Source organism: Leuciscus leuciscus (assembly GCF_965113295.1).
Source record: "Leuciscus leuciscus genome assembly, chromosome: 1".
Lineage (NCBI taxonomy): Eukaryota > Metazoa > Chordata > Actinopteri > Cypriniformes > Leuciscidae > Leuciscus > Leuciscus leuciscus.
In genome coordinates, this window is record NC_138725.1 from 50,053,716 (window position 1) to 50,125,804 (window position 72,089).

The 72,089-nt window shown below is 37.9% G+C and overlaps 4 protein-coding genes and 6 long non-coding RNA genes across 13 annotated transcripts in view; 7 read left to right on the forward strand and 3 right to left on the reverse strand.

The window, feature by feature from the left end:
• carm1 (coactivator-associated arginine methyltransferase 1) overlaps nucleotides 1-3,600 on the reverse strand; it is a 15,789-nt gene extending 12,189 nt beyond the window's left edge. The window contains exons 1-4 of one of the 3 annotated variants that reach the window (XM_082138679.1): nucleotides 3,380-3,600; nucleotides 920-1,045; nucleotides 616-722; nucleotides 300-404 (exon numbers count right to left, since the gene is read on the reverse strand). In XM_082138679.1, coding sequence (XP_081994805.1) covers nucleotides 300-404; nucleotides 616-722; nucleotides 920-1,045; nucleotides 3,380-3,542 — 501 coding nt within the window. In that variant the 5' untranslated portion in view covers nucleotides 3,543-3,600. The remainder of the gene's footprint in view (nucleotides 1-299; nucleotides 405-615; nucleotides 723-919; nucleotides 1,046-3,379) is intronic. The other 2 variants (XM_082138681.1, XM_082138680.1) reach the window with 2 other exon arrangements.
• Nucleotides 3,601-11,124: 7,524 nt separating this feature from the next.
• clpp (caseinolytic mitochondrial matrix peptidase proteolytic subunit) lies at nucleotides 11,125-13,790 on the forward strand. The gene is made up of 7 exons (XM_082139261.1): nucleotides 11,125-11,274; nucleotides 11,659-11,760; nucleotides 11,923-11,994; nucleotides 12,098-12,194; nucleotides 12,611-12,798; nucleotides 12,887-12,992; nucleotides 13,102-13,790. Exons 1-7 carry the CDS (start codon nucleotides 11,263-11,265, stop codon nucleotides 13,326-13,328), a joined length of 804 nt encoding a protein of 267 aa, XP_081995387.1. The 5' UTR covers nucleotides 11,125-11,262; the 3' UTR covers nucleotides 13,329-13,790.
• Nucleotides 13,791-13,866: 76 nt separating this feature from the next.
• On the reverse strand, nucleotides 13,867-20,584 carry aldh3b1 (aldehyde dehydrogenase 3 family, member B1). The gene is made up of 10 exons (XM_082138971.1): nucleotides 20,445-20,584; nucleotides 19,352-19,529; nucleotides 19,161-19,271; nucleotides 18,884-19,004; nucleotides 17,555-17,640; nucleotides 17,362-17,443; nucleotides 16,878-17,270; nucleotides 15,889-16,055; nucleotides 15,692-15,791; nucleotides 13,867-15,593 (listed from the first exon to the last, which is right to left on the reverse strand). Exons 2-10 carry the CDS (start codon nucleotides 19,511-19,513, stop codon nucleotides 15,394-15,396), a joined length of 1,422 nt encoding a protein of 473 aa, XP_081995097.1. The 5' UTR covers nucleotides 19,514-19,529; nucleotides 20,445-20,584; the 3' UTR covers nucleotides 13,867-15,393.
• A 239-nt stretch (nucleotides 20,585-20,823) lies between these two features.
• Nucleotides 20,824-24,207, forward strand: LOC309476228. The gene is made up of 3 exons (XR_014197978.1): nucleotides 20,824-22,718; nucleotides 22,806-23,750; nucleotides 23,870-24,207. It is a non-coding gene; the product is annotated as an uncharacterized lncRNA (long non-coding RNA).
• Nucleotides 24,208-25,398: 1,191 nt separating this feature from the next.
• On the forward strand, nucleotides 25,399-27,408 carry LOC309476279. Its single transcript, XR_014197990.1, has 3 exons — nucleotides 25,399-25,478; nucleotides 25,567-26,695; nucleotides 26,785-27,408. It is a non-coding gene; the product is annotated as an uncharacterized lncRNA (long non-coding RNA).
• Nucleotides 27,409-33,179: 5,771 nt separating this feature from the next.
• LOC309476194 lies at nucleotides 33,180-34,263 on the forward strand. Of its 2 annotated transcripts, XR_014197958.1 has the most exons (3): nucleotides 33,621-33,638; nucleotides 33,756-33,848; nucleotides 33,957-34,263. It is a non-coding gene; the product is annotated as an uncharacterized lncRNA (long non-coding RNA). The 2 variants fall into 2 exon arrangements; XR_014197957.1 differs by having other exon boundaries at nucleotides 33,180-33,848.
• A 1,415-nt stretch (nucleotides 34,264-35,678) lies between these two features.
• On the forward strand, nucleotides 35,679-39,054 carry LOC309476290. Its single transcript, XR_014197992.1, has 4 exons — nucleotides 35,679-36,167; nucleotides 36,262-37,310; nucleotides 37,399-38,648; nucleotides 38,729-39,054. It is a non-coding gene; the product is annotated as an uncharacterized lncRNA (long non-coding RNA).
• A 296-nt stretch (nucleotides 39,055-39,350) lies between these two features.
• On the reverse strand, nucleotides 39,351-43,941 carry LOC309476283. The gene is made up of 3 exons (XR_014197991.1): nucleotides 42,585-43,941; nucleotides 42,358-42,495; nucleotides 39,351-39,486 (listed from the first exon to the last, which is right to left on the reverse strand). It is a non-coding gene; the product is annotated as an uncharacterized lncRNA (long non-coding RNA).
• Nucleotides 43,942-49,292: 5,351 nt separating this feature from the next.
• Nucleotides 49,293-50,872, forward strand: LOC309476209. The gene is made up of 2 exons (XR_014197960.1): nucleotides 49,293-49,753; nucleotides 49,862-50,872. It is a non-coding gene; the product is annotated as an uncharacterized lncRNA (long non-coding RNA).
• Nucleotides 50,873-64,660: 13,788 nt separating this feature from the next.
• Nucleotides 64,661-66,644, forward strand: LOC309497016 (uncharacterized protein; the record flags this gene model as incomplete). The annotated part of the gene is made up of 2 exons (XM_082167263.1): nucleotides 64,661-65,504; nucleotides 65,703-66,644. 2 exons carry the CDS (start codon nucleotides 64,661-64,663, stop codon nucleotides 65,951-65,953), a joined length of 1,095 nt encoding a protein of 364 aa, XP_082023389.1. The 3' UTR covers nucleotides 65,954-66,644.
• Between the last annotated feature and the right edge of the window lie 5,445 nt (nucleotides 66,645-72,089).

Below are 72,089 nucleotides of genomic sequence, written 5' to 3' on the forward strand. Positions count from 1 at the left end.
GGTCAAATCAGAAGTGCTAAAGTATAAAATGGGCTTTTGATTTTTTTTGGTCTAAAAATCATATTAGGAGGGTGCCCATCTGATGACTCCAATGATATTCCTACCCTCCCTTGCACCACTCAAATCTCACTGCTGACATTAGGTATGCCAACTTTCCACAGGGATTAAAACATCAAGTCCTATTAGCTCTATCTATATACTAACATTATAACTGCACCTCAGGACACATTATATTATTTTTTTTTTTAAATAATAATGACCCCCTCCCTTTAACAGTACAAAGAGAGAAATAACAGTACTTTATCCTTGAAGTCTGTATGATTCTGGAGGATGGCTCGTTGATATGTTCCAGTTCGCACGTAATCCTGCATCATGTTTTGTTGCTGAGAGAGGTAGCCATAAAACTGAGAGAGAATAAAAATGAAAGACATTCAGAACATGTCACTTCTGTCGATGATGGATCATTAGAATACAAAAGAACATTAGAGATTAAATGGTAATCTGGATTCCTGTTATAACTCATTTAAAATGATCTCTTAAGGTTTTAAGATGAGTAAGAACAGGTTCATCAAATGTCGCCTTTGCATATGCATGTCAATTTGTGGCAAAACAAACCTGAAAATACTGTACAGCTGAGGACTCCTCCGTCCTCTCACTGAAGACCGAACGTTCGCCCCTGTGTCCACGGCAATTCTTCAGGAGGTTATAGAATGACGAGAAATCTGGCAAACAAAACAACAGTGGACACATTAGGAGATTACATGCTTCATTGCACCATCTCTTTATTCAGGTTTGCCTATAATCATTTAAATGAGTTTGTACACTATAAGTGACTGCAGCTGTGCTTTGTCTGAATGTCTCAGCGAACTGATAAATCACTGTAAAGGGTGATGCGCTTGTAAAAGGAGGTGAACTTTACCTGCTGGAGATGCAAACTGCAGGAGGACACTGTTACAGCCCAGAGTAATGATGAAGGACTGCTTCCCAACACGACTGCATTCGGTCTCCCTTGATACTGAACACTTAAAGACACATGTCTCCTCATCTGTGGAGAAAAGCAATTACACGGATATTAATATTATGTAATAATATGTATGATAATCAATTTATACTAATTAATATAAAACAAACAGAAAGTCCTGACCAAAAAAGATCAATGTTTGATATTCATTGGAGAAAAACAGAATAAATGATTTGACAAATGATATTTAAGAGAGAGACACAAATTCTTCATAAACAAACAATTGTGTTTATTGGGTGAACCATCGCTTTAAGATGGGTCAGTAGAAAGTTCAACAACAACAACAACAACAACAGCAACATTAATTTCAGCTTTATTTGAACTACACTAGCTCCTTAAAGGTTACTACTACAACCTTAACAAAAATGAAGCCAAGCAAACCAAATTAGTCCTGTTCAAAGACACCCTGGCCTTCTAATCACTGCAACAGTAATCGGTAATGCTAGGATGAGGGATTGTGTCATTTATTTCCCCAGCTGTTGTAAGATTAGGTCAGGCTGTCCATACAGATTATTCATTTATATAATTGAGTTTAAAACAAGTACAGTCTCTCTCTCTACAGTAATTTAAGAAAATACCTCTGAAACAGGGGCAGGGCACTGAAGCCATGAAAATCTAAGCATTAGAACAGGAGTGGTTCTTGGCATCTACGGTTCATAACGAACATCCTAAAAGACTGTTTACAACAAGCTAAAGAGACAACAGGTGTACCACAGTGAAAGTGAAAGAAACAAAGTGCTATAAAAACATGAATTAACAAGTCACAAGAGTGTGGAAGAGAGGAATTACTTCCTTAAAGTTGCATTCAACATGTTTTATTGGCTAAAAGTACAGTAGTACAACAGTATCAACTTATTTTCCCAACCCACATATTCTGTTTGGAATGATGAATTTCACACAATTTGTTTTGTTTAAGCTTTGTAAAGCACTGGCTAAAAGTACAACACAAATACATTATTATCATTATCATTATTAACCCAAGTCAATTGCACATTCACAACAACATGAACCATGTGACGTCAACATGGCAGCTAAGGGGGCGACCTGCTCCATGCATAATAAATGACTCGTATTAAATAATTATTCATCTCACACCAGTGTAAATCATTTTTATATTTCCACAAAATGTTAATTTCTTTGTGAAAGGCAAAAAGAAAACCTTCAGCACATTATCATCTCTTTATACGCAACAATGAATGAATATTTAAGAGCGTACTATCTCACGTGTATGCATAAAACGGTCAAGATATCCCTCTATAATATGCATTTCTCTGAATAAACTTGGGCTTTCGACGAAAAAAAAATGCTGAGGGTTGAATTTGGGGATTAGTGGCATGCATTTGGAGCTCGAAGAATCAAAACTTTTAAATAAGAAATCTATGGGCTGTGGGTCACGCATCTGTTTAAGTAAGACATTCATCTCATCCACGGGACATCGGCAGCATGAGGCTCCAAACAAAAGCCCTGAGAACTGAATGAACAGGCGGGACACTGGAGAAAAGGAGGCGGGGGGCCCGCTATTGTTCCCCGCAGAACAAAGATGAATGGCCAAACGGTGCTGCCGTAAGAAACCTCCGCGTGATTTTACATTACTTTTGCAATGTTTTCTGCACTTTGTGAAAGAGAACCCGGACTGTTTCATGGTCCAGTATAGTAAAAGTAGAGAGGTGGCGCAGAACTGCGCAATCAATCAAGTAAACTCACAGCATCCATCCAGCCCAGCATCCAACCAGGTTAAAACCATTTCAATAAACACATCAAATGTTTACATAAATAAACCAACGCAAATCATAACCAAAGAGGTTTCTGAAGCGTGATAGTATGACTCAAGGTTTAACTCAGACTGCGGCTAACTTTGTAGGCGCCAATCCACATTATCCAAATCTTTCCTTGCTACTACCAGCTAATAACGTCTGGAAGAAAGCCTGAATGCCCAGGACATACATCTGGGAAAAAACCTCATGCACGTACAGGACATGCATTTATATTGTATACTGTAGAAACGCACTCAGTGCTGAATTCCTGAATCTCGTGCGTATTAGCTGGGTAGCTGCTAACTATAAGCAGCTTAACACAATACGAAGTGTTTACGGATGCTAACATGCTACGATCAACGTGGTTTGTGGCATGCATGTTACAACTGAAGCCCTGGCTCCAGCAACTTTACATGTTTTAAAGAGCATACACGGGCACGAGGGCCGCATCTGAGGTCACAACAACTCAAAAGCAGCCTGTCCCTGTGATCAGGGGTTGCAACACACGCACATGCCGCACGCACATCACTCTCATTAAGCTAAGCTAGGATACACCGCTCAGCTGAGGCCGGATGCAAAGAGTTTAAAGCCAGCATCTACTCACTGTTCGAGAGGCTTATGAGAGCCGCGTCCTGGTTGGTTTTGATCTCTAGTCGCAGAGGCTGCTGCTCTGAATGTCGCTGTATGTCTCCATTGGCGTCTCCGATGGAGAGGAGGCGCACGCCTGGGAACACGGACACCGCCATCTTCGATCTGGGGAGAGTCATACAGGCAGCTCGCAGCGGCTCAGATCTCCCCTGGAGGAGTCAATGGTCAAGATACTAGGCCTGACTTACTACTGCCTCCACATGGCCACATCTCTTTTTTTTTTTTTTTTTTTTTAGCTGTAGTTCAATTTAAGACATTATATGGGTTACTAAGAAAAAAGCAATAAAAAAACAGGAGAATATTACTAATAAACATGATACAGGAAATGTGTGGCATAAACCTGCTTTATTGTACAGTATGTGAAAACGATGATATCTCTTTTAAAGTAGGACACCACAGGTGAATATGGTAACAAAAAACAAAACAAACAAAAATATTAATCAGTACATAATAATACAGTTTTGACTGTATTAATAAAACAATTTTATGTTTCAATATGCAAATGAGGCTATGTAATTTGCACACCTTTCCACATAAATCTGAACAGTGAATAAAGCCAGGATTAAAATACTTGTTTCATTTTGCTAACATATTAGTGATAAATGTTTCTACAGAGGGGATTTTGGAAATCTAATTTTTTTTAATCACACCAGAAATCAAAAGATTTGTCAAAAGCCAGAAAAACATCATGTTTTTAGGAATAAAATGCTATAAATCAGGAGGATATGTACAAACCCCTCTCTTCGTAATATAAAGTTTGTTGTATGTTTGCTACTGAATTGGAGATATACTGTTATATGTATCTTTTGTTTTTATATTTTCTCTTTTCATTTTAAATGTTACTATAATTTACACATTTTTTGTGTGTGTAATTTTGTGCTTTTGACTTATTTGTTAAAATATTTCTATATAGATTTTTTTTATTTAAAATTTTATTCAATTCCAGTTACTTGTTTTAGTGCTTCAAATTCAAGGCAGGATCTCTATTATTCGTTTAATTTAGTCTAATATTTATATTTTGTCAGCTTTATTTCAATCAACCAGTATTTGTAATTGTTTTATTATTAGTTAACAATAACCCTGTTGTAGTTGCTTTTAAAACCATAGAAAATTAAAATGTGATCTTGTTCAAACAGTTCAGACTCATTTTTATTAAATTTTTTGAACGACATCTTGATTCAGTTTTTATATATATAAAAAAAAGTATAGTATAGTTAAGTATGTCTTAGTGCACACAAATAGAATGTCGCTCATTTAGGCACGATCACACTTAAAAGGCAAGACATACATGAGGAAAACAGACTGAAAAAGTTAACAACACAGGGCAGCAGAAAAAACCCATGTACAAATGCCATTTGCATGAATGTCCAGTGGTTGACTGATAAAGACACAGTACAGATAAATTTGCATGCAAGGGCAGAAAGTATATGCAAAAACCGGCCAGCTGATATGCTGCTCACAGTCAGTGGTGTTCAATTCATAGACTAAAGGTGCAACAGACAGACAGCACTCTTTCATGAGCAAATATCAGTAAAAAATAGAAATAAAAAAAGATAATTCTCCACTTGAGTCTCTTGTGTAAACACTGTTTAACAGTTATGAAACTTCAAAATGATGCAGAAACCATTACCCACCAGAAAATACATTTGACCAAAGTAGTACCTCACTCAGAAATTATTAAGAAAAGTGAATATATATCAGAAACAGCATCGATCTTTATCAAAAAGAACCTGAGATTCAAGACATCTCTCTCCTTCAATGATTAATACAATTACCTTACACAAGTTTCTTGGCAATAACTGCCCATGTATAAGCCTAATCGTATCAATAAACAAATAAAGAGATTCAGTATTTCATCATAGACCGAACACATTACAACAAGAAAGAATTTCTTTTTTTGTTTTGTTTATGGTTGGTATTCAAATTGACTTGGCTACACAGTAAGAAATGTATTGCATATTTTTACATACATGCCATCACTTCTCCAATGGACTGTTTGACCAACTGAGCACTTTAATTTCCTCCTGAAACCACCTACTAATGTAAGTTTTGCACTAGTATGTCCTTAATTAACAGTATACAAATGAACACTTTTAAACCACCCTTCGGGGGTTTTCTTCATAAATCACATTATTGAACGTGCAGGACTTCAAGTCACAATGCAGCTTACAAATTAAACAATTTAGTGTAATAGTGCTGATCCAGCTCTCAGCTCTGGGTAAAGGGGAACTGAGGGTAGTGTAGTGAAAGAGGAATGTTCAGTTTCTCCAGATTCTTCATGACTCCTTTAGAGGGAAGAGAGAGATAGAGATTCATATTCCTGCTTACATTCCGGTTAAACAGGAAATGTACAGAAAATAAAAAAGTAACACTGAGCTGATTGTTGGTACCTCAGAAGAGCGCACATGATTTGGGGGGTCGGAAAGGGTTGTCGCTGGATGGTACCCCCATGAGGAGAGGGTCCTTCTGGGCATTTTGCAAGCAGAAATTCTTCAGTTCTTCTGCAGTTTGAGAAATCTAGGAGGAAGGAAATATTAAATAAAATATAGACAGACAGAAACAAAGATACTTAAAGTAACTCTGATTCCAGATGTTGAACAGGCATGGGAATATTTTTACTCACTTTTTCTGTCTATTTCAAATAAACATGTTCCCATTAAAAAGTATAGGATCAGTGGTAGGGAAAATCCCTGGTTCTCAGACAGTCTCTCAGAGCTAATTCATTTAAGAAATAAATCATGGGCCCAAGCTAGATTTTCAAACTCCTCTGCTGATTGGACTACGTTTAGAACTCTAAGGAACAAGTGCACCAAGACGATAAGAAATTCCAAATCAGAGTTTTATCTTAAGACAGTTACAGAGAATTTAAATAACCCCTCCAAATTCTGGAAAGTAATTAAATCTATGTCAGGTAAACATGTTGCTTCAAGCCTCCCTGAACACATTCTGGTTGGCTCAGATGAAATAAAGGATAAAGCTGCTATGATCAGTCAGTTAAACAAACACTTTATCCGTGCTGGGTCTGCATCTGACAGCTCAAATGTAAATGCACCTGCCCCATGTAATGCCACTACTGCAATTGATAGAAATCTGGATTTGTTTGATTTTAAAACTATTTCAGTTGCGCAAGTTTGTAAAGCTCTGAAAGGAATTGACCGCAAAAAAACTGCAGGTCCTGACAATCTGGATCCTTATCTCCTAAAGGTGGCAGGAAGTTTGTTATTGCTGAGTCTATTACTCACATTTTTAATTTGAGTCTTATGTCAAATTCAATACCCCAAATCTGGAAAGCCGCTTATGTTATCCCCTTATTTAAAGGTGGGGACCCCTCAGAGCTAAACAATTACCGTCCGATCTCCAAACTATCAATCCTGGCTAAGATCCTTGAATCACAGGTAAATTTACAGGTAAAACAGTTCTTGTTTGATAATAATATTTTAAACAATTTTCAATCTGGTTTTAGAACTGGCCACAGTACCATTACTGCTGCTATGGTGGTAATAAATGATCTTATTTGTGCCTTGGACAGAAAACAACATTGCGCTGCTTTATTTGTAGATCTATCCAAGGCGTTTGATTCTGTAGATCATGAATTGCTGCTGAACAAACTTAGGGATGTGGGTTTCTGTCCTAATGCTGTTAAATGGTTTAGAAACTATTTTGTAGATCGAACTCAGTGTGTCCATGCAGAGGGCCACAAATCTGAGTTTCTTGGGATATCTAAAGGGGTCCCCCAGAGCGAGGGGTCTATTTTGGGACCTATTCTGTTCTCTATTTTTATAAATGATTTAGGTAAGGATGTTCAAGCAAAAGTACACTTTTATGCTGATGACACATATGCTCCTTTCATAGCACAGGCTGTGCAAGAGCTTCAGACAGCATTTCAGTCATTACAAACTGCTCTGCTCAATTTAAAATTGGTTTTAAATCCTCAGAAAACGAAGTTTATGGTCTTTTCAAAAACTCGCCTACAGTTGCTTGATGAGCTTAGCATTTTTACGTCTGATGGTAAATCCATTGAAAGGGTACCCACGTACAAGTACTTGGGTATATGGATAGACGACAAACTTTTATTTAATGTACATATTGCTAATCTAGTTAGGAAGCTCAAAGTAAAGATTGGCTTTTATTTTAGAAATAAATCTAGTTTTACTTTTAATGCCAAAAAAAAACTTGTGGAAGCTACTTTTCTGTCTGTGATTGATTATGGCGACATATTATATATGCATGCAGCCTCCTCCATCTTACGGAGCCTTGATTCAGTGTATCATGCGTCTCTACGCTTTATTACAAATGCAAAGTCCCTCACTCACCATTGCATTCTTTATGATCTGGTGGGTTGGACAGCACTGACCACCCGCAGAAAACAGCATTGGTATATTTTTATATATAAAAAGCCATGCTAGGTAAACTTCCAGCTTACCTCTGTCTGTACCCTCCTCTGTCTCAATTATTCTAGTTATCAGCTACGCTCTTCCAAGTGGTTGCTTTTTAATGTACCCAGGGACAGATTTGGGGAAAACTGCATTTTCATACTATGCACCATGGGCATGGAATAATTTGCAAAAAGATCTTAAACTAGAAACGTGTATATCAATTTATAAATTTAAGACCATCATAAAAAATATGGTAAAGGACACATGTAGTTGTTTTTCTTGAGAGGTCCTTGTATTTGAATGATTTCTGCATGATTGTATGTATGTAGGCCTACAGTAGTATATATATTTTATTTTTTACTATGTTGTGTTTATGTATGGCTGCTTCCTTGTATGTAGCACTTTAATATGTTGTTTATGTATGGCTGCTACCTTGGCCAGGTCTCTCTTGTAAAAGAGATTTTTGATCTCAATGAGACTTCCTGGTAAAATAAAGGTAAATAAAAAAATAAAAAAAACACCTTCTCCGTCAGTGGTTTTATTGTTTATTATTCTCAACATTGATTCCAAAGACATCCAAACTACCTTGTGAATCTGATGAGAGAATGCCATGACAAGCTGTCTTTCTACTTTGGACAATCTAAAATATAAAACATATTCTGGGTTGTTTAACACTTTTTTTGTTTACTAATTCCATATGTGTTCTTTCAAAGTTTGGATGTCTTCATCAATTACCATGCTGTATTTGAAATGTGCTATATAAATGCCTTGCCTTGAGTGTTAATGTACAATGAAGAAAATAATAAAAAATAAAGAAAAACCACTGAAGGAGAAGGTGTCCAAACTTTTGGTTGGTACTGGATATATGCATATATACAGATAAAAGTGGTTTGTGGAGCAATAAAGGCTTAACTGGCCATCACATTTTCCTAAATCACGCGGTCAGGAGTTACAGAGTTTATTTGATTCATGATAAATTTAATAATAACACAAAGCCTTGTGTTGTTTTTAGAATAGTGTGCTTTGGGGCCAGTGGTAACTAATATAGATTTGGATTATTCCGGCCAACAAATGTGAGATTGTGTCACACACTCACAATCAACAAAGAGCTCCACTGTGCGATGCGCGCGACACCTCAACACACAGCAGTGTCGTGTGCGCGCTATTGCCTGAAGTGAGTGGAGAGAGAGTTAAATCAAACACGACTATGCACGAGAAATAGGTTGGAGCCTTTTAAGTTGAACTGTGATTATTATACACTTTACAAACGTTTACAAATATTAATGTTAGGTGACAACGTTTGATTACATCCGATTAAAAGCAAATATGAAACCGAAGGTAATTGCACAACCAGCCATTACGGTAGAAGCTGGCAAACAACTAAAATATGTATTATCAAATACTTTGTGGTATTGTGCTTCATTTGTATTAGATGTTGTAAAAGCTCTCACAAGGATCAATAAATGTTTAAAAACAGAACAATAATTACACAAAGTAGCAGGATGTTCGGACAGGATCGACAGGTCTGTCAAGTCACACCCTGTTAGCAAAGATTCCCAATCTTTTGGGCTTTTTATTTTTTTAAATTCTCTCTCACTCACCTTAATTCTGCGGATTCCGGCTTCGAATCGCAGCTGCTTGACGGTTTTCTGCAGGCTCATCACACCGCTTGCGCTGTTGTTCGACATGTCTCCTGACAGATCGGGGAAAGTTTGCAACAAATGTCAAGACGAGACTGACTTGACTTTGGGACTGACAACAACTGGCTCAACTGCGCCTCTATCTTCGAAACCGATGCTGCGACTGCGCATGAGAACTGTCGGTACACGATCCGTTCCACCTGCACGATCCGTACACGCATGCGCGTAATTACGTAGTAGAAAACGTCACGGTTTTCCTACACTATCGGAACCACGCATGCGATGGCACAACTTGCGGCATATTTGTGTAACGTTGTATTGTGTTTAACATTTCACAGCGGGTCTATTTTGATGCTTTTAAATGTAGCTTACGCTATGCATTACGATGTGTTTACGTGGTTGCCAATCCAAAAATAATAAAGGAGTTGTTACATTAACATACATGATCAGTTTCCTCCATAGGCTACTCTCCTTTGCGATTCACTGCTGTATGGTATTAGGCTTAACTTGCCGTGTTTTGGTCTGAGGTCAGTAGTATTGTCAAAGACGGTTTGTGTCGTTTTTTTATTATTAAAAGCTGCTAATATTAGTTAACTTTTAAGTTGAGTAATTTTGTATTAGTATGGTATGGGTCTATATAGGCTAATATATATCTATATAATCTAAATGAAGAAAATGATCCCTTCAATGTTGTTTACAGAAGACAACAAGGAACATAATATGCATTTCTTTTTTTAAATATGCATTTCTGCCTAGACAATCTGCACTTACATGAAGAAAGAACTACGTGGAACAGATCGTGCAGTGTCGTAAATCGTCGCAAAACAGAATTATCATTTGCGCATGTGCGTTTTCTACTGCGTCTACTACGCATGCGTGAAACGGATCGTGCAGGTGGAACGGATCGTGTACCGACAAGGACAACAAACTATCAAGAAATAGTTTAAATAATTAACCCGAAAATACCCCGTTGACTTGTGTTGTTTTATGAGCTCATCATATTTCCTATTTTCTACCCACAACCCACTTTTTCTACATTTCATTTATTTGTATGTTTATATTACACTTTTTTTTCTCGTGTTTTTTCTCTTTCAAACGAATGAAAACGTGGGTTAAGTGGGCAAATGCATTATTAACATTGATGCTAATAAGACAAATAATTGTTCACTTTAAAGTTACTTTACACAAATGGAAAGATTATGAATAAAGTCTCTCTACAGTGAATTGCGCCATCTTGCGTTCGCGTCTAGTTTCACCATGTGGATCCGCTTCACCAGAGCCCTTTTCCAAGAGGAGCCTCCAAAGTCAGCTAAACATTCCTGTTCAGTTTGAATGGAAGCAACGGAGAAGATGTAACTTGGTCATGGTAGCAGAGACAAACTAACAAGATTAAAACATAACATATACAACATGATATAAAAATACACAAAAAAACATTCAAACCTAATTTCTCAGGAAAAAGTTTCATGCCTCCTTCAAACTCTTATGCCTTATATTCACCAATATAAATGTGGCTAATTTTAAAGTATTCTTTATATTTTATACTATATACTGTTTTTGTGTGGGAAAAGCTTGTCATATAGCCTAATAAATGGATTATATTCGCTATTACTTCTGATACAATTTTCCATATCCACAAAAAATATTTGTGTATACACAATTGCAAAACAAAGATAGACAAGGCATCAGCAGACGTTATAATCACACTTTCTCGACTTCACCATATCTCTCTTCAATGAGAGAGTCTCTGGCTTCACGATCAAGCTGCTGAATATATCACATCCGGGTCAATAGGGGTCGCGTGAGGGTTGCTCAATAAAAACATGCTGTTACGTGTGAGTATTAAACCGCCTTCTGTAAATTAAGAATTCATTTGAAAAAAATTGTCTCAGTATGTGAAACAACTCTTACCTTACTATAGTAGCAATGACATTTATGATAAACACGCTATTGTACAAATATTCTTTTGCCAGCAGGATTGCTTTATGTAAAACTACTTGGTATCTGTAAGTTTATGACTTACGTTAAATGTTTCGCTCGTTTTCACAAAATTTGCGTTTTTTAATTGACGCGTAATGTCAGCATTGAGTTGATTTGTGCTCTGTTGAGCGTCCCAGTTATGCCAAGCTCGACACTAAAATGTCCAACGACCTTGGATACATGATGTTGACACTCTTTTCGGCCACTGATCATCACCACAATAACTGTTGTCTTTCCAGAGGGTCTTACATTGTGGTGTTTCTGCACTCAAAGTCAACCGGTCCATTCATCTGAGTGCGCCATGGAGAAGTCCACTTATACCTATAGTTGTGGAGCAGACGGTAAGAGCACATTAGAAGCACGTTAATTACTTGCCTTATGCTGATCATAGTATCAAGACGTTACCTTTAGAGCCACTATCTGTAAATTGAACGGTTAACTTATTAAAGATGCAGCTTTTCAGTGTTGGAGGAACTTGACTGCTAGTCTTTCGTCTGTTTCAGGGACGAGGAGAGCGAGCCTATGACATCTACTCAAGGCTGCTTAGAGAGAGGATCATATGTGTTATGGGTCCAGTACGTTCAAATGCAAGGAAAAACACACAATGATCTAAAATGATTTCCAAAAAGCCTTTTCCAGTTGTGTCCTACCTGTTTTTCTGTCCTTTTCTTCATCTAGATCGATGACACTGTAGCTTCTCTGGTTATCGCTCAACTGCTCTTTCTTCAGTCAGAGAGCAACAATAAGCCTATTCACATGTACATCAACAGTCCTGGTGAGAGACACATAAGTGCATTGACAGAAAAATAAATAAAAATTAAGCAGCTTCGTATTCTGATTATCAGGTTTATTCATTAGCATGGTCTAAATCTGTCCAGTTAAAACATTTCTGATGAGATTGCTTGATTCCTGTTTGGGAATTCACAGTCACAACAATATAGTACTGTAAATGAGATGGCAAATTGTGGATCACAAATTACATTTTTATTTATGCACTACTATGTGCTGTATGTAGACAACACTTGCAAATGTGTATCTCAATTTTCATTAGTTCACTTCAGTGTGACATCTTTACAGTGTCATAATGAGCACATGAAAAACAATTCTGAAAAAGACAATAAGTAATATGACAAAAGTGAATGAAATTTTTTTTTAGTGTTTGAAGCAGCATGTTTTGTCTCCGTCCTGCAGGAGGTGTGGTTACGGCTGGACTTGCGATCTATGACACCATGCAGTACATCTTAAATCCCATCTCTACCTGGTGTGTGGGCCAGGCTGCCAGTATGGGCAGTCTCCTTCTGGCCGCGGGAACCGCAGGCATGAGACATTCCCTGCCCAATGCCCGAATCATGGTGCACCAACCCTCTGGAGGGGCAAGGGTAATAATGGGGGATTAAAAGAAGAAAAAAGAGGGGGCTGCTTTCATAACTTTGCCGAAAACTTAAACTCCATTATTTATAATTTCAGGGGCAAGCAACTGATATTGCCATCCAGGCAGAGGAGATTCTCAAACTGAAAAGACAGATCAACTACATCTATTCCAAACACACAGGGCAGAAATTGGAGATTATAGGTAATGTTGCTGTTACAAACCTTTCATTGATATTATAATAATAGCTTTATTTTAAATTGGGTTATTGTGTCACTTCCTGACATCGTCAAGTTTTGTTGTCCCCGCTTAGAGGGCGTAATGGAGAGAGACCGGTACATGAGCCCGATGGAAGCACAGGATTTCGGGATTATCGACAAGGTCCTGGTTCATCCACCACAGGCTGGGCAAGACGAGCCAGAACTTGTTCAAAAAGAACCCACTAGCCCTGCAAGCGCCTCCACCTCCCCTCAGCCTCAAGCCTCTGAGCCGGGCCAGTCCGGCAGCAACCCTCCCTCCTCATACAAACCTGAACCCTGAATTAGACTCCCAGCAGGAGCGAGTCAACTACTGCATCGCTGGTTCAGCGTTTCTTCTGGCAGATGTTTGAGGGGACAGTCACCAGCTCACACATCATATCTGAACCCTGTGACCTGCCTTTTGTATCTTTCATTTTATTAAGTCTCACTAAGTCTAGTCCTGAGACACAATTCTGGAATCTGGACATTACAGATACAAGTGTAATGACACTCAGTCTGCCCTCAGTTTTGTATTCTGCAAATATAGCAAAAATGAGGTTTGTTGCAAACAAACTAGATGGGAACACAAGATTACAGTACATGGCCTGATGCCTGTATATTATTTGGCCAGAGTATTACCATGTCACACTATAAAATACTCTGGATTGTAAATGTGCCCCTCAGTTTAATATAATTCCTGTCAAAATTATTTGAAGCAAGAGTGTTTGTAAATTTTATTCAAATAAAATTTGGGGTAAATTAGGATGGTTTTCCTGTCTTTTTTTAAACTTTGTAATATTATTAAACTTGAAAGAGTACAAACGGCTCATGAAATCAGATTAGTTTACCAGAGTCAAGTCACCTTTATTTATATAGCACTTTATACAATACAGATATAGTTTCAAAGCTGCTTTACAGTGATTACAGGAAAATGATTCATGGATGCAAACAGTTAATTTCTGCTGTAAAGAAGCTCTAAAGAAAGTAGTGTCATTCATCAGCAGAAGTCAGGTCAGTGTTGATACAGTTCTGTTGTGAAGATCATGAATTATTTCGTTTATTTAATCTAAATCAGTTTATTAAATCAGTTCTGAAGAAAACAGTGTTGTCATCGTCCAACTCAATTCAGTTCTCATGCAACATCAGTGCAGTCAGATCAATAATATTGCTGAATATTAAGAGGGAGACTCTCATTCAAAACTTGGGGTTGGTGTATATATATATATATATATATCGATTTTTTTTTTTTTAAGATATTAATGCATACATTTTTTTTAAGTGACAGTAAAGACTTTTACATTGTTTCAAACTATTTCAATTTCAAATAAATGCTGTTCTTTTGAACTTACTATTCATCAAAGGATCTTAAAAAAAAGATCACAGTTTCTACAGAAAGTACACATATTTAACATTAATAATGAGAAATGTTTGTTGAGCAGCAAATCGGCATATCAGAATGATTTCTGAAGGATCATGTGACACTGAATACTGGAGTAATTATGCTGAAAATTCAGCTTTGTCATTTTAAGTTACAATATTTCACATTTTTACTGTATTTTTTATCAAATGAATTACAACCTTGGTAAAAATAAGAGACTTAAATTGAAAAACATTAAAAAAAAATATTACAGACCCCAAACTTTTCAACGTACTCCATGTCAAATGTCAATGAAACGTGTGTGATGTAATTTTCTAATGAATTAATGGTTGCAACATAAACCAAATTCCCAAAAGTAAAACAAATGCAATCACACACGTATAAATCCCCATCATGTTTCCTGAGGGTAAACATGTTTGTCAGACTTTATTTTTGTACTCAACCTTTCAGATGAAAATGACACATCAAGTATACAACTCATAAACTATAAATGCTTCTTCTATATATTCACCAATTGAAAACCATAAACTTTATAGCAAAATATGTGGCAGTATATGATACTAAATTACCTCGTTAAGTATCCAAACATAATGCTATCCATGTCCCTTTTTTACTACAGTATTTAATTACAAATATGGATGATCCATTTCAGTAAATTTTCCTAGAGTGGATTTTTTTTTAATCCACAGATGTGAATAAACACATAAAAGTAGTGTATTAGAACAATGGTAGTTAAAATAAATGAATTAGTATCAAGTAAATGGCCTCTTTCTCACCACAGAAGCATCCTGAAGAAGCAACTTATCTCAATGCTGACCTCTGGTGGTGTTTTGAAAAACATCACAATTAAAAACCGAAAGATAAAGGTTTGTGACGCAGGCCAAACGCATGGTGACCAGACTCACTGTAACCAGACATTGGTGAAAGCCACGGCATATGTTTTTGGCTCCCTGGTTGCAATCTGTCAGCATCAGACACATAACAGCCCTCACATAACAGAGCATGATGCCCACCCCTTCTTCTTGGCAGTGGTGGCCCAGCGCAGCCAGCTGAGATTGCTTTCGGTATAGGGGGGGTAGCGCAGCACATTGACGCGCTCCAGCCCCCAGCCCCTCAGCATGCAGCCACGCTTGTGACTGAATGTCTCAAAGCTCCAGCGACCGTGGTAGTTGCCCATCCCACTGGCACCTGGGACAAACACAAACAAAAAGTCCGATTTCGCCTTCACTCACCTGAAGAAATGCACTGCAGTTGTAATTAAATGAAAGAAATGCATTCCGACTTACCCACTCCGCCAAAGGGTAAACCAGGAAGGGTCATGTGTGCTATTCCATCATTGGAACAGAAGCCTCCACTGCTGGTCCTCTCCAGAACTGTTTTAACAACCTTAACAAAAATAGAGATATACACCAATTCATTCATAGCTCACTTCACACTTTACTGTGTTAATCTAGTTAATGACTTTTGTTCTTTCCTTCCTTACTTGAGACTCATCAGAGAAGGCGTAAAGTGCCAGGGGCTTTTCCCTCTCGTTCATGAAATTGATTCCTTCATCGAGAGACTTGATGGTCAGAATGGGGAGAATGGGGCCAAAAATCTCCTCCTGCATTAAAGCATCCGACTCCTTTACATCCACGACCACAGTAGGGGCTGAGATAGTCCACGGAAAAGTAAAAGAGAGAGAATTCAGAATGTATTAATAGCTTAGCTGCTTTTTTATGTGAATGTATACTGCACATTTTAGGAAATTCAGTAGGTCATCCCAGAAAATGCACAATACATACTGCATAGGTAGTAAGAGTAGTATATATTATACAGAAGTCTTACCCAGGCTGCATTTATTTGATCAAAAATACAATAAAAACAGTAATCTTGAGAATAATATTGAGATTTTACAATAATAATAATAAAAAAAAAAAAATATATATATATATATATATTAAATATATATTTATATATATCACAATTTCTCACATCTAACATAAGTTTTTGTTTATATAATATGTGCGCATATATATTAAATAAATATATGTGTGTGTAAATATATGATATATATAATATAATAAATATATATGTGTGTGTCTATGTGTATGTGTATATATATATATATATATATATATATATATATATATATATATATATGTGTGTGTGTGTATTTATTATATATATATATGCGCACATATTATATAAACAAAAACTTTTAGGTTAGATGCGATTAATCATGATTATATATATATATATATATATATATATATATATATATATATATATATATATATATATATATATATATATATATAACTTATTTATTCATGTAATGGAATAAGTGAGTTGTTACTTATGATAATTTCTTATCATCAAAATCCATTGTGCTGCTTAATATTTTGTGGAAACGGTGGTGTATATTTTTTTCTATATTCTTTGAATGATCTCACACTGACCCCACACTTTTTGTCTATATACTGTACTTACCAATGTACTTGGTCTCTTTGACACTCTGTCCTCCAATCACTACCTTTCCCTCAGACTTTTTTAGCAGCTCAACCAGTCGGTTCCAGTGCCTGTCTGTCACAATACGTCCCATGTCTGGGCTTTGCTGGGGCTCAGATCCGTAAAAGCTCTCCAGAGCCTCTTTTATAAAAGGTAACAGCATTTCTCTCGTCTCAGCGGTGCATAAAACATAGTCTGGAGCCACACAGCTCTGTCCAGCATTGAAAAACTTGGCCCACACCAGCCTCTTAGCAGCAGCTTTCATGTCTAGCCGGCCATATATTAAACAAGGGCACTTGCCACCCAGCTCCAGAGTAACTGGGGTGAGGTGAACCACTGCGGCCTGCAGGATGCAACGAGCCACTGACTGCGAGCCTGGAGGAGAAAAGACATGAGATGTTGAAGCAAATATGGAAAGGTGACAGCTTTTCTTGAATCTGTCATTGATAACAATGAAAACTCAAACCTGTGTAGAAGATATGATCAAATTTATTCTCCAGCAATGTCTTGGTCTCTTCTGCTCCACCACAAATGACTGCATAACACTCCTACAAGACAAAACACACATGGCACACATTACAGACCTTTTCATGAACACAGTAGCACCATGAGACCATGAAGTGTGAAGTTAGATCATATGGGTCTTTCCCAAAGATTACCTGGGACAGGTACTTAGGAATGAGTTCAGCAATAAGTTTTTCGGTTGCTTGACTTATTTCTGATGGCTTCAGAATCGCACAGTTACCTAATAAAAGAAATATTACTATTAAACTTATTGCAGATGTGATATAAGGCGTTGTTTGTGATTTTTTTTCAATGGAAGTCACCATGAAATCAAAATGGGCATTTCTTATTTTTTATGAAATATTGCAGTGTTTATTACAAATGATTAATCTATGCACATCATTCTTTTTTTTATTCATGAGCCCTTGTAATCTTTAATCAAAATATCTTCCTCTCCCTTTTGCAGTGACATCTCTTCTCTTCTGATGACGTGTTTACTGCCGTGAGGGAAGGACAACCTGTCACTCACATGACATCACCGCAATAGCAAAACCACAACGACCATACAATCAACTCCATACTTTTTTTCTTGTTCAAAAAGTCATTTCACGATATATGGCACAGTAAGGAAGAAAAGACTATCGCCATTTTCTGTTTCATGCCCACTTTAATGCAACTTTCAAAATACAAAATAAATAAATAATAATAATTATTTGATAATTAAGCTTCACAATTATAGGTAAAAGTATAATAATAATGACCCAAAGTCATCACCTTTTGGTGAATTTCACCATTTTGCAGCCAAAATATGTAATTTTGCTAACATGATTCATGCAGAATCACAGGGTTTTTGCCTGAAGAAAATTGTACAATATATCATTCTATCAACACAACTGAAGATTTTTAGCATTTAATGAGATTTGTGTTACATATCCATTTTAATATCAGCCTTTTGAGAAAACAAAACATGTTAGAGTATCTCAAAATCTGCTTCCAAACACAGAGATAAGGTGCATTTAGCCTTGCGTTGTGACCAGTGCTGATGGCTAAAATTCATTTGTTTTATATATGCTACAGATGTAGAAGACTAAATCGATGACGACAGTAAAGGTGATTATAATGTATGTTCTCGATTTGGTTCATAATTCAAAATTGGCAGATATAATTGGGTCTGAAGACATTGCAGTAATTATTACAGTGAAAACTTAAGTAAATTTTAGAAGAAATAATAATTGTTCTTTTTATTTGGGGTTGGGTTTACCCATATATCTCATACGGTGTTATCAAAAAGTAAATTCGGTTTTTTTCCATACATTAAATTGCAGGGCGATGACTGGCAGTCGAGATCAGTCGCAATTTTGCTTGGTTCATTGTACAATTTATAGTATAATATGATTTGAACCCGACTCCAATGCATACTATAAAATTACACCACTAGACTATCATGACCATGGCCATATAACAGAAAAAGATATAGATGGTACCTGCAGCGATTGCACCAATCAAAGGTGACAAAATTAGCTGAAGAGGATAGTTCCATGCTCCAATAATCAAAACGACACCTAATGGCTCCCTGCGGACAAAACAGTCATCCAGCTTTGTTGCCTGAAACACACGTATTTTCAGGGAGATCAACCTCACATCTGCATTGACTAGATTTTTGGAAGGTTTCCATTAAACAATATTTGTTGGAGCATTTTAATATTTAGTAAGTGTTATAGCTCAAATATCAGTGTATGCGAAATTGTATTATTATCTTACCAAGTTTGTGGCCACATAAGAGTCCTGCATCCAGGTTTGCAGGTTGCTGATGGTGCAGCAAATGTCATTCACCACTATTTCAATCTCTGACAGCACTGCCTCAAACTTGGGCTGCAGGACAGACAAGATTAAAGCATCATTTGTGTGTCGATTTCAAAAGTACTTGCGTGTGAACCAGTGCATGTTTATACCTTAGCAAGGTCTTTATGCATTGCCTCCAATATCTGTGTTTCATTGTCTTCAAAAAGTGACATCATGGCCTCCAGTTGAGTCAAACGGAACTGGACGGGACGGGTCACACCAGAGCGGAAAGCACCCCGCACCCTCTCCAGCACCTGTTTCTGGCTCTCCATAGTGAGAACACCAGTGCTGGAAATGGGGTTACAGAGGATGTCAAAATTTGTGTGTACACAATATTTAGAATGTGAAACTTTCTAGATAGAGCGCAAAAAAACATCTTGGATCTGTACGTGTGCTCAGTGGGTTTCTCCATGGGATGATGTAAGGGGCTCTGAAAACCAAATCCTCCATTTAGCCACATTTGTATTTTTTTCTGCTTAAAACTTAAATCATATAAATGTGTTATTTCCCTACTACCTGACACAAATGTAAACCTGCAATAGCAGCTGTTTACAAATCATTACCCAGCAATCACAAACGATTGTGATTAGTCATGCTGACCAGCACTGAGAAAAGTAACAGGAACAAAGTAACAACACCGTTGACGTCAAGTGGTTGTCTGTCTGGACAATGATTGAATAACAGCACTGCGACACTTCGATCTGAAATACGTAGTGGGCATTTAAAATAGGCGAATTATTATTTAGACATTACGCACCTCACAAATGTCAAACAACTTCCGGGCCGCGAAGCCTCGCCCATTTCGTTTCATTTAGATTATTCTACCCGCTTTTCTGTTTCTACAGTTATCTCCAGATTCTTTCGCTGTTAGCTACCTATTTAATAGAAGGGATTGTTTTGTAATCAAAATCCTACAACTCAACAAAAGGGAAGAGATGTAGACAGAGGTCTCTAATATATGTCGCTTATAATAATAATTTGTCTCTCAGCTCTGCACAGTATGTCTGCACATCGCTATTATTACTTTTTACTCATTACCAAAGCCACAACAATGCGGAAAATATAGAAGATCCTTAAATAACACAACATGCTACAAAACATGTAACGTTAGCCTAGATGATAAATCGGAAGCACTTTACAAGATCATCCAAGTGTGACAAATACATACGATGAATAATCTTACCTTTAATGAAATAAACTTACTTTTCTCAGAAAATAACTCTTCTTACTGGTACAACCCTGTGTTTTTCACTAACACGTGAAGACTATTTCCGGGTGTTCGCGTTTCATTCAAAAATTCAAGTTTGTCGAGTTTGGCATCTTAGTCATATACTGAAGCCCGAAAAACCTGCTGTTTATCCTTAACTTTGTAATCATACTAACACTTCAAACACACACACACACACACACACAATAGCAGCGCGATTAAATTGTTGTTGCGAATGTGTAAAAATCAACAAAATGCAGCAGTTCGAGAAGTGCTCAACACACGTTGGGCAAACTTTTGGACGCCTTTGTAATATTAAAAGGGAGTTCATGTGGAACTAAACCTAAAATAACAGTTTATTAAAACAGAAACCAGATTTTTTTCTTCTTCAAATAGGCCTATTGTTCAGACGGGAAATGTAATCTTGCACTGACTGTTGATGTAGCTATTTTTGACCACACTAATAGCCATAATGCATAGTATTACATTTGCACATAATAATCAACATTATCAGACTTCGAAGCCTATATTAGACTTATTTTGTTAAAGCTGGCTTGTGCATATAGGCTAAGTAAGATTAAATCAAATGTAACAATAAGGTAGCCAATTCATTGTTTATGGGAATGTGATCAGAATTCTTGAAAAGAAGTGATAAATGTGACCACTAATCTCTATAAATTATCAATGGGTAATCTTTCAAATCATATAAATATAAAAAATGATATTCAGATAGCCTATTAATTTAAGTGTATTTAAAAATTTTTTTTAATTTGTTTTAAATGTGTAGGCTACAAGCTAAATGGATGTTATAAGCATACACTTTAAGGGTAAAGAAGATTTAAAAGTGTAAGTCCTTTTTATGATTTTTAATGATAATTTTATAAAACTGTTTGACCAGTGTATGTTTAGATAATCCAGTCCCTTCTATACTGGAAATGAACAGTGATTTTACATTTGTTGCATCTTGCATATTATCTTTCTTTCTTTCTTTTTTTTTTCTTTTTTTTTTTTTACTATTTTGTTTAGTGGTTATTGTTTTTATTTACGCATTTTTATGATTTTAATGTTTTTTTTATAGTTAATTTTTTAATGCACATTCTTTTAAAATTCATGAAAATATTTACTAATACCCCACCCCCACATAAACACCATGTTAAAAAAAAAGAGCTAATGCACAGGTGCATGGCACAGCTGTTGATGTTTTGACTAACAAAATGAGTCGGTTTAACGCTTGAAAGGTTCACTAGTTTTAAGGGTGTTTCAGTGAGCTGTAATAAGCTTTGGCCATATTCTCTTGGGTAGACATGGTTTCGGGACTTGCCCCAGAGAATTTGACTCCTTCGAGTGGGCTAAAACTAGTTTCTTTCTTTTTGCATGATCATATGGTTGTGTTTGTGTCATTTTCATTTTCATAAAATGACATGCCTTCTCTTTCAGGTTAAATTTCACATTAAAACCTTTTTAATATTATGATACTGTATATTAATTCCTATAAATGTTGATCTTTTTATTCTTTAAAGGTTTGAAAGTTAGTCAGTTGAAAATCTAAATTTCTACACAACATCTACCACATTTTGGACATTTAAAGACCAGCAAGATTTAATCTTTTGAAATTATATTTGTAATGTAAATCTACATAGTTTAGCTTAAAAAACCTGAAACTGTAATTTATTGTGTCAGTGAATAGTTTGACAAAAAGGGAACACTCTTTGTTACTTTTAAATGGTCATAGGGTGGATGAAGCTGTTTTCTCGCTAAAGGCCAAATATATTTTTCGGTTTCTTTCTTTCTTATTTTATCTCCAATAAATTGTCATCACACAATGATAACATGTCAGTCCCTAAATGGCTGTTGTTGTCTTAATCTGGTTTGAATAAGTGGCTCCCACTTTTTGAGATTTAAGCTGGCAAACAAGAATAACAGCTTTTTGAATTGAAGAATTGATCAGCTACTGTATAAAATGATGCCACGTGAAATCATTATTCGTAAAATTATTTATGTAAAAATTATATTAGAAATACTTGTCAGCAACTCCAACATTTTGATTTGAACTGCATACTCCCAATAATTGTACAATTACAATTCGACAAAATGTAGTCTAAATATTTTTAAACAGCAATTTGTCTTTTTTAAATCTGCGTGACGTCACCACCCTACAATTGAGTGGATATATATGATCAGTCCTCCATTGCATCTCATATGAGGTCTCTTCATTGACTCAAACATGTCCATCAACCTGCTTTACCTTCTGCTTTTACTGGCCTTTGCAAGTGTGTGTCGTAATGTGAACCCTTGTACCATCTCATATTGTACAGTAGAAATTGTTGTGTTCTTATTTCTGTTTTATTTTTCAATAGGAGTGAAAGGTCAGAATATGGAGTCCATTTCTTCCGAATCAGTGGTAAAGCCTGGAGAAACTCTGAGTCTTTCCTGTAGAGGATCAGGATTTACTTTCGGAAGCCACCACATGCACTGGGTCAGACAGCAACCTGGGAAAGCTCTGATTTGGATGGGCCGTGTCTATGCTAGTGGACAAGGACATGACTATGCCAAAAGTTTTGAGGGACGAATAGAAATGACTAGAGACAATTCAAAAAGCATGGTGTATCTGAAACTGTCTGGACTGACAGAAGAGGACTCGGCTGTGTATTTCTGTGCAAGACAAGCACAGTGTCATGAACCTGCGTGCAAATAATACTAAAACTGTCAAAACACACATACGGTGTAAAACTGCAGTTATCATTTGTGTCAGTAGGTTGCAGTAGAATCCAAATAAAGTCGACAAGAAAAGTGACTCACAATCACAGAATATTTTCTTTTAAACACATTCTCAGACATTCTATCAACATCTTGATACATTTTTATGGTTCTTTCACTGGATAAAGTTCAGTTTACAAACATTCTAATTCATATTGTATTAGGTTTGGTCTTTTAAGTGAATGAAAACAAAATATATAGATAATATATTTAGATATAGATTAGATATATCTATATATATATAGATATTTAGATTATAATAGATATATTGAGAAAAAATGTCATACCAATCAAATAATGAAATTTAGAAATGTAATCAATGTTAAGTTGCCCTTCATACATTGGATTCTGGTTATCATCTTTGTAACCATGGCTAATGGTCATCTCAGTGATCTTCCATCATATCCTCATTATGCAAATTCTAAATCCATTATGATACAAGTATTTATATGCTGCTGACTGAGTTGAGTGATGCTAGAAGTCTCATCAAATAGAGATGAAGATGAAGAATATACTCTTAATACTAATCTTGTTCAACCTAAACTGTGAGTTATTAAAGGATATACATATATATATATATATATATATACACACACACACACATATATATGTATATACATATATTGTTTAATAAAAAAAAAAACGACCCTACTTTCCCTTACAGGCATGCAATGTCAGAATATGGAGTCCATTGAAAGCACGGTTCAGAAAAAGCCTGGAGAAACTCTGACTCTGTCCTGTAGAGGATCTGGGTTCAGCTTTGACTGCTGTACTATGCACTGGATCAGACAACAAGCTGGAAAACCTCTTGTGTGGATGGGCCTGGGCTACAGTTCGGGAAGTGGACACAAGGCAGAATCCTTTAAGGAAAGACTTGAAATCAGCAGAGATGATTCGAAAAGCATGATGTATCTGAAACTGTCCGGACTGACAGAAGAGGACTCAGCTGTGTATTTCTGTGCAAAACAAGCACTGTGACACTAACGTATGTGAAAATGATACAAAAACTGGATTAGAAAGACATGACACACTTATAGTCTAAAACTGCAGTTCTCAATTTTGTCAGTAGGATGCAGTGTAATACAAGAAGTAAAGTCGTCCACAGTGACTCACAGTCACAGAATGCTTTTTTTTTTTTTACTTCTCAAAACTTTATCAGGCACTCTATTAACAATCAAGATATATTGCTTATGGTTCATCTTCACTGGATAAACACTTCACAAACACTTTTATTTTATTAGTTTTTCTCCATTAAGTGCATGTAAGCTACATATATATATATATACACAGACTAAAAAAAAATGGTTCTTCAGCGGTTCTTTGCGGTGGTTAAGGTGCTATATAGCACCACTACCATTTAAAGAACCTGTTAAGCCCAGTTTGGTTCTTCAGCGGTTCTTTAGCGGTTCTTTGGGGTGGTTAAGGTGCTATATGGCACCTCTTATGGTTCTACATTGCACCATTTGACAAAGGTAGGTGCTATATGGCACTTAAAGTGGTTCCCCTATGATTACAAGCCAATGAACCACTTTTAGTGCTATTTAGCACCATTTTTGTTTAGAGTGTGTATATATATATATATATATATATATATATATATATATATATATATATATATATATATATATATGTATATATATATATATATATGATATATGAATTTAAACACTTAGCTACACAGATATATGAATTCATATATTCAGTTCGTATATCATATACAGTCAAGCCAAAAATTATTCAGACACCAGATATAATATTTTACTAGTGGGTGCAGGACGTTCTAATTTATATCTTAATGCACTAATTTAATAAATCTCCTGTCAATAATTGTTTGGAATTTTTAGAGGACATTTTCTCAAAATAAAGAAAGAAAAAAAAGAAAGGGTTTTATGACAGCCATGCACCATTTAAATGATTATATCTTGACAATGGTTTGAAACATGATTATTAGCCTGTGTGTCATTAGACAGCAAGCATAGACTTTCCATTTTCATTCCGTGTAATAAAATCAATGTTTTCAGGCCACAATGATTTAAATGATTCTAGCCTACTGATTTTTATTAATAAATTATTGTTTTGACATAATTTAACTAAAGAAAAAAAGCAACAACTAATACATGTGTTTATGTAAATTTTTTGCCTGAGATATAACCAGTGGACACGAGTCAGTTCATCTGATCTCTAGAGGAAGGGAAGAACTATTCCTTTTCATTCAATCTGTCACGTCACCATGTTCTCTGCAGTTTCAGTCTTGCTTCTGGCAAGTGTAAACTGTAAGTTTTTTTGAACATACAATTTTCTTGCAGATTTAGATGAAGCTTGTTAATAATCATTTTGTATGATTATTAATTTTCCCAACAGGTATTGATTCATATGAACTCACTCAGCCTGAGTCTCTGACTGTCCGTCCTGATGCCAGTCTAACTATCAGCTGTAAAGTCTCCTATTCAGTTACTAGCTCTGGTACAGGCTGGATTCGTCAGCCTGCAGGAAAAGCTCTGGAATGGATCGGATTGATCTCGAGTGGTGGAAGCTTATACTACAAGGATTCACTGAAAAGCAAGTTCAGCATCACCAGAGACACCTCCAGTAACACAATAACACTGCAGGGAAATAATATGCAAGCTCAAGACACAGCTGTGTATTATTGTGCCAGAGAATCACAGTGACAGACGCCAACAGCCTCCCTGTACAAAAACTTAAATTAGGGTATTCATCATGTTTTTCATTAACAACAGATAACAGATTTACAGGACAAGAGATTTACAGATAAAGTATTATATGTTTCAATAGGAAGTCATTAAAATCAATAATCTCTTCTATCTGTCACATTGGCTTTGCTTTCTTTGCCTAAGCCAGACTCGAAGGAAAATTTTTATGATTTTTATGGCTCTGCCTTTTGGTCAATAAAGTTCTGTATTGATGGCTTGTTTTCAGTGTGTTAAAGTTTTTAGACACTGTTTCATCACCACAGATTTATGTCAGTCAATGAACTAAAATATTTCTGTGTGATATGAGTCGCTTACAACAGTATTGATCAAAATTGATCTTCAACATTGATTTTAGTGATTTTAAAATTGCAATGCTGTTTTATTTAAAAAATGTACACTTACTATTCTTGTAATTTCATATTTTATAATATTCATATCTGAATTTTATATTATAATTAATAGCAATTACATTAAAATCCATTAAAGAATTTAAAAGTAATGACTTTGTTCTCTAATAATAGAAAAATAACGGTATGTTTATACAGATCTCAAACATTAAAATCTAAATCTGGACCAAACATATGTCAGCCTTTCATACCACTAGTTCTTTGATTTGAATATATGCAAATCACCTTCCCACTTTAAATGTGTCAATGTCTTGTTCAATGATCTAACCAGACATCTGAACTCTAGGAACAAAGTCTGTCTTTCTGGTTTAAACTTCACATACACCATGTTTAAAAAGTTTCTTGTATTTGTAATTCTGGCAGTTTTACCATGTAAGTCGCTGCATAGAATAATCATTATGAGTGCAACAATTTAACATGATAACATCTTCATAAATTTAATATTGTTTCTTTTTCCACAGGTATTGAATGTCAGACATTCACTCAGTCTGAGACAGTGGTTAAAAAACCGGGAGAGTCTCATAAACTTACATGTACAATAACTGGATTTACATTCAGCAATCTCTATCTTCATTGGATCAGACAGAGCCCTGGGAAAGGTCTGGAGTGGATTGCATACATCAGCACATCCAGTTCTCCTATAAGCTATTCCCAGTCAGTCCAGGGAAGGTTCACAGTGTCCAGAGATGCCTCCAGCAGTAAACTGTATCTACAGATGAACAGCCTCAAGACTGAAGACACTGCTGTGTATTACTGTGCTAGAGAGTCACTGTGAATGAGTTCAGGGTCAAAGCAATACAAAAACCACTTCCTCATTCACATATACAGATGAGGAATATTGACTTTATCAGCTGCATTGAATAGAAATATTAAATAAAAAGCTCGTTCAGTCCTGCCCCTATTTTGTGTTTGTAGAATTATTCTGGTCTAAAATGCTTATGGATGCTTTTTACTGAATCAGAATCACAGTGGCTACTGTACGCTTCCCTTGGTCATCAAAAAAACAACATGCTCATATAATGACAAACTTAACAATACACAAACAATGTTATCAGCACAGCTGTGAGTAGTCATCACAGATGTGATTATAGGCCTATTCAGAACAAAGGCACAATTGTGATATTGCTTTTAATATAATAGTTTGATAAACACTAATACTGAGTAACTTACAATGCCAGTTACTTTCCCTATTTTCGGTCTATCAACGAAGATATTTCCAAACGAAGCTACAAAATAATTAACCATCACGTCTCCGAGCAACACACACACTTATTACTTCCTGAATGAATCAGTGTTTTTGAACGAATCAGTTAAATGAATGACTTATGAATGATTCACTCAGAAACTTGTCGCCACCTACTGGCGTAACGCTTTATCCTGCAGAAAGAATCGCGGCTCTCCCACACCAAGGCAAACTAGTCCGTCTGGATCGAGGAAACACATGACAAAATGGAAATCTAATTCGACGAACAGCATATATTTCGTATAATTTGAATGAGCAAACATATAGTTAATTATTATCTTTTTTTCCCTTCCAAAAACATGAAATTATTTCCACAGAATAAACAAACTGCTTTTTACAGTTTTTTTCAATTGCTTACACACTAAAATTAAAACTTTCCCACAATTAGTAAAACCTTACACTCAAGGAGCAAAACACAAGGCTAGATGTGCACAACTGTAAGCACATTGTCAGCTTCACACTTTTTGCAAAACATTACACACAGTGATTTGCAAAACACTAAACACACTTGTATGCATTTGACACAGAAATTTATCACAATGTCATTTCCTTGCAATTTCAAAGCAAAGGCTTTCAAATGAACACACTGAACCAATTGGTTAAACACAGCCACCAGGAGTGCACACACACTGGTGCTTAATTGTAGACACACCAATCAGGTTTAAGCACTATAAAAACTAACACTGAGGCTGGACTGAGAGTACAGCCTAACCTAAGCAGGTACACGGTGGCATCAATAGTTCGGACATTTTGTCAAGAGCACAGGTGAGAAACTTCTCTTCAGTCAACAGAAAATCCATTGCTTACTGCATGTACTATATCAACAGTTTTGGTATATATTCCTGTATGTATCATTTTACAGTAAGCTATGTATTTTGTTTGGCCAACATAGGATTGAACGTCGTGAACACCAAGGAGGGAGGGGCCCCATATTCACACAGGAACAAGAGAGAGAGATCATAAACCTCATTTTGGCCAATAATGCAATCAGACTTCGAGAAATTCAAGCCCATATTGTCAATGATCACCTAATTTTCAATAATGTCCAACAGGTCTCTCTGTCAACAATAGCCCGTATCCTTAAAAAGCATCAAGTTCTGATGAAACAACTGTATAAAGTGCCATTTTAAAGAAATTCAGACAGGGTGAAAGTCCTGCGGCGTGAATATGTGGTGGTACGTTTTGTTCACTGACTGTAGTATTGTGTACTGCACACATAACCTTTTTACTGTATGTAATTTTACTGTACAGCAGACCTACAGTATATTGATCTACACAATGTGATCTTTTGCTGTATTTCAGAGAGTTTTGCAAATGGATGCGGAGGAAGTCCCGCATGAGTTTATATACATTGAGGCTGGATTTAACCTGACAACAGTGCGAAGAAGGGGAAGAAACATCATTGGCCACAGGGCTATTGTCAATGTACCAGGGTAACGTGGGGGTAACATTACCCTTTGTGCTGCCATTACACAGAATGGGGTCCTCCACCGCCATGCCAACTTGGGTCCTTACAACACTGACCTCATTCTTAAATTTTTAGACAGATTACACAATATTATCACAGCAGCAAACCAAAGGGACCAGATGCAATACATTGTCGTCTGGGACAATGTAGCTTTCCAACGTTCTGCTCTGGCCCAAAACTGGTTTCATCAACACCCAAAATTTACAGTTCAATACCTTCCACCATACTCCCATCGAGGAGTTCTTCTCAACATGGTGGTGGAAGGTTTATGATCTCCGGCCCTATGTCCAGATGCCCCTCATTCAAGCTATGGAGGAAGCATGTGATCAAATTGAACCAGCATCCATACAAGGGTGGATTCGTCACTCGAAAAGATTCTTCCCACGTTGCCTTGCAAATGAAAATATAGCCTGTGATGTTGACGAGGCCCTGTGGCCAGATCCAGCAAGGCGGAGATATTATTATTATTACAGTTTTTCTCGATTTTTTACACACATTTTCTGAAAGCATGCCTCATATTCTCAGAACTCTACACACAAATCCAAAAAAACACACACAATGGGCAAAACCCCTCAATTCTCCTGCAAAATTAAACTTTACATTCAAAACAATGTTATTTCTTCTCAAAATGGTATTTTGTTTTCAAATGACACACACAAACCATCTGTCACATGCCTGTCCTGTCTTGTGCTGCACATGGGTGTTTTGTTATTTTGGGACATGTGCTTGTATCATTGTCTGATCCCTCCCCCTTGTTATCTGATTATTGTTTGAGTTCATCCACCTGTTCCCTCCTGATTAGTTTCCCTTTATAAGTCCCCTCTTGTTTGCAGTCTGGATCGGTATGTTGTCTAATGTTTTCCAGTATGTTCATGTTCTGTTTTTGTTTTGTGTTTATTAGTTGTGTTTGTTTTCTTTTGTAATAAACACCATTCTCCAGCACTTGAGTCCTCACACCTTTTTGCATTACACCAGCTGTGACACCATCACATGAATAGACATTTATAAGAACCAGTTGAACACTGATGTGCTCAATGTAAAACACTATGATGAATGGAAAACACTTCTCCATTCATCATAATGACTTAGGCCTTTTTTTGTTCAGTGTTACACTTACTACAGACAGTACATAAGTGTGTTGTAAAATATTTGAGAATATTGTTTTTATACTCAGAACACACAAATACATGGTAACAAATATATTTACAGTTTTTCTCGATTGTTTACACACATTTTCTGAAAGCATGCCTCATATTCTCAAAACTCTACACACAAATCCAAAAACACACACACAATGGGCAAAACCCCTCAATGCTCCTGCAAAATGAAACTTTACATTCAAAACAATGTTATTTCTTCTCAAAATAGTATTTTGTTTTCAAATGACACACACAAACCATCATATGAATAGACATTTATAAGAACCATTTGAACACTGATGTGCTCAATGTAAAACACTATGATGAATGGAAAACACTTCTTCTCCATTCATCATAATGATTTAGGCCTTTTTTTGTTCAGTGTTACACTTACTACAGATAGTACATACTTACAGTAAGTGTGTTGTAAAATATCTGAGAATATTGTTTTTATACTCAGAACACACAAATACACGGGAACGAATATATTTTATTTTTCCCACAAAAACAATGTACACAGTGTACATCCCAACCAACACAAAGTAGGACATACAGTGGTCTACATACAAAACAACAGAAGAATTTACTGTATACAGTTACAGTAATAAAAAAAAAAAATAAACACTATGCTGCATCCTCTCTTCTGTTGCGGTCTGGCCACAGCACCTCATCCACATCACAAGCAATGTTTTCCCTGGCCAAGCAGCGGGGGAAATATCGCCTAGCATGGCGATTCCAGCCATGAAAAGCATCAGCTGCTATATCTCCACATGCGTCCTCCATAGCTTGGAGAAGAGGTATACGCGTTTGTGGATTTCGGTCATAAACTTTCCATCTCCAGGCAGAAAAAAATTCCTCAATAGGATTGAGGAATGGAGAATATGGAGGGAGATAAACAACTAAAAAGCGTGGGTGGGCAGTGAACCAGTTACGAACCAGAGCAGCCCTGTGGAAACTTACGTTGTCCCAAATGACAACGTACCTGAGCTGCTCTGGGCCATCTACCTGATCTGGTGGAATGAGTGTGTTGTGTAGGGTGTCCAGGAATGTGATCAGATGGGCGGTGTTGTAGGGGCCAAGGGTAGCATGGTGATGGATGACGCCGTGATGGGTAATCGCTGCACACATTGTGATGTTCCCTCCGCGCTGGCCAGGGACTTCAACAATGGCACGCTGGCCGATTATATTCCTTCCCCTCTTTCGTCTTTTTGTGAGGTTGAACCCAACCTCATCAATGAAGATGAACTGGTGCTCCACTGCAGCCACCTCTAGCTCAAGGACTCTCTGAAACACACATGACAATATCAGAAATAGACATGGAGTGGTCACTATTGTGAAGCACAATCATTATGATTACAATATTGAAATATGTATAATTTACTGTATACAGTGTTGGGAGTATGCATCAATTGTGGGACTCACTTGCACATAGTTATGTCGCAATTCTTTGACTCTTTCTGAATTGCGTTCAAATGGCACCCTGTAGACCTGCTTCATCCTGAGATGATTTCTGCGCAAGACACGGTCCAGTGTTGATAAGCTTACCCTATCAATATTTTGAAATATGTCATTGTTTTCTATTATCTTTCTTTGTATTTGCCGTAATGTTATGGCGTTGTTTTCATGTTACAGTTTTTCTCGATTGTTTACACACATTTTCTGAAAGCATGCCTCATATTCTCAGAACTCTACACACAAATCCAAAAAAACACACACAATGGGCAAAACCCCTCAATTCTCCTGCAAAATGAAACTTTACATTCAAAACAATGTTATTTCTTCTCAAAATGGTATTTTGTTTTCAAATGACACACACAAACCATCATATGAATAGACATTTATAAGAACCAGTTGAACACTGATGTGCTCAATGTAAAACACTATGATGAATGGAAAACACTTCTTCTCCATTCATCATACAGTAATGACTTAGGCCTTTTTTTGTTCAGTGTTACACTTACTAAAGACAGTACATACATAAGTGTGTTGTAAAATATTTGAGAATATTGTTTTTATACTCAGAACACACAAATATATTTTATTTTTCCCACAAAAACAATGTACACAGTGTACATCCCAACCAACACAAAGTTGTACATACAGTGGTCTACATACAAAACAACAGAAGAATTTACTGTATACAGTTACAGTAAAAAAATAAAAATCCAATGTTGGCAAACATTGCACCATTGAAGAGCTCACCTGTTGCCCTTTTATGCTAAAGCTCTGATTGCTAATTGTAAAACTGTGTGACGGGTGTTTGCCCATGTGATGAGTCAGTGTGCATATTTGAATGGCAGTGTGTTCCTTGTGAAAACAAGAGATTTTCTGCATGAAAATTGTGCCAAAAGCAGAGAATTGTGTGTAGTGTTTTGAAAAAAGTGTGTTTTAGAACTGCAATTTGAGTGTAAAGCAGGAATTGTGCTTGTAGTTTAGCAGAATTGGTTCAGGGGGTTGGTGAATGAGTTACATGTTGTGGTCATTGTGTCTCAAGTACCAGAAAATGTGTGTAAACAATCGAGAAAAACTGTAATGATTTGAGTTTCCTGTTCAGGAGACAGAACACGTTCCCGACCGCCTTGTGTTGGTAATCTTTCAGTTCTGCCAAACAAATAGTAAAATACTGTTAATACAAAGTAGGTATACATTTCCTATATACATGAAGCATACTTTACAGTATTTTTACAGTCCTACAGAACAGTCCACAGGCAATACTGTACTACTGTACTCATTGAGTACTGTATTGATATGTAGTACTGCAATTTTCTAGTGAGAGTAGATTTCTTACCTATTCTCATTTCGGAAAGTCCGGATGATGGATGCCACAGTGTATCTGCTCAAATTTGGCTGTACTCTTTGCCCAGCCTCCCTCATTGTTAGACCATGGTTGACCACATGATCAACCAAAGTGGCTCGGATCTCATCAGAGATTACGGTCCTTGGCCGTCCTCGTCCTCGTCCTCGTCCTCCTCGTCCTCCTCCTCCTCCATATTTTCATTAGTCTGCACAATTGGTGTCATGTGGTGTTGGTGAATTTATTTTTACACTTTCTGTGTAAATGCTAAAAGTGTTTTAGGTTGAGCACAGGAGTGTTTAACTGATTCATACAGAGTCAGACCATATGATGGTTGTGTTTATGTTATGACAACAAAATAAGGTTTTTATAAGACATTGTATAGTTTTGACAAAAGTGTTTCATTTTGCAAATGATCTGAGGTGTTGTGCTAATTGTGTGTAGTGTTTTGACAAACCGGGCCCTGTTTTCAAAATTGTGCTTAAGCAATTGAAAAAAACTGTAACAGAGTGTGCAGGTGCTTCCTAACCATACATGTTACAGCAAGACTTTTTCATCATTAAAGAAAACATTTATTTAAAATAAAGTTCATCCTGCAATAATTTCAACATTTTTGTTGTTTGAGCATATAGAGGCCATTAGCTCTGATGAAAGTTGGATCTATGTTCAGTGTAATTGACAATTCACAAATATGTAAAAACTTTTTGAATGAATAAAATAGAACATTTGAACATACTGATATGTGCAGAACTGTATGCAAATATTCTTTCTCCTCCTCTTTGTTTTAGTATTAAGGGGAAAAGAAACAGCTTACTCTCTCACTTCTCAAACCATGGTCTCCTCATCTCTCTGGTTGTTTCTGCTGCTAGCAGCCGTCTCTCGTAAGTCTTCATAGTTTCTATAGAAATATTTCATAATAAAAATGTATTATATGGTTATACAAAATGTTTCCATGTCTCTAAGATGTCAGGCCATATTTGTTTTCCCAGGTGTCCACTGTGTTGAACTGACCCAGACTGAATCTATGGTCTTAAGGCCTGGTCAGGTTTTGTCACTGTCCTGTAAGATCTCTGGATATTCAGTGACTGACAGCAGCTACTGCACTGGCTTCATACGACAGCCTGCAGGAAAAGCTCTGGAATGGGTCGGAGAGATATGTGGTAGCGGTAGCACATATTACAGTGATAAACTGAAAAGTAGATTTCAAGTTACCAGAGACTCTTCCAGCAGCACAGTGACTCTACAAGGACAGAATATGCAGACTGAGGACACATCTGTATATTTCTGCGCCAGAGAGTCACAGTGACACAAACCACAAGCAGCTTTGTTCAAAAACATCTTGAATGAAAAGAGCAAGAGAAAGTTCCCCTACAGTAGGAATACAAAAATAACTTTTCCAAAAGATTTTTTTTCTGAATGTAATAACTATATATAGCCTATATATATATATAATTTAATTGTACAAGTTTGAAACATCAGTGTTTGCAGCCCAACAAACGTTTGAGAAATGAGCTGCAGACCGGTCTTTGTTGGTGTAACCTAAGACAGTCATGTTGGTTCAGTTAGATTAAATAATATTTTTTAATCTAAACTTAAATGCAACTAGTTCGTTAGAAGCCACATGAAATATATCGTTCATGTCATGACTTCTAATGAACTGGTTATGACCCCTTTTTGTTGCTGTGTGAAGTCACAGTAAAGTTATTAATCTCTAATGAGAATACTGCTGATATTACAATAGAGGGCACTGTCTGCCTTTGTGATGCCCAGTCCAGCAGATCAGATACTGTAGTATTAATGTAAATGGCCTTTTTATTTTTCTCTTGCTACATTTTCAAGCAATGAAACATACTGCTAATTTTAAAACTTTTTTTAAAACATTGAAAAATCCCAACAAAACAGTCAAAACACACACACACACACACGCACACGCACACGCACACTCACACGCACACGCACACGCACACGCACACACACACACACACACACACACACACACACACACACACACACACACACACACACACACACACACACACACACACACACACACACACACACACACACACACACACACACACACACACACACTCATCTTTTTAGCAGCTGTGATGCCAGCTAGTACTGTGTGTTTATGCTGATAATTAATATTCAACATTGTTAGCTTATTCAATAACAAGACAGGCACTGTTACAGGTATTGTTGCTGAAACCAGATCAGACAATCTGATGATACAATAAAAATGTATTGCAATTCACTGATATGGGGAGAAAAGCAAATGTTTCTGATGTAGGCTCAACAGAAACGTATATACAGTATATATATATATACACATGAATATATACATATGCATACATACAATACACATGTGTAGATATATTATATATTTATAAACAGAAATTCAAGATCACTGGGTGTTGGTCATCAGTAAATGAATGTGGCATTTAAATGGCAGTGTTTCCCAAATGAAACAAAAGAGCTGTTAGTTTTTAATGATGTGTCTAATGTAGAGAACTGTGAGATATTTTTTTAATTTGCAAACTGAGTGTAAAGCGTATAATGTGCTTGCAGTTTTGCAGACTTGGTCTGAAGAGAAGGAACATGAGTGAATGGTTTCAGTGAGTGGGCCTCAAGATCCACAAAAAAAAATAATAAAAAGTATATAAAATAATAATAATTAAAACATTAATGTTGGTAATGTTTATGTAAAAGGCCTGATATATTCAAATAATGCAAGCATGAGAAAAAAAGAGCTAAATTCTTTCAAATCAGATTTTGCTCTCATTAAATCCTAAGTTTTGCATGATTCAGAGTGATACTGTAATAATTCCATCAAAGAATACTTCCTTCATTTTATATTTTGATAGTTTAAATCACTTCAATCATTATAATCTGTTTGTATTTTCTGCTAATGGACTTCAAATAAATAATGACTGACATCATCAAATTAAAAACTAAAAGGCTTGGACAGTGTGATGCCTTTTCATGTAATCCCAATATTCATGTTTGAGCATGTGAAGTTGGTTAGTTACTCTGTATGTTTATGTAAATCATCAGTTGCATATATTTAAACAGCAGGCATGAGTCAGTTTATACATTCCTCTGATCACTAGAGGGAGGGAAGAACCGCTTCAGTCCATTCAAACTGTGCCGTGAAACCATGATCTCTTTATCTTTAGTGTTTCTGGCTGTAGTATCCTGTAAGTTTAGTCGACTTTTCTGTGTGATACATCATTTTGTTGCAAAAAAACGTGTATGCTATTTTACTAACAGGTATTATTTCATTTGATACAGGTATTGATTCATATGAACTCACTCAGCCTGAGTCTCTGACTGTCCGTCCTGATGCCACTCTAACTATCAGCTGTAAAGTCTCCTATTCAGTTACTAGCGAGAATACAGCCTGGATTCGTCAGCCTGCAGGAAAAGCTCTGGAATGGATTGGAGTGATCTGGAGTGGTGGAGGCTTAGCCTACAAGGATTCACTGAAAAGCAAGTTCAGCATCACCAGAGACACCTCCAGTAACACAATAACACTGCAGGGAAATAATATGCAAGCTCAAGACACAGCTGTGTATTATTGTGCCAGAGAATCACAGTGACAAACGCCAACAGCCTCCCTGTACAAAAACATCATCATAACACAAATAAAGGCATTTAATATATTAAAATTAATTACAATCCTTAAAAAAACATATTACACTCGTTCTTAAAAGTGTGAGATTTTGTGGTTCTCCTTACATTTTGTATTACAACCATGATGACTAACAAACACTTACAAAAACTAGATAGATAGATTTTTGGAATACTTTTATTTACTCTGCAATGCAAAATAGGTAATAATAAAGCATGTGAATTCTAAAATGTTTAGAATTTAAAATATGGATCCAACATTGTTGACATGCACCTGTTCCCACATCAGATTACTCACTTTTTTCGATTCTCTTTTCTGTTGATTCAGTTCAATTCAAGAATGAATATATCATGTTATCTAGTTGACACTGCAAACAGCAGGAGCACATGTGTGGATGTGACACAATCAACAAACAAAAAATGAAATGAAGAAAATATACATTTCTTAATTTGTGTCCCATTTACAGAGGATTCTGTATTAAACATAACGGTGAACGGAAAGGTGTATGTTCACATTCACGTCATACTGTTCTTAAATACTTTGGCCCTTCAGTCATGATTGTACCTTGTGACCCTCCCAATGCAAATCAAAACAATCCTGTATGTTTGCTTAGTATTTATGTGCTTCTGATTGGATCTGGAGCGTTACATCACCACTTTCAAGATGAAGAATTTACTCTGCTTATTGCTGCTCTCATTCAGCGTATACCGTGAGTTTTCTCATGAGACACATTTCTATTATCAGCTCTAATACATATATATTTCAAATGAAATCAGTCTTTTCAATCTTCCTTTTAGGTATAAAATGTCAAAATATGGAGTCCATTGAAAGCACGGTTCAGAAAAAGCCTGGAGAAACTCTGACTCTGTCCTGTAGAGGATCTGGGTTCAGCTTTGACTGCTGTACTATGCACTGGATCAGACAACAAGCTGGAAAACCTCTTGTGTGGATGGGCCTGGGCTACAGTTCGGGAAGTGGACACAAGGCAGAATCCTTTAAGGAAAGACTTGAAATCAGCAGAGATGATTCGAAAAGCATGATGTATCTGAAACTGTCCGGACTGACAGAAGAGGACTCAGCTGTGTATTTCTGTGCAAAACAAGCACTGTGACACTAACGTATGTGAAAATGATACAAAAACTGGTTTAGAAAGACATGACACACTTATAGTCTAAAACTGCAGTTCTCAATTTTGTCAGTAGGATGCAGTGCAATACAAGAAGTAAAGTCGTCCACAGTGACTCACAGTCACAGAATGCTTTTTTTCTTTTTACTTCTCAAAACTTTATCAGGCACTCTATTAACAATCAAGATATATTGCTTATGGTTCATCTTCACTGGATAAACACTTCACAAACACTTTTATTTTATTAGTCTTTCTCCTTTAAGTGCACGTAAGCTACATATATATATACAGTATATACATATATATAATTTATGAATTTAAGCACTTAGCTACAGATATGTTAATTCATATATTCAGTTCGTATATCATATATACAGTCAAGCCAAAAATTATTCAGACACCAGATATAATATTTTACTAGTGGGTGCAGGACGTTATAATTTATATCTTAATGCACTAATTTAATAAATCTCCTGTCAATAATTGTTTGGAATTTTTAGAGGACATTTTCTCAATAAAAAAAAAGAAAGGGTTTTATGACAGCCATGCACCATTTAAATTATTATATCTTGACAATGGTTTGAAACATGATTATTAGCCTGTATGTCATTAGACAGCAAGCATAGACTTTCCATTTTCATTCCATGTAATAAAATCAATGTTTTCAGGCCACAATGATTTAAAATGATTCTAGCCTACTGATTTTTATTAATAAATTATTGTTTTGACATAATTTAACTAAAGAAAAAAAGCAACAACTAATACATGTGTTTATGTAAATTTTTTGCCTGAGATATAACCAGTGGACACGAGTCAGTTCATCTGATCTCTAGAGGAAGGGAAGAACTATTCCTTTTCATTCAGTCTGTCACGTCACCATGTTCTCTGCAGTTTCAGTCTTGCTTCTGGCAAGTGTAAACTGTAAGTTTTTTATACAATTTTCTTGCAGATTTAGATGAAGCTTGTTAACAATCATTTATGATTATTATTTTTCCCAACAGGTATTGATTCATATGAACTCACTCAGCCTGAGTCTCTGACTGTCCGTCCTGATGCCACTCTAACTATCAGCTGTAAAGTCTCCTATTCAGTTACTAGCTCTGGTACAGGCTGGATTCGTCAGCCTGCAGGAAAAGCTCTGGAATGGATTGGATTGATCTGGAGTGATGGAGATTTATTCTACAAGGATTCACTGAAAAGCAAGTTCAGCATCACCAGAGACACCTCCAGTAACACAATAACACTGCAGGGAAATAATATGCAAGCTCAAGACACAGCTGTGTATTATTGTGCCAGACGTACACAGTGACAGACGCAAACAGCCTCCCCGTACAAAAACATCTTCATATTCACATTAGGGTATTTATCATTTTGTCCTCAAAGGTTCACAACCGATATTCACAAAATGTTCATCATTCACAGCTGATATTCATTTGATGACATTAAAATGTATATACACCAAATCATTTGTAAAAACAAGAATTACCTAATAAATACTTTGTAAACTGTCATTAACAGAAACTAATACAGCATTATTTGTATCAACAAAAAGTCAATATTTCAGGCCATGACTCCATCAGCTCTTGCATCACTTTGCTTTCATCGCTTGTCAGTAAAGTTCTGTTTTGATAGAGCTTGTTTTGACCCAGTGTTACTGTTGTCTCAGAGGAAGGATTGGAGTTTGCAGCCACTGTTTGAGCACTTAGAGTCTCATCCACAGATCTGTGTCCGCCAATGAACTGAAGTGCTTATTCTGTTTCTGTGTGCATGGAGTAGAAGCATAATATTGATTAAGTATGAAAGATAAAATTAAAAATGGGTATTCAGGTCAAAACAACTCAAAATGATTTTACTGATATTCTACAAATGTTTGTATTTGGAAATTATTATCTTTGATGTCATTAAACAGGAAAAAAATATATATGTAAAGCAACAGCAACTAATACAAATGTATATGTAAATGTTTTGTTTCTTATTCAACTAGTGGACATGAGACAGATCATCTGATCTCTAGAGGAAGGGAAGAACTGTTCCTTTTCATTCAGTCTGTCCTGAAAACATCACCATGTTCTCTGCAGTTTTAGTCTTGCTTCTGGCAAGTGTAAACTGTACGTTTTTTTGAACATACAATTTTCTTGCAGATTTAGATGAAGCTTGTTAATAATCATTTTGTATGATTATTATTTTCCCCAACAGGTATTGATTCATATGAACTCACTCAGCCTGAGTCTCTGACTGTCCGTCCTGATGCCACTCTAACTAACAGCTGTAAAGTCTCCTATTCAGTTACTAGCTATCATACAGCCTGGATTCGTCAGCCTGCAGGAAAAGCTCTGGAATGGATCGGATTGATCTGGAGTGATGGAGATTTATCCTACAAGGATTCACTGAAAAGCAAGTTCAGCATCACCAGAGACACCTCCAGTAACACAATAACACTGCAGGGAAATAATATGCAAGCTCAAGACACAGCTGTGTATTATTGTGCCAGAGAATCACAGTGACAAACACCAACAGCCTCCCTGTACAAAAACTTAAATTAGGGTATTCATCATGTTTTTCATTAACAACAGATAACAGATTTACAGAACAAGAGATTTATGTTTCAATAGGAAGTCATTAAAATCAATAATCTCTTATATCTGTCACATTGGCTTTGCTTCCCACATGAAAAAAACCTATATGAGGATATATGCGCATATATGAAACCTATATGCAGTTTATATGCACATATATGCTGCATATATACAGCATATATGCACATATATGATAATATATATATGCTGCATATATGCGTATATATGCCACATATAGGCAAAATTGAGGTGCATATATGTGCATATACAGGCCATTTAGGTCTCCTGTATTGCTTCTTTATATCCACGTATAAGCCCTATATGTACATACAAGATATGTCTCCTATATAGCTCATGGCTGGTCATAGCTCATATCTCACTTTGGCAACTGTCATATGATGCCTAGCTCAGATAGGCACATCAATTCGAAGCTCACGGAGCTGAGAAGATCAAAAAGATAAATTGTTTTTTTTTTCTGTTCAGTTTTTTGTCTTATTTTTGTTCTTGTACTATTTGATTGTTCTTAAGTAAATAAATAATGTAAATTTCTACATTTTGGGCTTTTATTTATGTTGCCTATGGATTTTAATAATTTTACTAATATATGGGTAAACATACAGGTGCATATATAGGTGAATATATACTGTAGGTGCATATATACGTGCATATATGTACCTATATAGGTACATGTATGCACAAATATATATGTACACATATATGTACATATATGTGCATATATGTACATATAATATAGGAAAACGGCCAATTTTATATATGTCACATACACTCACCTAAAGGATTATTAGGAACACCATACTAATACTGTGTTTGACCCCCTTTCGCCTCTAGAACTGCCTTAATTCTACGTGGCATTGATTCAACAAGGTGCTGAAAGCATTCTTTAGAAATGTTGGCCCATATTGATAGGATAGCATCTTGCAGTTGATGGAGATTTGTGGGATGCACATCCAGGGCACGAAGCTCCCGTTCCACCACATCCCAAAGATGCTCTATTGGGTTGAGATCTGGTGACTGTGGGGGCCATTTTAGTACAGTGAACTCATTGTCATGTTCAAGAAACCAATTTGAAATGATTCGAGCTTTGTGACATGGTGCATTATCCTGCTGGATGTAGCCATCAGAGGATGGGTACATGGTGGTCATAAAGGGATGGACATGGTCAGAAACAATGCTCAGGTAGGCCGTGGCATTTAAACGATGCCCAATTGGCACTAAGGGGCCTAAAGTGTGCCAAGAAAACATCCCCCACACCACTACACCACCACCACCAGCCTGCACAGTGGTAACAAGGCATGATGGATCCATGTTCTCATTCTGTTTACGCCAAATTCTGACTCTACCATCTGAATGTCTCAACAGAAATCGAGACTCATTAGACCAGGCAACATTTTTCCAGTCTTCAACTGTCCAATTTTGGTGAGCTCGTGCAAATTGTAGCCTCTTTTTCCTATTTGTAGTGGAGATGAGTGGTACCCAGTGGGGTCTTCTGCTGTTGTAGCCCATCCGCCTCAAGGTTGTGCGTGTTGTGGCTTCACAAATGCTTTGCTGCATACCTCGGTTGTAACGAGTGGTTATTTTAGTCAAAGTTGCTCTTCTATCAGCTTGAATCAGTCGGCCCATTCTCCTCTGACCTCTAGCATCAATAAGGCATTTTCGCCCACAGGACTGCCGCATACTGGATGTTTTTCCCTTTTCACACCATTCTTTGTAAACCCTGGAAATGGTTGTGCGTGAAAATCCCAGTAACTGAGCAGATTGTGAAATACTCAGACCGGCCCGTCTGGCACCAACAACCATGCCACGCTCAAAATTGCTTAAATCAGCTTTCTTTCCCATTCTGACATTCAGTTTGGAGTTCAGGAGATTGTCTTGACCAGGACCACACCCCTAAATGCATTGAAGCAACTGTTCAGAAATTGAACAGGTGTTCCTAATAATCTTTTAGGTGAGTGTATTTGGAATATGTGCCACATATATTTTTGACACTTTAAAATATATTTCAATATATTTATTTTGTGTATGGGACTCCAGACCTTTCCCAGGGCTCTGTCTGATCCAGTTTAGATAGAGATTGCTAAATGTAAATCCAGTTATTGTACATGTAAGTTTATGAGACTCTCCCAGTTTTTTAACCACTGTCTCAGACTGAGTGAATGTCTGACATTCAATACCTGTGGAAAAAGAAACAATATTAAATTTATGAAGATGTTATCATGTTAAATTGTTGCACTCATAATGATTATTCTATGCAGTGACTTACATGGTAAAACTGCCAGAATTACAAATACAAGAAACTTTTTAAACATGGTGTATGTTAAGTTTAAACCAGAAAGACAGACCTAGAGTTCAGATGTCTGGTTAGATCACTGAACAAGACATTGACACATTTAAAGTGGGAAGGTGATTTGCATATATTCAAATCAAAGAACTGGTGGTATGAAAGGCTGACATATGTTTGGTCCAGATTTAGATTTTAATGTTTGAGATCTGTATAAACATACCTTTATTTTTCTATTATTAGAGAACAAAGTCATTACTTTTATATTATAAAATATGAAATTACAAGAATATTATGTCTATATTTTTTAAATAAAACAGCATTGCGATTTTAAAATCACTAAAAACAATGTTGAAAAAAAATTAGATAGGCCTAAGATACATTTTTATCAATACGGTTGTAAGCGACTCATATCACACAGAAAGATTTTAGTTCATTGACTGACATAAATCTGTGGTGTTGAAACAGTGTCTAAAAACTCTAACACACTGTGAAAAAAAGCCATCAATACAGAACTTTATTGACCAAAAGGCAGAGCCATAAAATCATCAAAATATTCCTTCGAGTCTGGCTTAGGCAAAGGCACAACAGAATTAACCATCACGTCTCCGAGCAACACACACACTTACTACTTCCTGAATGAATCAGTGTTTTTGAACGAATCAGTTAAATGAATGACTTATGAATGATTCACTCAGAAACTTGTCGCCACCTACTGGCGTAACGCTTTATCCTGCAGAAAGAATCGCGGCTCTCCCACACCAAGGCAAACTAGTCCGTCTGGATCGAGGAAACACATGACAAAATGGAAATCAAATTCGACGAACAGCATATATTTTGTATAATTTGAACGAGCAAACATATAGTTAATTATTATCTTTATTTCTCTTCCAAAAACATGAAATTATTTCCACAGAATAAACAAACTGCTTTCTAACAGAGTGTGCAGGTGCTTCCTAACCATACATGTTACAGCAAGACTTTTTCATCATTAATGTCATGATTCTGCCATCTAGTCTTTAATTTTCCCTGGTCTTGAGGCAGGATCATGACAGACCCATGTTTTATGTGTAAGCACATGGCCATTTGTTTGGGCTGTGTGCTTGCGTTTTCTCGTCATGTAACCCCGCCCACTTGTTACCCTCGTTTAGTCATCATTGCTTTACCCTTGTCACCTGTTTCCCTCATTAGTTTCTCCCTATTTTATCCCCTTGTGTTTGCTGTCCTGTGCCGGTTCATTGTCATTCATTATGTGAAACCAACCGTGAGTAACCTGTTGAAAGTCTTGTGAAGAGTTTGATCCTGTCTTAGCTGTTAGTTTATTGTTCAGTTTTCTGTCTGAGTCGGGCGTTTTTTCCACTGGGTTCGTTTGCTGCGGTCCGAACCCGAGTGCGCTAGTTCCCGGCGCCCCCCGCAGCGTTGGTCTGGTTTCACACTCAATTAGTTGTATCGAACCCAGGTGCGTTTGCAGTGATCTTACGTCATCGCAAACGCACACGGAAAACGCATGGAGAATACAACTCGACTGAGCATAGCTGTAATTTGTCTGTTTTTTTGGTGCTATTATGCGCAACATAGTGAGAGACAACTACGTTTATGTTCATTACATGGTGTAATTCAGCACATATCCAGGGGACGCCGTGTTTCACAACGTTCCCCTGCCACTCATGGTTGTCGTGTGTGAGGAAACAATGATATCAACAGTGATACGCATGCGCGGGATACTATACTTCCTGAACAAGCGCGCACCCGAGTCCGTGTTGCTTGCACATTAACGCGGACCGCGCCACGGTTCGGGAGCAACCGAGCTCAGACCACCTCCTCCAGGTAGTCTCGGGTTCGGTACTCTAGTGCGCACCCGGGTCCGATGACAGCGTTCACATTAGCGATTTTTCATGCGAACCGTGCCCCGGTCCGCACTAAACTGCCAGTGTGAAAGCGCCCTTAGACTAGTGTTGTCAGGCACGGATTAACGCACGGGCCTACTGGGCACTTGCCCAGGGCACTGGGCCAGCAGGGGGCCATGTCAAATTTACTGTGTCTATTCTTTTCAAATAATTATTTTTATTTTATTTTTATTTTCAGTAAAATTGTGTTAAATATTGAGGAATAATGTGATTATTTTTTTGCAGTTGCAAAGTATTAAATCAAATAAATAATTTTAATGTATTGCTGCGCTGTTGAGAGGGACATCTATTGGCGAGTGAAAAGCGTTGCGTAATATAAAAGTCACGCGTAGAAGACGGTTACTCAAAAACCAAAACAAAAATGAGTTTAAAACCACAACCAAGTGGATCAATGAAAAGAAAGCACAAAAAGAACAAAGAAGCAAGAGAAGCTCAATTACTACAAAAGCTACCAACAATCTCCAGCTTTTTTAAAAATGCAAACACTGTTGATGCTAACAACAACAACGTTTCTGCTGCTTCAAGTGAAGATGGTGCTAGCACAACTAACCGTGATAGCAGCGATACTGAGCCGGCCTGTGATTACTACAACCCGCCGGCGCTGCCTCAGCCACCGTCACCATCACCATCACCATCACAATGTCAGGATGATCACACTAAGAGTAAGACAGATGATGATGACCACCTGTTTTGGGAGACAAACAACGACCCCGCATTGTGGGGAGATATAAAAAGGGATTCGGTGAGAAATATTCTTATTAACAGAGGGGCTGCCGCTTTCCATAACCGAAGCTCAAAATATACTTCTTCCGTAAGGGATAGCGGTCTGGGTGGCAAGACTCGCTCCCTTACAAATGATTTATTAAACACTCACTTACCAAACGGCCAGATTTTGCCACGAGAGTGGCTTTTATACTCTCCATCAACGGGACAGGTGTTCTGCTATTCTTGCAAACTTTTCTCGTCCAAAAGACACGCCTTTACAGATGGATTCAGTGACTGGAAGCACCCAGAACGGATTTCTGAACATGAGAGGAGCCCAGGCCATATGTCCTGTATGCTAGCCTTATTACATAGATCTAAAAACACTCAGGCGATTGACTCAGCTCTGGTCAAACAAATTGCTGGAGAGAGGGAATACTGGAAAGAGGTACTGAAACGTGTGGTGGCAGTAATACAATTTTTAGCCGAAAGAGGACTGGCTTTCAGGGGGGAGGATGAACTCCTAGGTTCGCCTCACAATGGAAACTATCTAGGAATTTTAGAGCTGATATCTCAGTTTGACCCGTTTCTATCGGAGCATATTAAAACACGCGGGCAAAAAGGAAGGGGAACTGTATCTTATTTGTCATCAAGTATATGTGAGGAGTTTATTGATGTATTAGGAGAAAAAACTAAACAAGTAATCGCGAATGAATTAAAGGATGCCAAATATTTTTCAGTAATCGTTGACTCAACACCAGATTTGTCCCACACAGACCAGTTAACATTCATCTTCAGATTCGTCAATGAGAAAGGGAATGTACTAGAACGATTCATAGCTTTTGAGCCCATTTCATGTCACACAGGTGAGAGTTTGTGTGAGTACGTCATTAAAATGGTAAACAACCTTGGCTTGGACATATTAAACTGTAGAGGCCAATCGTACGATAATGCGAGTAATATGTCGGGCAGATACAATGGACTGCAGGCTCACTTAAAACGGATAAATCCATTGATCCATTACGTACCTTGTGCTGCTCACTCATTGAATTTAGTAGGTGTAAACAGTATACACAGCAGTCCAGATGTCGAACAGTACTTCAGTCTGCTACAGTCGTTGTATTCATTTTGTTCTGCATCTACTCGCCGATGGGCAAAAGTGTTCGAAAAGACAAACTTAACACTTAAGCAATTGTCTAATACGCGGTGGAGCTGTAGGGCTGATTCGGCCAAAGCTCTCTGGCAAAATTATAGTAATATAAGAGAGGCCTTGAACAGTATAGTTGCAGATGAGAACGAAAAAAGAGAAACACGCAACGAAGCATCGGGACTACGCGCAAAGATGGACAAACTAGAAACTGCATTCATGGCGCACTTCTGGAATACTATACTCGAACGATTCAACGAGACCAGTTTATGTCTACAAAAAAGTGATATGGACCTTCGAACAGCGATGCGACTGCTTGAATCATTGCGTGAGTTTGTATCAGCTCAGCGAGAACTATTTGAACACTTTGAGAGGAGTGCTTTAAGTGTGACAGGTGTATGTCAGTCTTATAAGCATGAAGTACAACGCATCAAGAAAAGAAAAACTTTTGCTGACGAGACCACAGATGGTGATGCAGGCCTTAGTGGAAGCCGTAAATTTCAAGTGGACACATTTAATGCTACCATTGACAATCTTGTCAACTGCCTTGATCACAGAATTGATGCCTATAAACACACGAATAGTCTCTTTGGTGTTCTATTCGTGCCAGACTCAGAATCTGACAGCAACATTATAACAAGAGCCCATAACCTTTCTGCTGCTTACCCTGATGACTTGAACAGCTGTCTTGCTGATGAGCTGATTCAGTTCAGATCTTTCATTTCAATGGAGCCGGACAGATCACCATCAAAAATGCTGAAAACAATTATTGATTATGGACTGCCTTCGGTTTTCCCCAATGTTTATGTTGCCCTAAAGCTTTTCCTCACCCTGCCAGTCAGCAACTGTGAAGGAGAACGTTCATTTTCTCTAATGGCAAGAGTAAAAAACGAACTAAGAAGCAAAATGTGTCAAGGACGTCTAAATTCACTGTCTTTAATGGCCATTGAATGCGATCTTGTGAGGGAATTGGATTTTGATGATGTTGTGGAAGCGTTTTCTCTGAGGAAATCGAGAAAGATACCCCTCAGCTAAGGTAAATTTAAACCAACTTTTTTGTTCTAAGCTAAATGCCTGGTGAACGACAGTTACACATGAAATGTAATGAAATTTCTGCTAAATGTAGAAATGTAATTTTTTTATGGAATTTTCTCCTGTGATATGATTTGGAGAGGTCAGAAGCTTTTTGATTGAGTATGTTGTACAGTATGTTGCATGTTGATAGATACAGTGGTGAGACATAAATAAACCAATTTATGGTGTGAAAGTACAGAATATTGTGTGCAATCTCTCCCCGCGTATTAGCATTGTTAATCCTGTATAAAGGGGCATACAGGCAGAGGTGAACCAACACTGAGTAGAGTAGGGCCCCAGGCAAAATTAATCAATGAGGCCCATTTTTTATATATAGCCTACTGTAATATACATTTTTTTGTTAATATATCTTCATTACCTATAGATGTAGGCCTATAATTACTACAAAATTCAAAAAGTACTCAAAACGCAGAACATTTAACAGAACATAGGCTAAGTTGTTTATGTTTTACAATAGTAGCCTATGGGCTTATTTTTTTAACGAAATGTCAATCTTCATCTTTATAACAGAAGATAAAATACAATACAACAATCTTCAAGATACAGTAAATCTTCAAATGTGTAACGGATTGTCACCTTAAAACGTGTCTTTTGTGGTGGAACAAGCAATGCTATATAGTATCTTAATTTAATCTTTGTTTTATTATTTTAGTTCATTTAACGTAAAGACCTGGATAATTACTAATGAAATAAATGTCAACTAGCCTAAATGCATTGATTAGAATTGCCATTGACTAAAGATTTTTCTAGTCGACTAGTAGTCATTCATTTAAGCAATTAGTCTAGTAATCTCACGTTAATATTAATTTCTGCTTAAATACTGAGTGCATGGAGGCATATAGCCTATTCCGCGCTCAAGCGCATGCATAAATCTTGCCGCGAAGCACCGGCAAAAGCAGGCTAATGATATGTCTGGAAAAAAAAAAAAACTAGGCATTTTTATTGTTTAATAATAATAAAAAAAAATATTTCTAAATCAGTGTCGGCTGCAAACATATCTATATCTCCGCTGTAAAGTGGATGCGCCTTTAGAGAGAAATGCACCTTTCATATCATATCAGCCTAATCAGCCGGTATTTGCTTTCGATTCGATTTTTTTCGTTTAAAAGTGGACATAGCTTTATATAGAAATATTCATCATGTCTGTGAGGCTATACACTGTGTTTCAGTTCATTTTTTGAGACGCGCTCCAGTTCACGCCACGGAGACCATGAAAGCGCGCCCTGTTTGTTTTCCTTTATTTTACAAAAGCACAACGTTTTCTTGTTATTGTGAGTTTACAAAAATAAAAGTAGCTACTTGCGACTGATGCATTATTCGTTTCTGTATATGACCAGAAAAGATTGAGTAGGCCTATTTCAAGTTGTTTCCACTGTTGATAGGAAACTGCAAGTGTTCGCGCCGACGCCTGTCATGCAGTGCGCGCTGCACACTCCGCACACACACATTGGATATGCATTTATCTAGGTTAAAGTTAGAGCGAGCTGCCATGCCAGACGGATAAGTCCTTTTCATGTTTAACAAATCAAATCATGCATTTTCTACCTACCGCGAGTAAGCGCTGCACCAGTTTGAAAAAGGTAAAAGCATAACGAGCGTAACGAGAGAGGGGGCCCACTAAGGGGGATGCAGAGATGTTTCTGCGTCTTTATATTAACATTTCTGATTGTTTAAATGATCAGCCCTCGGGGGCCCCCTTAAAATGCCTGGCTTGCCTGCCCTATTGCTGCGCCTGTGCATATACAGGTGCAACACTGTTGTCCAAAAAATTGGTGAAGGGGGGCCTTTGAGACATTCGTGCCCAGGGCACATTATCGCCATAATCCGTCCCTGAGTGTTGTTAGTCTTATTTAGTCGATCCTGTCTTGTTTTGCCCCCTCGTGGGTTTTGTTTTCCCTGTTTTTCTGTAATAAACGTAGTTCACTTGCATACTGTCTGCATTTGGGTTCATCTCCTTGCACCATCATAACAATTAAAGCAAACATTTATTTAAAATAAAGTTCATCACAATAATGCCAAATAATTTCAACATTTTTGTTGTTTGAGCATAGAGGCCATTAGCTCTGATGAAAGTTGGATCTATGTTCAGTGTAAATGACAATTCACAAATACATAAACTTTTTGAATGAATAAAATATAGAACATTTGAACATACTGATATGTGCAGAACTGTATGCAAATATTCGTTCTCCTCCTCTTTGTTTTAGTATTAAGGGGAAAAGAAACAACTTACTCTCTCACTTCTCAAACCATGGTCTCCTCATCTCTCTGGTTGTTTCTGCTGCTAGCAGCCGTCTCTCGTAAGTCTTCATAGTTTCTATAGAAATATTTCATACTAAAAATGTCTTATGTGATTATACAAAATGTTTCCATGTCTCTAAGATGTCAGGCCATATTTGTTTTCCCAGGTGTCCACTGTGTTGAACTGACCCAGACTGAATCTATGGTCTTAAGGCCTGGTCAGGTTTTGTCACTGTCCTGTAAGATCTCTGGATATTCAGTGACTGACAGAAGCTACTGCACTCATTGGATACGACAGCCTGCAGGAAAATCTCTGGAATGGGTCGGAGAGATATGTGGTAGCGGTAACACATATTACAGTGATAAACTGAAAAGTAGATTTGAAGTTACCAGAGACTCTTCCAGCAGCACAGTGACTCTACAAGGACAGAATATGCAGACTGAGGACACATCTGTGTATTTCTGTGCCAGAGAGTCACAGTGACACAAACCACAAGCAGCTTTGCTCAAAAACATCTTGAATGAAAAGAGCAAGAGAAAGTTCCCCTACAGTAGGAATACAAAAATAACTTTTCAAAAGAGTTTTTGAATTTTTTCTGAATGTAATTATTTTTTATATTTTTTTATATATTGTACAAGTTTGAAACATCAATGTTTACACAAACGCCCAACAAACGTTTGAGAAATGAGCTGCAGACCGGTCTTTGTTGGTGTAACCTAAGACAGTCATGTTGGTTCAATTTAGATTAAATAATATTTTTGACTTAAATGCAACTAGTTCATTAGAAGCCACATGAAATATCGTGACTTCTAATGAACTGGTTATGACCCTTTTTGTTGCTGTGTTCAGTCACAGTAAAGTTATTAATCTCTAATGAGAATACTGCTGATATTACAATAGAGGGCACTGTCTGCCTTTGTGATGCCCAGTCCAGCAGATCAGATATTGTAGTATTAATGTAAATGGCCTTTTTATTTTTCTCTTGCTACATTTTCAAGCAATGAAACATACTGCTAATTTTAAAACTTTTTTTAAAACATTGAAAAATCCCAACAAAACAGTCAAAATACACACACACACACACACACACACACACACACACACACACACACACACACACACACACACACACACACACACACACACACACACACACACACACACACACACACACACACACACACACACACACACACACACACACACACACACGTAATTAATATACATACACATTCATAAAAATACTTCCAAACATAAATATAAAATATTGAAAAATTAACAAAAAACTAAACCAAAAAAACAAACAAAGGAGAATTACTCAAGTTCAGGAGCTTAAATTAATGAGTAAAGAGAAATAAAAATCAGGTAAAGAAAAGTGATCATCTGAACCAGGCTTTCAGTGACTCAGCAACAGTGTGTCACCCCCCTTTTTGAGAATGGACATTAAAATGCACTATTCAAGCTTACAGTTTTTTCCGATTGCTAAACGACAGTGAGCACAACTGGAGCTACATGTGCAAAACTCTAACTACAGTCTGCACTACCAACAGTCACCTGAGCTAAACAGTTCACATCACCTGCAAAACTCATTCAGAGCAACACAACTCTTAACACATGACTCAAAACAGCTCAGTGCAGCCACACACTATACACAACCCTCACTGAGATAACACACAGAACACACTGAGAGGAAAAACACTAGCATCAAACACCAATTCATGGGTTTCATCAGGTCCCTTTCCACAGGTGTATTAATCAAGCACAATGCAGTCTGCATTCATAATCTAGGTGCTTGATTTTATACACCTGTGGAAAGGGACCTGATGAAACCCATGAATACAGAAAATACAAACTTTTCATCTTTACAGTTTGAACAATTTCAGTGACTTCATACACAGTAATATTTTCTTCAAAGAAAAGAGTGACATTCTTTCACATGATTTATTTAAATTTTTAGAACATAACAATTCTTTAAGGTAAATGAAAATTAGCAGTTTGTTTCAATAGTCTGTAGTAATTTACGGAAGTAATGAGAAAAAAAGGTAGAAACTAAAAGTACATACTGTAATTCGAACAAATAATTGAGGGGCTAATCCTGCCTCTCTCTAGCATCAGGCCACAGGTTTTCATCAACATCAGTTCCCATCAAAACCAAAATTCCAAAATTAGTCTTTCTGAGCTCTACCTATATATATGTGTGTGTGTGTGTGTGTGTTCACTAACAAGTCTAAAACCTGACCCCTGCTAAGCCTTTCAGCTGAAACTGCACTCAGCAGTGTTTGAAAGGCACAAGGCTGAAATCTATTCTGTTTTGAACGTGTGGTTCACAGTTTTGACAGCAGTGTGTTAGCATGTGAACAAAGTGCTGTAAATCCACAGTGTTGTGCAGGTTGTGGTTAAAGTCATGGGATAAGTGTGTAGAGTTTTGAAAACTGTGTTCAAGGAATGAAAAACGAACTAGAGTTTGGTCCACATGAACTGCTGCTGTGCAGAGTGTAGTTAGAGTTTTGCACGTGACTCCAGTTGTGCCCACTGTCGTTTAGCAATCGAAAAAAACTGTAAATGGTTGTAATTCAAGAATGCTTTGGAGTATAGACCCAAGTTTGGTCTTGTTTTAAAGGGACAAAAAAGGAGATTATTGCTGAAGTGAAAGCACTTCAATAAATTAAAGTATGAAAAAGTTATGGAAGTTTCAATTTACATTAAATCAAATATAATTTATTTAATATTTTTCTTTTATATAAAATATATATTTTACAAAAAAATTACTATAAAATCAAAGCCATATATCTAACCAAGTTGTGTTCCAAATTTGAAGTTGATATCACAAAAATTGAAGTTCCCATGAGATTTTGTTTAGGCGTATTACCAAAAATAGCCACCGGGTGTCATTGAATTCCATTGAATTTAACTGTATGCATTCTACCATAACAAATAAATACATTTCTGTCCAAATATCTCTTCTGTCACAAAATATGGAACCTTGAGACTCAGACCTTTCTGACAATATGTGTTTTGTCAAGATTAGAAAATATTTTGATAATAAATTATGAAATATGATGACGCCCAAAAGGGGAGGAGCCTGATAAAATAATTTAGAGTACCGTTTCTATGGTAACACAATGTCCAATTTCAAAACAGTTTTCACAGGATGAATTCTGAGATCGTAAGCTTTCAAATGATACCTAATTTATGATAACTACTAAAATATGTGATGTAATAAAAAAGGCAATAAAAAAGATCATATTATATTTTAGAGGATAATATGTATATTATACTTTTTAGAGGATAATAATTATTTTTTTTTTTTTGACAAATACTAGATTAAATGTTTTATTATGAACTTTTATCATGAAAACCAAAGTTTCAATTATTAAAAGTGTGTGTGTCGACTTTTTGTGACAAACGCCAGAAACGCCTGTTATGATGTAGATTTTATGTTTATATTTATATGATGTAGATAGAGGTGCGCTCTTGTCATAAATTCATCTATTACTGTTCCTGCAAAAATTGTAACAAAAAACAGTGCTGAAATATCTATTAAGGAGTCTTAAACCTTTCCAACGATATATAGGCCTACAGTAGTTTGTCATGATTAAATTAGGATTTAATTGTAATATAGTGAAGTAAACTTAGGCGTCCCGTATACGGGACGGTGACAGTTAAGGGGTTAATTCGAGCAGAAGACAGTTCTAGAAAAATCACATCCAAAAATGTAATAATCCAACATTTAACAGAAAGTGAATGATGAGGTTTCCATCTCAATGCAATCGTCTTTTTAGCAGCTGTGAGGCCAGCTAGTACTGTGTGTTTATGCTGATAATTAATATTCAACATTGTTAGCTTATTCAATAACAAGACAGGCACTGTTACAGGTATTGTTGCTGAAACCAGATCAGACAATCTGATGATACAATCAAAATGTATTGCAATTCACTGATATGGGGAGAAAAGCAAATGTTTCTGATGTAGGCTCAACAGAAACGTATACAGTATATGTACACATAAATATATACGGTAACGCTTTAGATTACAGCCCGGAAAGTACTGCGTAATTAAAATGAAATTACAGTGTAACTTTCGGTAATTACAGTGTACCTATAAAGTACTTACGTGTAAGTATAGGGGAATAATATGTAAAGTTTTGGGAATAAAGGGGTAACAACCAGGAAAATAACAAATTATTTAGGCAAATTATTTAGACTTAGTATTCCATGTAGTTACAGGGTAAGTATGACATTGCGGGCTGTAAATTAAAGTGGTGCTTCTTACCCTCTTGTTTCATGTAGTTACGGGGTAAGTACAATAAAAACACTTACACACAATCTGACATCACTTGGAAAACCTTTATTTGAAAAACAACTTATTTCAAAACAGATTTACAACATATTACACATCAAGCGTAGCGTTAGTTCTGGCGGGTCACGTTAGTCAAGCTCGCATCAGCTGACTATCAGCTGATCCACATCTACCTATAGGAATACGACGCCTATCACCGTATACATATATAAGCTGCTTCAGTATTATCCGCAACTATCGCGTTTCTCAGGAGCGAATTAAATGGCGAAATTCGGCAGGCAAACAACATTATCTCACAAGGAATTGTGCAATTGGGAATTTAGCAAGAGGAATTCATTCCCCACAAGGATTTCACCTCAGATTCATCTTAAACTTGAACACGAGATTTGCAGCATTGATAAGTTGCCTGATTTGGAAGTTGCCTGCTCGCATCGCTGCATTATTGACACACAGGACTCGACGTGATTCATTCTCCATTCATCTCTGAAAGTCTTCACAAAGCTAAGTCCTTTTTTGCTCATTGTTAAAATCTATCAGGGTTTTGGCAACATGCTTGTTGCTAATGCCATACGTGTGGCTTGGGCTAATCTAACTTAGTCGTTTTCATTAAAATGCTCTTGCTAGGCTTACGCGATCATATTGGCTATGTGCGTTACTATGTGTTGTCATTGGCAACTGATCGCGTTGCACAGGCTGTGCTTTTAGCACTATGCAGCACAGATTCAAGCAGCTGCTTGATATGAATTAACAATTCATGGTGCAAACGGAAATATTCTGCTGTGGCACAGCTTTAAAAAAGACCGTAAACAGTCACAATTCAGTTGAGTCACTTCGGACACGCTTGGTCTATCTAGTTCTTGGAAACAGGTCGTTCTTAAAGCTACAGTGTAGTGTATACCGTGATTGCATTTGAATGCATTCTTATATTTTTTATTTTTAAGAGCTTGCATTTTTATAGGCTGACATTCAACATGGTTCTATATTTAAGCTGTGTATATTAAGTAAAAAATAAACAAATAAATAAATAAAAGTTATTGAAACACTGCTTGTTCTAAGGCTAGGCCTATCTAGTGGCTATTTGAAAACTGCTTGCATTAAAAGCTGTTAGTTGCTATTGGGAACATGGTTGTTGAACTTTTAAGGTTATTTAGCCCAGTCGTTATTTGGAACATGGCGTGTTTTAGGCTTATATGGTGTCATTGTGTCACATGCTGTGCTAAGCTTATCAGGTATCAACAATATCTGTCTTTTCAGCAACACTGCTATAGCGCATACTGTCCTCAGCGCATGCCGTAGTGCTCAAGCGTTGTTTTATGCTTATCTGGTTGTATTGGAAAATGCTTGTTCTTTATTCTATTCGATTATTGCAACGTGCTGCTTTAAAGTTACCACATGCTTGTGGCTAAAGCTATCTAGATATCAGTAACATACTTGGTACACAGTACATTCACCGCAGGGGTCTGGTATTCAACACTAACAACACCATAGTTTGATGGTCCTGTAAAGGAGTGTGAAATCATGGGAGTCGCCATCTTCACCTCCACAGCCAATGGAATCCGTAGGACGGGAGCAGTAATCATGTTCATGAATGAGGAAGCACACTGTATTCATAGCTTAGCTGCGCACTGCATATGACTCGAGCTAGAGAATGTATGCTTCTCCGATCGGACTACACTAGGTTTAATACTAGTCCTATGGTTATACAACATGCTAGTTGTATCAGTTTGGTTGCTGCTAGTCTGAGCTATTGCTGTAGGGTGTATGCTTCCCCAGCCAAACTACACTAGTGTTAGCAGTGGTTCTGTGATTATACAACATGCTTTATGTACCAGTTGTTGCTGCTAGTCTGAGCTATTGCTGTAGGGTGTATGCTTCCCCTGCCAAATTACACCAGTTTTAGCAATGGTTCTGCGATTTACACAATATGCTTGTTGTATCAGTTGTTGCTGCTGCTGCTAGGGGTGTAAGCTTCCCCCAATAGATCCCGTACAATGGTTAAATTGGCTACAGAAACACGCTTGTTGCAATGCGTCTTGCTTGCTCCAGTGTGGGGAGATGTTAAAAATCAAATAACAAAAACTAATTTTTTCTTTTTTTTTTTCTTGTTTTCTACAGAAGTAAACTACATCCAAGTATAACAAGGTCATGATGTCATTTACAGTCGTCACTCAACAAAACTGGAACTGGACTGCGGATATACAACAAGCAGCAGCTGATACATTTTTGGTATCACAATTTTCACTTTTTCATTTCAGGTGGTATGTCATTCATTGCAATATGCATGTTTACTGCTAAGCATTTCGGGTATTGACAACATGCTTGTTGCTATGGCTTATGCGGTTATTGGCAACATACTCGTTTAGGTCATCCAGGTAAGGGCAACATACTTGTTGCTTAAGGCTTTCCGGTATTGTTGGTAACATGCTGTTGCTCAAGCTTTTCAGGTATTGGCAACATGCTTGTTGCCCTGGCTCACTCACGTAACTATAATGCATCCAGATTGCGCTGTCAGTTGGTTTTGGGGGATATTGGCATATGGTTGTGTTTTGGGGGGTTATTGCTGCTCTCCCTGCTCTTATCCATGCTAGGCTGCATGGATGCGCAGGGAGTTCTCGCCCAGAACGGAACCATACCGCCAATCCAAATTGTATGCTAATTGTCAATCATATATGACGATAGTGGTCCTGACAGAAATCAAGCGTAGCGTTAGTTCTGGCAGGTCACGTTAGTCAAGCTCGCATCAGCTGACTATCAGCTGATCCACATCTACCTATAGGAATACGACGCCTATCACCGTATACATATATAAGCTGCTTCAGTATTATCCGCAACTATCGCGTTTCTCAGGAGCTAATTACTCTCCTCCATCCCCAGCTCCTCCTCTCATCAGTCAGGATTTGGCATTCTGATTCCCTTCGAATCAGAATAAATTCTCGAATTATGTCGTACTTTAAAATCTTGAATTAAGGATATCTGCAATACATTCATGTAGGTTCTGTTCTGTTTACCCCAAGGGGGGTTATTGCTGCTCTCCCTGCTCTTATCCATGCTAGGCTGCATGGATGCGCAGGGAGTTCTCGCCCAGAACGGAACCATACCGCCAATCCAAATTGTATGCTAATTGTCAATCATATATGGCGATAGTGGTCCTGACAGAATTCTTATTCTTTATTATTTTAAAAAAATCAACTTTTCATTTCAAATACTAAAGTCCTGACAGAAAGTGCATGTTTTGTCCTTTTTTGTCCCTCTTGGTCCTCCTCTTCTTTTTCTATCGTTCCACTGATTAGCCTAATCTCAAGAAGGAGTCTTTTTCTATTCTGTATTATGTATTAAAAGAAAATACAGTACACCCAGAAATGTTCTCATAATTTACTCATCTTTTCGCTACCGTTCAACTGTCACCAGCGAGTGCATGAGAGTCGGCTTCATAGGGTCAGCTTGAATGGCTTCGCGTTTGGTGAAGCTTTAAGCGTTCATTGCATTCTCACGGGAGTTTGATGTGAAACTCGCGCGAGAACTGGTGTCTGTTCTTCTGCATGGTTTGTTTTTCATTATTATTATTATTATTATTATCTGTTATTGTTTGTATTTTGTTGTAAGCAATAATGAAAACATAAATTAATAATAATTCGACATTCGGTTTTTCGGTGCGCTTACGTCACGCTTTAAATTGTCAAGCGTAAACGTACTCAACCCTCTCATGAACGCGCAGGTGACAGTTGGTCGGAAGCGATAGTCTAAACATTTAAAATATTTGGTATTTTTCTTACAAACGCTTATCGTTTCACTTCAGAAGACATTGATTCATCCATTGGGGTCGTATGGATTACTGTAGTTATTGTTATGTGCTGTTGTCAACTTTTAGGAACACATGAGCTTGCATTATATGCATTCACAGAGATTATTTATTTTTCTAAAAACTTTTGTTTGTGTTAATCTGAAGAAGGAAATTCGTATACATCTCGGATGACATGAGGGTAAAAGATGAGTAAATGGTGAGGACATTTCTGTACTGTATTTTCTTTTAACACATAATACAGAATAGCAAGAGACATGTCATGGGATTCCTCCTTAAGATTCATCAGTGGAAAGAAAGAAAAAGAAGAAGAGGAACAAGAGGAGGAGGAAACCAAGCAAGAGAAACAAATTGCTGTAAATCCGTTTTGAAATAAGTTGTTTTTCAAATAAAGTTTTCCAAGTGATATCAGATTGTGTGTGTGTACGTATGTTTTTATTGTACTTACCCTGTAACTACATGAAACAAGAGGGTAAGAAGCACCACTTTAATTTACAGCCCGCAATGTCATACTTACCCTGTAACTACATGAAACAAGAGGGTAAGAAGCACCACTTTAATTTACAGCCCGCAATGTCATACTTACCCTGTAACTACATGAAACTAGAGTATATTTTCCTAGCATTTAAAAAAATAAAAAGTTGCAATAGTTTTACTTGCCTTGAAACTTAATCAGTGCACCTTTGCAATAATAACAAATTAGCCTACTTTATAAATGCACTGATATGTACCCCGCAATTAAAAAAAAAAAGCCTTTATGTATTTTTATACACGTATTATTACAAAAAGGTGCAGTGTATGTAGCCTACTCGCTAAATTGCTCCCAAAAGTAAGATTCTAAAATACTTAAATAATCTAAATAATTTGTTATTTTCCTGGTTGTTACCCCTTTATTCACAAAACTTAACATATAATTCCCCTATACTTACACGTACATACTTTATAGGTACACTGTAATTACCGAAAGTTACACTAATTTCGTTTTAATTACGCAGTATTTTCCTGGTTGTTACACCTTTATTCCCAAGACTTAACATATTGTTCCCCTATACTTACACGTAAGTACTTTATAGGTACACTGTAATTACCGAAAGTTATACTGTACTTTCATTTTAATTACGCAGTACTTTCCGGGCTGTAATCTAAAGCGTTACCATATATACATATGCATACATATAATACACACATACATATGTGTAGATATATATTTACACTATAAACAGAAATTCAAGGGGTAACAATTCTTTCTTTCTTTCTTTCTTTCTTTCTTTCTTTCTTTCTTTCTTTCTTTCTTTCTTTCTTTCTTTCTTTCTTTCTTTCTTTCTTTCTTTCTCAAAACAGAGTTTTGATGTTTAAGTGATCAATTCATGTCTAAGTGTTTCACACATGATCACTGGGTGTTGGTCATCAGTAAATGAATGTGGCATTTAAATGGCAGTGTTTCCCAAATGAAACAAAAGAGCTGTTAGTTTTTAATGATGTGTCTAATGTAGAGAACTGAGAGATATTATTCAATTGCAAACTGAGTGTAAAGCGTATAATGTGCTTGCAGTTTTGCAGACTTGGTCTGAAGAGAAGGAACATGAGTGAATGGTTTCATTGAGTGGGCTTCAAGATCCACAAGCAATGTGAGAAAAACTCTAATTCTTTTTTGTCACTTTGGTGTTCAACTCCAAAAAAATACAACATTAAATGAGGAAAAATAAATAGAAATTATATAAAATAATAATAATTAAAACATTAATGTTGGTAATGTTTATGTAAAAGGCCTGATATATTCAAATAATGCAAGAAAAAAGCTAAATTCTTTCAAATCAGATTTTGCTCTCATTAAATGTAAGTTTTGCATGATTCAGAGTGATACTATAATAATTAAATCAAAGAATACTTCCTTCATTTTATATTTTGATAGTTTGAATCACTTCAGTCATCATAATCTTGTATTTTCTGCTAATGGACTTCAAATAAATAATGACTGACATCATCAAATTAAAAACTAAAAGGCTTGGACAGTGTGATGCCTTTTCATGTAATCCCAATATTCATGTTTGAGCATGTGAAGTTGGTTAGTTACACTGTATGTTTATGTAAATCATCAGTTGCATATATTTAAACACCAGGCATGAGTCAGTTTATACATTCCTCTGATCACTAGAGGGAGGGAAGAACCGCTTCAGTCCATTCAAACTGTGCCGTGAAACCATGATCTCTTTATCTTTAGTGTTTCTGGCTGTAGTATCCTGTAAGTTTAGTCGACTTTTCTGTGTGATACATCATTTTGTTGCAAAAAAAAAAAACCCTTCATGCTATTTTACTAACAGGTATTATTTCATTTGATACAGGTATTGATTCATATGAACTCACTCAGCCTGAGTCTCTGACTGTCCGTCCTGATGCCACTCTAACTATCAGCTGTAAAGTCTCCTATTCAGTTACTAGCTATGGTACAGCCTGGATTCGTCAGCCTGCAGGAAAAGCTCTGGAATGGATCGGATGGATCTCGAATGGTGGAAGCTTATACTACAAGGATTCACTGAAAAGCAAGTTCAGCATCACCAGAGACACCTCCAGTAACACAATAACACTGCAGGGAAATAATATGCAAGCTCAAGACACAGCTGTGTATTATTGTGCCAGAGAATCACAGTGACAAACGCCAACAGCCTCCCTGTACAAAAACATCATCATATCACAAATAAAGGCATTTAATATATTAAAATTTCATTACAACAATTCTATCCTTAAAAAACATATTACACTCATAAAAGTGTGAGATTTTGTGGTTCTCCTTACATTTTGTATTACAACCATGATGACTAACAAACGCTTACAAAAACTAGATAGATAGATTTTTTGAATACTTTTATTTACTCTGCAATGCAAAATAGGTAATAATAAAGCATGTGAATTCTAAAATGTTTAGAATTTAAAATATGGATCCAACATTGTTTAACACACATTGACATGCACCTGTTCCCACATCAGATTAAATTTTTTTTTCGATTCTCTTTTCTGTTGATTCAGTTCAATTCAAGGAGCATGAATATATCATGTTATACCATGGTCTGGGTGAATACTCGATTCTGATTGGCTGCAGGGTGTCCATTAAAAAGTGATAATGTACACCTAGGAAAGGCGTCCCGTCAATTTGCCTGATGACAGTTCTAAATGATTGCGCTGGCTCAAACTCACTGATCAACTGCTGCGGTCGGGTCGCTGTTGCTTGGCAACGCCTGTATACGGGAGATATTAAATAGTGCGCTCGACTTAATAAATAAAAACCCTCACGATTTTTACTCTAAAACACATTAAAGTATTATTAATTGATTAAATATTTCTTTCTTTCGTAAGTGACCATGGTATAAGCGGGTTAATGCCCTTCGAGGTGTCCATTGTCAGGTATTAATGGACTTCGGCGGAGGCAACCGTCCTCCGCTGCGCGTCGGACGGTTCACGCCTCGCCGTCGTCCATTAATACCTGATAATGGACACCTCGTCGGGCATTAACCCTTACTTATCTAGTTGACACTGCAAACAGCAGGAGCACATGTGTGGATGTGACACAATCAACAAACAAAAAATGAAATGAAGAAAATATACATTTCTTAATTTGTGTCCCATTTACAGAGAATTCTGTATTAAACATAACAGTGAACGGAAAGGTGTATGTTCACATTCACGTCATACTGTTCTTAAATACTTTGGCCCTTCAGTCATGATTGTACCTTGTGACCCTCCCAATGCAAATCAAAACAATCCTGTATGTTTGCTTAGTATTTATGTGCTTCTGATTGGATCTGGAGCGTTACATCACCACTCTCAAGATGAAGAATTTACTCTGCTTATTGCTGCTCTCATTCAGCGTATACCGTGAGTTTTCTCATGAGACACATTTCTATTATCAGCTCTAATACATATATATTTCAAATGAAATCAGTCTTTTCAATCTTCCTTTTAGGTATAAAATGTCAAAATATGGAGTCCATTGAAAGCACGGTTCAGAAAAAGCCTGGAGAAACTCTGACTCTGTCCTGTAGAGGATCTGGGTTCAGCTTTGACTGCTGTACTATGCACTGGATCAGACAACAAGCTGGAAAACCTCTTGTGTGGATGGGCCTGGGCTACAGTTCGGGAAGTGGACACAAGGCAGAATCCTTTAAGGAAAGACTTGAAATCAGCAGAGATGATTCGAAAAGCATGATGTATCTGAAACTGTCCGGACTGACAGAAGAGGACTCAGCTGTGTATTTCTGTGCAAAACAAGCACTGTGACACTAACGTATGTGAAAATGATACAAAAACTGGTTTAGAAAGACATGACACACTTATAGTCTAAAACTGCAGTTCTCAATTTTGTCAGTAGGATGCAGTGCAATACAAGAAGTAAAGTCGTCCACAGTGACTCACAGTCACAGAATGCTTTTTTTTTTTTTTACTTCTCAAAACTTTATCAGGCACTCTATTAACAATCAAGATATATTGCTTATGGTTCATCTTCACTGGATAAACACTTCACAAACACTTTTATTTTATTAGTCTTTCTCCTTTAAGTGCACGTAAGCCACATATATATATGATATATGAATTTAAGCACTTAGCTACAGATATATGAATTCATATATTCAGTTCGTATATCATATATACAGTCAAGCCAAAAATTATTCAGACACCAGATATAATATTTTACTAGTGGGTGCAGGACGTTCTAATTTATATCTTAATGCACTAATTATGACCGCCGCTAGCGTAGCTAGCGAAGCTAGCGAAAGCGGTCATATAGGGATTGTCAAATTTTTTTTTCTTTTTTTTTTTCCGTCATCTACTGAATTTTTCGTCAACGATACCAGGGACACCGAAACACCGGGGAACATGAAATTTGGTGGGCATGTAGCCCCACTAGACTTTTACGGAAAAATTTCGTTTGGTCCCCGGGGGCCACTCCTCCCCCGCGCTGGGCCCCCCCAAACCCCAAAAATGCAGTTTTTCCTAAATAACTACCTGAACCGTGGCACCGAGGATGAAGAAATTTGTATGGTATGTTGGTCTTAAGGGCCCACATCAACCTAGCCCATAATCACTCATTTGTGATGTTCAGAACTGCACCATATTTTATGTGTATGATTAACTTGACATCCTCTGGGGGTATGCTAAGTTTCGTAGAATTTCATCCATGGGGGGGTATAAAATAAATAAACTCTAACCATCAGCTGTAAAGTCTCCTATTCAGTTACTAGCGAGGATACAGCCTGGATTCGTCAGCCTGCAGGAAAAGCTCTGGAATGGATCGGATTGATCTCGAGTGGTGGAAGCTTATACTACAAGGATTCACTGAAAAGCAAGTTCAGCATCACCAGAGACACCTCCAGTAACACAATAACACTGCAGGGAAAGAATATGCAAGCTCAAGACACAGCTGTGTATTATTGTGCCATAGAATCACAGTAACAAACACCAACAGCCTCCCTGTACAAAAACATCTTCATATTCACATTAGGGTATTATCATTTTTTCCTCAAAGGTTCACAACCGATATTCATAAAATGTTCATCATTCACAGCTGATATTCATTTGATGACATTAAAATGTATATACACCAAATCATTTGTAAAAACAAGAATTACCTAATAAATAATTTGTAAACTGTCATTAACAGAAACTAATACAGCATTATTTGTATCAACAAAAAGTCAATATTTCAGGCCATGACTCCATCAGCTCTTACATCACTTTGCTTTCATCACCTGTCAGTAAAGTTCTGTTTTGATAGAGCTTGTTTTGACCCAGTGTTACCAACCCGATCTCATGGGAAAACGTACAAATTCTACGAGGTGGCTAATTCGTACGAATTCATACGACCTCACTCGTACGAATTCGTACGATTTTTGCAAAATCTTACATATTTTACGAATTGCCCAATTCGTATGAATTCATACGAATGACCTATCCCTGACCCCGCCCCTAAACCTACCCATCACGTGGGTTTAGACAAATCGTACAAATTCGTACGAGTGAGGTCGTACGAATTCGTACGAGTGAGGTCGTACGAATTCGTACGATTTAGCCATCTTTTTATCATTCGTACGAATTCGTTGTGAGATAGTGTTGGAGTTACTGTTGTCTCAGAGGAAGGATTGGAGTTTTCAGCCACTGTTTGAGCAGCACTTTGAGTCTCATCCACAGATCTGTGTCCGCCAATGAACTGAAGTGCTTATTCTGTTTCTGTGTGCATGGAGTAGAAGCATAATAATTATTACAGTTTTTTACGATTGCTATGACAGATTTTTCAATACTTTTAACAATTTTCCAAAACTCTTAACACAGTTAGCACTACATCCGTCTGTGTAAGCTATACTATTATTGGCAACCAACTGGACCTGGTTTACACACGCAGCTGCATCACAGACAACATTTTGGTGACACCTCTCCATGTTTCAGATAATTTCCTCATTACTTTCAGTCTACAACTCTCTACCCCCGCACCACCAATCCCACCACCAGTCACTTTCAGGCGAAACCTGCGCTCACTTTCTCCCTCCCATCTTTCCTCTGCCGTGTCATCTTCTCTTCCCCCACCCTCACAATTCTCATCTCTGGATGTAAATACCGCAACGGATACCTTATGCTCCATCTTAACTTCTTCTCTAGACAATATCTGCCCTCTCTCCTCCAGGCCAGCACGCGCTACTCCCTCCAACCCCTGGTTATCTGAGGTTCTTCGTGAACACCGGACTGAACTCAGGGCAGCGGAGAGGAAATGGCGCAAATCAAAAGACACATCTGACCTGAGTATGTATAAATCTCTCCTCTCTTCTTTTTCTGTTGATATTCATGCTGCAAAATCTTCATACTTCCACAACTGACCTGAGTATGTATAAATCTCTCCTCTCTTCTTTTTCTGTTGATATTCATGCTGCAAAATCTTCATACTTCCACAACAAGATCAACAGCTCCTCCAACATACGATCACTCTTCAAGACATTAAACTCTCTCCTCTGTCCACCTCCACCACCACCCACCTCCTCCTTAACTGCTGACGATTTTGCGAACTTCTTCACCAACAAAACAACAAATATCAGCAGTCAGTTCTCAGCTCCACACACACAGGAACCCAGACTGACCACTTCCACAGCCAATATCCCTCTGTCCTCCTTTTCTCTACTATCCGAGGAAGAAGTATCTACACTTCTCCTCTCCAGTCATCCTACCACCTGCCCTCTAGACCCCATCCCCTCACACCTTCTACAAGCCATCTCTCCCACACTTCTACCAGCACTCACACACATCATCAACTCATCCCTACATACTGGCACTTTCCCTACAGCATTCAAACAGGCTTGGGTTACTCCACTGCTTAAAAAACCAACACTAAACACATCATCTGTAGAGAATTACAGACCTATCTCTCTCCTACCATTCATTGTGAAAACACTTGAAAGAGCTGTTTTCAACCAAGTAACATCCTTCTTGTCTCAAAACAACCAGCTGGATGTCAACCAATCTGGCTTCAAGAAAGGGCATTCAACTGAGACTGCATTACTGTCGGTCACTGAAGCCCTACGGATCGCAAAAGCTGCTTCTAAATCTTCAGTCCTCATTCTCCTGGATCTGTCTGCTGCCTTCGACACTGTGAATCATCAGATCCTTATGTCCAGCCTCTCATCACTGGGCATCACAGGAACTTCCCTCCGCTGGTTCGAGGGCTATCTCACAGGTAGGTCCTTCAGGGTCGCATGGAGAGGCGAGGTATCCAAAGCACATCAACTGACCACAGGGGTTCCCCAGGGTTCAGTTCTTGGTCCCCTCCTCTTCTCCATCTATACCACATCACTGGGACACATCATACAGGCACATGGTTTCTCATACCACTGCTATGCTGATGACACACAGCTCTTCCTCTCATTTCAACCAGATGATCCCACAGTAGCTGCACGGATCTCAAGCTGTCTGGCGGACATCTCGACATGGATGAAGGAACATCACCTGCAGCTCAACCTGGCAAAGACTGAGCTTCTCGTCCTCCCTGCCAATCCGTCTCTACAACACGACTTCACTATCCAGCTAGAATCATCATCAATCACCCCATCAAGGTCGATCAGAAATCTTGGAGTAACGTTTGATGACCAGCTGACCTTCACAGATCACATTTCAAAGACAGCTTGATCATGCAGGTTTGCACTGCACAACATCAGGAAGATCAGGCCTTTCCTAACTGAGCATGCAACACAACTTCTCGTCCAGGCCCTGGTCATTACTAGGCTTGACTACTGCAATGCTCTTCTGGCTGGACTTCCATCATGTGCAACCAAACCTCTACAAATGATTCAGAATGCTGCAGCTCGTCTTGTCTTCAACGAGCCCAAGAGGGCCCACGTCACTCCTCTGTTTATCTCTCTGCACTGGCTACCTTCGCTGCTCGCATCAAGTTCAAGGCATTGACGCTTGCTTACAGATCTATCACAGGCTCAGCTCCTTCCTACTTTCACTCACTCCTACGGGTCTACATCCCTACCAGAAGCCTACGATCGGTCAAAGAGCGACGTCTCGTGGTTCCATCACAGAAAGCCACAAAATCATTTTCCAGAACATTCTCATTCACAGTTCCATGCTGGTGGAATGCTCTCCCCACCCTCATCCGGAATGCAGAATCCCTGACAACATTCAAAAGACAGCTGAAAACCCATCTCTTCCGTGAGCACTTAACCTTATAAAAAAATAATAATAATAAAAAATAAAAAAATAAAAAATAAATTCCTTCCCCTCCCCTTTAAAACCTCACTTGTCGGGTTTATGCTACTCTGAATAATGCCTGAACTTTGTTTTTTGAGCACTACTTGCGTTGTTTTTGCCTCTTCATGATTGTAGTGTTCTCGTGCAGTGTGTTGAAACTCTGACTAAACACCCAGTTAAACCGTGCAAATGAAGACAGAGTCGTAGTAATTTTGATGCTTTACTGTCACGCTTCCTCATTTACATGTAGTGGTGAAAACTGTAATAAAACAATACAGCAATATTCAGTGTCCATTTCTTGAGTAAAATTACATTATGAATGATAATAACATGAATATACAATGCTATTCTCAATGTAGCAGCAGTTATACAGGCTATTAGCATTGCTGTGAACTTATACACAATAGCAAACGTCATTTTGAACAATCATCTTTTCAACAAAATCTCTACTAATACATGATCTTTAACATGTCTAATATCACATAAATAACTTACGGCATTGCCTCTATGATGCTTTAAGGTGGATGCAAATGGATTGAACCCCGAGAGCACACCATGTCTGTCTCATTGCTTCCATGCAGTACCAGGAAGGACAAACAGGAAGTGACTTTATAGGAAGTGACATCACCACATGACACAAAAACTCTAAAAGTTAAATTTCTTAAAGGACAACACACTCCCTGCCTGACCTATGTGAGGTCACTATAAATTTATGAGAGTGCCAAACCTTAGATCTCTAGATCAGTCTTGGGTTAGAAGTAGAACAACTTCTGCAATTGGCCGTAGAAAGGTTTTTATATTGCCTTGGTCACTTATCGTTACCTCAACCTTTCTGACATGTCCATCCTTTCCAGGGAATATGGCAGTGATTCTAGCCATGGGCCAGCAGTTGCGGGCTATTTGCTTGTCCCTGAGCAGAACTAGATCTCCAACTTGAAGGTTTCTGCGAGGTACTGTCCACTTCTGTCTTTGTTGCAAGCAAGGTAAGTATTCACGGCTCCAGCGGGTCCAGAACTGGTTTGCAAGAGCCTGAACTTGTCTCCATTGCTTTGTGTACAGGTCCTTGTCCGAGAAGTCTCCAGGAGGAGGTGGAACTCCTGTCTTCTGTGTAAGGAGCATTGATGGTGAAAGTATGAAAGGTTGTTCCGGGTCTGCAGACACAGGTAAGAGTGGTCGTGCGTTAATAATAGCAGTCACTTCTGCCATTAGTGTGCAAAGAACTTCGTGGGTTAAGCGAGTGTTCAGCTGCAGAAACATTGAATCTAGGATTCTTCTGGCAATGCCAATCATACGCTCCCACGAGCCTCCCATGTGAGAACTGTGTGGCAGATTGAATTCCCAGCTGCATCCTTGCTCACTGAGGTACCTCTGCACCTTTTTGTCCATTCCAAGCTCCTTGCATGCCCCAATGAAATTGCTACCGCAGTCGGAAAGGAGCTGTTTCGCAGGGCCTCTGAGTGCGAAGAATCGCCTTAGAGCATTTATGCAGCTTGACGTGTCCATAGACTCGATAACCTCGACATGCACAGCTCTCGAACTCATACAGCAGAACATGATCGCCCATCGCTTGCTCTCCGCCTGTCCTCCTCTGGTGCGTCTGGCTGTAACGCACCAGGGTCCAAAGACATCAAGCCCCACATATGTAAAGGGAGGGCAGGTTTTGAGGCGTTCAGATGGCAAGTCCGCCATACGTTGTTCTTCTAGCTTTCCACGTAACTTGCGACAGGTTATACATTTGTGGAGTACTGAATTGATTAGTGCTTTACCTCCCAAAATCCACAGTCCTGCTGCCCTGATCGCTCCTTCCGTCAAGTGACGGCCTTGATGTTTCACTTGCTCATGATGATGTCGAGTGAGCAGTAGGGAGATGTGGCTATCTTTGGGCAGAATTATTGGGTTCTTTTCAGCAGCTGCAACCTGAGAGTGCTTTAGACGTCCACCAACACAAATTAAATTGTCCTCTATGATCGGACTGAGTTTCCGCAAGCGGCTACTTTTGGATACTACCTGGTTAGCTTGGAAGGCTGACAGTTCTTTTGAAAACGCAGCTTTTTGTGTTGCTTGAAGGATAACATTCCTTGCTTGGTCCATTTCATCCGGAGTACGAGGTAAGTCACATCTATGCCAACCTTTGCCTTTTGTGTTTTGGTTTATGCGTTTACAAGATTTTGCCATGTGAACTAGAAATGCTACTCCTCTTACTAGGGATGTGAATGTGGAGAACCGTTGGAATCGGTCAGAGGTAAGCTCTTGTTCTTCCAGATTAGTAGCACAGCTTTGTACTTGAGGTCTGATTTCTGAGTCTATTTCAGGTTCAATTAGCTGAAATGTTTCACTCAATTGTGTTTTCTCTGCAGGTAGCTGATGCAGGAAGGAAGGACCGGTGAACCAAGAAGTCTGCACCAGGCAAGATGCAGGTAAGGATCTTGATGCATGATCTGCAGGATTTTCTTCTGTACGTACATAATGCCACTGCTCAGGTCTTGAGGACTGACGGATACGTTGGACTCTATTGTGAACATACACGTAGAATCGCTTTGACTCGTTATAAATATAGCCGAGCACCACTTTGCTGTCCGTAAAGAACTTTATGTCATCCAACTTTAGATCCAGCTCATCCTGAATGAGATCTGCTATCTCTACTGATAAGACAGCAGCGCACAGCTCCAGCCTTGGGATGGTAGGTTCGGACAGAGGTGCTAGCTTTGCCTTGCCCATAACTAATCCTAATTCAACTTTCCCATCTTTCTGAAGTGCTTTCAGATACGCCACAGCACCTATGGCCTTGGACGATGCATCCGAGAATACATACAATTCTGTGCGCACTGCTTCAGTGAGTGAAGTTGTTGTATATGTACGGCAAACATGAAGCTGTTTTAAATCTTGGAGTGAATCTCTCCAAGCTTCCCATCTGCTTAGCTTATCTTCTGGGAGAGATGTATCCCAGTCTGACAGTTCAGAGGTAAGTTCTCTGAGAAGGGCTCTTCCCTGGATCGTGACAGGTGCCAGTAAACCCAGAGGATCGAAAATACTGTTGACAGTGGAGAGGACTCCACGACGGGTGAATGGTTTGTTAATGGTCGATGCAGAGTAAGTGAAGGTGTCATTCATAATCTCCCACAGCAGACCTAAGCTCCGTTGTGTGGGTGAAGTTTCTCCACTCAGATCTAGGTCCTTGATTACTGGAGCACAATCTTCGGGAGGGAAAGCGTCCATGACTGTCTGAGCGTTCGAAGCAAACTTGTGTAAACGAACGTTTGACTCAGCTAGTGAGGCCTGTGTTCGTTGAAGCAAATTGATTGCTTCAGCTTCAGATGGTATAGATATCAAGCCATCATCAACATAGAAATGTCTTTCCACAAACCTGACAGTGTCAGCACCATACTCCTGTGCGCCTTCTCTGATAGCTCTTCGCAGTCCGTAAATTGCCACAGAAGGAGATGGCCCATTGCCAAAGACGTGGACCTTCATTCGATAATCAACAATTTCCTTGTTGACATCATTGTCCTTATGCCATAGAAAACGGAGGAAGTTGCGATGGTCTTCATGCACCAAGAAACAGTGGAACATCTGCTGAATGTCCGCTAGGATTGCAACCTTCTCTTTCCGAAAGCGTAGCAGAACGCCCACAAGGGAGTTATTAAGGTCGGGGCCTGTGAGGAGCACGTCGTTGAGAGAAACACCTGAGTATTGAGCACTGGAATCAAAGACCACCCTGATCTGATTGGTTTTTTTTGGATGGTAGACCCCAAATGTTGGAAGATACCAACATTCCTCCTCTTCTCTCAGTGGCGGTGCTACCTCAGCATGTCCGTTAGCGAAGATCTTTTCCATAAATGCCACATACTGTTGCTGCATCTCAGGTTTCCTCTTCAGGGTACGTTGTAGGGATGTGAATCGGTTCACTACTTGCTTTTTGTTGTTTGGCAAGGGCTGGCGTGGTTCTCTGAATGGCAGAGGAGCTACCCAGCTGTTAGCATCATTTCTGTAGACGGTTGTGTCCATTATTTTCAGGAAAGCTGTGTCTTCCACTGATGGAGCAGGTTTGTTATCATGCTCAGTTCTGTTGAACACTGTCTGCCCCAACGTCTTCTCAGTTACTCTGGCAGACATGTAACAGCTTGGCTGCATCTCCTTAACCTGCATGAAGCTTGTGCAGGGTTGAAAGATTGAATGACGACCATTTTCTAGCACATTGGTCTTGAATGTGTTGACTGTTGGCTTATGTACATTACCCAGGCACACTTCTCCTATTACTACCCAGCCCAGGTCCAGTCGTTGGGCAAAGGGGGCGTTGTTTGGTCCATTGACCTGCTGCCTGACCTTGTGTGCCCTGATGACATCTCTTCCGAGTAGAAGCAGTATTTCTGCCTCTGGTTCCAGTTCTGGGATATACTTAGCAATGTGTCGGAGATGAGACTGGTGTAGAACTGCACACGGTGTTGGAATTTCAGACCGATTATTCACAATCTCATGACACTCAATGAGTGGTGGAAGAGAAATGAGAACTTTTCCATCCAGTGACTCAATCTGAAATCCTTCTGCTTTCTTGCCAGATGTTTCTTGGGTACCAGAGCAAGTTCTGAGATGATATGAGAATGGTTTGCTCTCCACGTCAAACAGCTCAAAAAACTCTGGTCTGGCTAATGAACGATTGCTCTGGTCGTCTAGAATTACATAGGCTTTGATGGCCATGTTCTTGGAACCCTTGGGGTATATCTTTACGAGGCAGATTTTTGAACATGAGCGGCTCCACTGACCTGGACGGCAAACTTCTGTACAGCTTGTACTGACACTAGCCGTGTTAAGATTATCTTCTCCCTCCCCGCCGTCCTCTTGTGACGGTGAAGGAGCCGGTACTGCTTGAGGTGTTGGACCAGGATGCATAGCTGCATCATGATATATACTGCCGCATTCAGTGCACTTCACAGAAGACTTGCATTCTTTGGCGAGATGAAACATTGAAGAACAGCATTTGAAACATATTCCTTTCTCCTTGAGGAAGGCCTTTCTGTCATCAAGGAGTTTGTTTCTGAATGTTCTGCATTTTTTCAGAGGGTGTGGTTTATTATGCAATGGACATAGTTTGTTAGGGTCATCATTGACTACACACACATCTGTTTTGTGCACTGAGATGGGTTTGTTGGCATGGAAACTCTTCACAATGGATCTGTTGGCATGGAAACTCTTCACAATGGATCTATCTGGTTTTGTGGGAGTTGTAGCACTGCTTTGATACATAAAGCTAGGGTCGTTTCGCTTCTTTGCCTCAGAGCACAAAAAGTTACAGAAATACTCAAAGGGAGGAAAGTGACCTTGATTGTTTTCTTTGTACCATGACCCAGAAGTCACCCACATGTCCTGAAGCCCATATGGAAGTTTCTCTACAATAGGTCCAATTCCACGTGAAGTGTCAAGGTATAACAGACCTGTTAAATAACCATCTTCTTTAGCACCTTGGATTTCCATTAACAAGTTTCAGAGTTCACGTAATTTGGTGTGATCTTTAGCAGAAATCCTAGGAAAACTGTCCAACCGCTGAAACAGTGACTTTTCAATGACTTCTGGC

Excerpts from the sequence above, each read along its gene's own strand:
- clpp (XM_082139261.1), top strand. Across the intron at positions 11,761-11,922 it reads CTATAGTTGTGGAGCAGACG|GGACGAGGAGAGCGAGCCTA; the intron begins GTAAGAGCACAT and ends CGTCTGTTTCAG. Across the intron at positions 12,799-12,886 it reads AACCCTCTGGAGGGGCAAGG|GGGCAAGCAACTGATATTGC; the intron begins GTAATAATGGGG and ends TTATAATTTCAG.
- aldh3b1 (XM_082138971.1), bottom strand. The coding sequence starts at position 19,513 with ATGGAGAGCCAGAAACAGGTGCTGGAGAGGGTGCGGGGTGCTTTCCGC. Across the intron at positions 17,271-17,361 it reads TGATCATATCTTCTACACAG|GCTCGCAGTCAGTGGCTCGT; the intron begins GTTTGAGTTTTC and ends TTTCTCCTCCAG. Across the intron at positions 15,594-15,691 it reads TTTACCCTTTGGCGGAGTGG|GTGCCAGTGGGATGGGCAAC; the intron begins GTAAGTCGGAAT and ends TGTTTGTCCCAG.